Below are 72089 nucleotides of genomic sequence, written 5' to 3'. Positions count from 1 at the left end.
CATATTTGCTGGGATGTGGGTAACAGTCCTCAGGACGGTGGGTACACCTGCGGGGGCAGGTTTGATTACATTTGGGTAGGGATAAACCTGTGAGGGGCTACAGATGAGCGCTCACCCTCTGAGAGGTATACCTGCAACCAAGGGGTGAGAGTAGTCACAGGGATGGACTCACCTTCAGAGGACAGTTGAGGGTCCACCTGGGGAAATGTAAAATCAAATAGTGGAGGGGCGCAGCGTAATTTTCTAGGGGGCAGCGAGGGTGCAGTAGGATACTGTGGGAGCAATCGCCAGGAAAAGCATACTGCGCGGGGGGGGCATTTTGTCCTTTACATGAGTGGCAGATGTGAGCCTGTATCGGGCGGTGGGGTGTCCTTAGAGGCAGGGGTATATCTGGAGGTGACAGGTGTGCATATTCAGGTGAGCCTGAGGTGACTCTTTATTAGGCGTACCTAAACTGAGCTTGCCGCTGTTGTGTGTGCACTACTGAGTCTTTGGGACAGGGGTGAGTCTGTGTGTTTATGTCTGGAGGAGGGGTGGGGGTAGTATACCCCTAGAGAAAGGTCCAACTTGCAGTCAATCTTAGAACTAAGGTAAGAATATATTTCAGTAGGTAGATAAGAAGGTAAATGTATACCCGGGTGAGACCTATAGTTAGACCTGGGGGAGAAGTTGGATTATTACTCAGGAAAGAGGCAAACTCTGTATATGGAGAGAGAGGTGTCCACGTATAGCACAACATTCCTTTCAAAGTATCATGATATTGTTGCGTTTTCTAAACTCGTCTCGGTGGAGGTAACAGTTCAATGTTTGTATTTCATTTCAGTTGATGTATACACACCTGTCTCAGTAAAGAAGGAAGTGTGTACAGATGGGTTTTTTGAATGGCACTGTGTGTTGTCTTCCGGTTGTCTCAGAATGCTGACTTGAGCCCCAGGTGAGGCCGCGTCGCTCAAGAGGGAGGTGCGGTGTTATCTGAGCAGGGAGCGCGGATTATACTGGAGGATAAAGACAGGGGTATACCTGTGAGAGGCAAAGATATGCCCGGGTGGGCCGGACAGTGGGAACAATAAGCATGACGAAGATAATGACAGGAGCAAGAGGGAGGTTACCCCCTACCAGACCAATACCATCACCCTGCTATGGCCTAGGGTGACCAACTGGCATTGTTGCAAATTCAGGACGGTGAGTGTAAAAATTCAGGACAAAGGGTCAAAATTCAGGACACAAATTCAGGACGGGAGGTCAAAATTCAGGACAAAACCTTAGGACAATTGGATACGTTTTACAGACCCATCAGAAGTCGCGCAATAGTATATAAGTAAGCCCAGCCATATCCAAACATTCAACCAGTTGCAAACTTAGCCATCATGTATCCTTCCATCTATCATTTCACTCATCCATCCCTTCATTCATCAATCCATTATCCATCCATCCGCCCTTTCACCCTATACATCTGTACACTCATCCATCCACTCTTCTACCCATCCACCCATTCACTCATCCATTCAGCCATTTACCCTTTCACCCATCCAGCCATCCTTTCATTTATTCATCCATCCACCCAGTTACTCATCCTTCCACCCATCCACCCTTTCAGTTATCCATCCATCCATCCATCCATCCATCCATCCTTTCAGTCATCAATCCTTCCTTTCTCTCTCCATCGACCCTTTCACTTAGCAATCCTTCCTTCCATCCATCCATCCATCCACCCTCCCATCCATCCATCTACTCATCCACTCATGAATCCATCCATTGACCCTATCACTCATCCGTCATTCCTCTCATCCATTTATCCTTTCACTCCTTCACTCATCTATTCATCCTTTTGTCCATCTACCCTCCCTTTCACTCTCTCATCCATCCTTACATCCACCCTTTCACTCATCCGTTCATCCATTCACCCTTGCACTTATCAATTCATCAACCCATCCATCCATCATTTCACTCATCCATCCACCCACTCACTCATCATCCACCTTTTCACTCATCCATCGTTTCACTCATCCATCCACCCTTTTACCCATCCAGCTACCCTTCCACCCATACATCCAGCTATTTACCTTTTCTTTCCTCCATCCTTCCAATCACTCATCAATCCATCCATCCTCTCTCATTATCCATCTATTCAATCTTTCATTCACCCATTCACCCTTTCACTAATTCATCCAGCCATCCACCCATCCCTTACTCACTCGCCCACCTTTTCATATTAATTTTTAGCTGCGCCTTTTTGAGAAGAGGTCCATCAAGAACTTCACCCTCGCTGCAGGAGCCATTCCAGGACTGGACCAGAAGCCACCCAGGGCAGAGACAGATCCACCACATGGGGGGCAGGAGCCATCACAGGCGCGGGGCGGGGCAGGAGCCACCACACATGGGGGGACAGGAGCCATCACTGGGGGGGGGCAGGAGCTATCCGAGAAGGGGGAACAGGATCCACCAGGGTGGGCACCGGAGTGGGCGTGCAGTTTTCTAGTATCATCTTGGTCTCTTCCAGGGTGGGGTAGAGCTTTTCACCCCCTCCTGGACAAGACAAGGAGAAGACAGGCTCTCTTTCCAAAATGTTACTTTTGCCATCTCCAACTGTGATGTGCAGTACTTAAAGGAGATACTCCGAGAGAACTGATTGTCCTCCATACTTTGTTAATCAGTGTGGGTGCGATTGTGCCATTTCTTTATTTTATTACATTATAGACTGCATGTTTGCAGAACTGAGGTTTGTTGAAACCACGTGCTGTCTCGGTGTAATGGGGCCGGTTCTAGGATGTTTGGGGCCCTGGGATGTGTAAGGCCCCTCTAAATTGCAGAGACATGACGCATTCAGTGCTGTTTGCATCTGAATAGAAGCCCCTGCTCCTGAAGCGGCAGACCCGCCCTCTCCGTCACCTCCAAGCACCTCTTAACAGCTCATCAAGGGCTGGAGGTGTGGGGTTGCTATCCCACTGTGCCTCTCCAACTCTGCTGGGTATCCCAGCTTGCATGGAGTCTGTTAAAAACCCGACCCCAACAGCATCAGAGTCAAGAAGGGAGGTGGGTGGTAAAAATTACGGACAAATGGCGTCCGTTAAAGAATCCTTCACGGACAACGGACAGACGGCTGAAATTACGGACTGTCCGTGAAATTTACGGACGGTTGGTCACCCTACTATGGCCAGGACTATGGGCTTGGATAATTAAGGTACACGTGCCCCGTCCCAGCCTTTGCTGGTGGCAATGCAACAAAACTAACATGAAGTGCCACAGTGTTTCGGTCACTGTCGAAAACCAACGGAAATTAAACAAGGCGTCAGCGGTTGTTTTATTTAGTTGCATCGCCGTGAAATGGATCCAAAAAAAAACAAGCAACGGCTGTGAACACCCTCAACAGCCTGGATTCACAAGTGCAGCCCTTGCATGGCTAACTCAGGCTTTTATCCTCCCATAGCCGTCCAATCTGTAACACTCTTTGTGTGAAGAGCCTCATTTAAAACTCCCCTGAAAGATCACCAGTACATACCAAAAGGTGCAAACAGTTACTAAAACTCGTAAATGCTAAAGATGGGAAGGGCAGCCAGGCATGGGAGATTAAAAAAAAAAAATCGGGTGGGCGCTGTGTTTATTAAAGAAAACAGGGCGCGCGCCTCCTGCTGTGGGCTGAGATGGCACAGTATGCGGCGGCAGAAAGCATCAATTAAAACAAGCTGTAAAGACAAAGTTAAAACTGCCCCCACCCCACCCCACCCCAGCTCGCTGCAGCCAGTGCACTACGCCTAAAGAGACCCCTTCCGGGCCCTATGTCCTGCTGCAGTCGAAGACTCTAGAAACATTCACTCCGTACACGGGATCATTGTCACCGTTAACTCATTTCACCAAAGAGAAAAGCGTGAGCTGTCACCCGCTGTCTACAATGGCTGAAGCCGGAGTCCAGCGCTTTGAAGCGCTGCCACATCACCCCACCCTGGTGTAGCATCCCCCCGACAGAACACTTTATAAACGGTGAAAGCGCGCGCACGTGTGAATGCGGGTGCATTTTATATGTACTAGACGTGTAACCTTTCACTCACTTTATTAAAGACTGGAGTAAAAAGCGACGTCTCACTGTCCGAGCTGCCTGCAGACTAGTCCAGCACTTTAAAGCACCACCACCCCTCATCCGTGCTTTAATGAACTGTTAATGTGCTCGTGAACTGGGGCGCATCTGTAACAACTACTATTGAAAACTTTCAATCACGTAATTAAAGAGAAAGTGTAAACTTTTAGTGTTGTATTGCGCCGATTCTTTGCAGCTTCAAAGTGACGCGGCATGCCCGCGAGTTTGGACCTCACCTGCCTGTGCTGCATTTGGCTCTTGCTTCGCCGTGAAATGGATCCCAAAAAACAAGCAGCACTGAAAGCGATCACTTTCGTGATCGCTATTGAAAAATCACACTGGGTGAACACTGACCTTAGAAAGGAGCCGAGTGATCCCATGAAGTATGCATTTCAGAATTCTTTATTTTAAATGAGCCAGAATCAGCCGAGCGGCACCCTGCAGCCGATGATGAGTGGGAGGGCGGGGGCTGCCTGCGCATGCGCGCCACTCTGCAGTTTCGTTTTGCCGAGCACGAGCCCGGAGAAGAGAAGTGCCGCATGAAGTCCCGGGTCCCAGGAGGGGGCCCGGGTGAAGACCAGCGGGGAGACTGCGGGGCCCCCATGCATATGGGGAGAGCTCCGCTTCTTGGTAGAGGAGCTCGAGTGTTCTGCGGGGCTCCCTTGGAAGATGGTGCGAGCCCGAGTCCGACTCCGGTGAGGTAAGGGGGGGGGGTGTGGGCTGTGTGCTGTGTGCCGTGTGCCTGTATGTGTGTGCATTCGCGCGCCTGTGTGTGTGTGTGTGCGTGCATGCAGAGGGGTGGGGGCTGGCTGTGTCTGTGTGAGCAGGGGCTGAGTTACTCTGCGCAAGCGCGTCTGAGAAAGGCGCGCTCCCGCTGTGAAATCTGGAAGGGAAAAGCGCGTGTGCGATCGCTGTCTCACATTCCCCCAGACACGCCAGCAAAAGTTCATCGCTACGCTCGACCTAAAAAGAACTGTAGGTTAGAGAGCTACCCCAAGCTATTGCCAGTGATTAGGCTTATTGCAAGCAGCCTCCCATCACCTTTTGTGTTTTTCATGTACTGCCCTAAGAGCAGTATGTATCATTATTGGAAATAGGGATTAGCTAATTGTGATTGTTTGTGCATCGCAATCAGTTAATTGCTATTCCTTACTTTTGAAACTCCATGAGTTTCATTTAGGGATTCCTAGTGGGTTGCAAATTGACCTACCGCATGAATATTAATTAGTTACGTCGCAATTTGTGACCTATTAAGAATCGCTAAAATCATGGGAATGGTGGCCTGCTGTGGTCAGCAGACCACCAAGTCCATGATTGCTTTTAAACAAAGCAATCATTGTTTTTAAATGTGGCCCGTTTTCCTTAAAGGAAGTAGGTGGTAAAATGCAAAAGTTTTGCAACAGCATTTCGGTTACAAAACATTCTTACTACGAGCATGCGGAGTTCGTGGAGTTGCATAAAAATTCTGTGGAATTCCCCAGAGTTACACTCCGTTCCTACAGTGGAATGTAATGTGAGGCTACATCATTGTTAATAGTCGTTCCTCTAATGGGATAAACCCACTAACACAAGACCATATTATCCCTGCAGATCACCTGCTCTACACCGTTAACTTTTGCGGACACTACCATAGTTCGACAAGCCGATTGCTAACGGCAGGCGTAAATGCTGTACGGGGAACCTATATACCGTTTAACTCTGTGCTTCTGATATTCACCGCCAGAATCGACTAGTACAAAATGGCTGCCTCATTGACTATTATTAGTCTTCTGATCACAGCAAGGTGTTCAGTGGTCGCATTCTCCAACCAATGATTCGGTATGCAAGGACGCATGCGCTTTATGCAGTTTTGGTTGGCACGAAAGTAGAAGCTGATTTGCCATTTTCAGGTAAAAATGCTTACAATAAAGTTTGTGTTATGTAGTAACAGCTATTACAAATAAAAACTGTTGCAGAGGAACTTGTTGGAAGGGGCACTAGCGAAAATGTGAAAGGAGGGAAGCCAAGTCTAAGATCACTGGGATTAAAGGGGCGGGGTGAAGGGCTGTGCTCTCGTATGGCGAGAGTAGGTGTGAAGGGTAAGTTTGCTCTTTGATGTTTGGACTGGAGCTGGGAATGGGGTACAAGTACAGGCACCACTAGTTTCAAATGGGTGCAGTCAATGCTACCGCTCCAGGCAAGGCATCGTTTCGGTCCCTTATTGAAGGAAGGCGGCAAGTACCTCACTTTATCTTTCACCTATATTCAGGTTGGCGGGACGGTCGGTGTTTGGGCTCCAAATGTCAAGCATGGTTTTTGGAACCCATTACTATGGGGAAGGTAGTGCTGGGACTCAATACTTTCTAGAGAATATGCTGTGGGGCTACTGCTTGTTAGAGGGGTGGCCATAGTGACATTAGGTCAGCGGCGGCACTGGTAAACTCTGCTGCGCTAGACAGGAAGCGGAGTTTGTTACCGAACTTCGCGCGCCAAATTGAGCACAGAGTGGGGAAAACTTTGGAAGCTCCACCAGCAGAGCGTAGTTCACCGCCCCCCCCCTAATTTTTACATACTGCTGAGATTCAATATTAGGAAGGAACGCCCTAAACACGCCCCTTCCTAATACCAAATTGGTACGTACTTGCAATTCAAAATTGTGATTCAGTAACCTGTTAACGAATCACAAAATGGAATTCATAAATACCAAAATACATGATACATATGGCCCTAAGTGGCATGGGCTTGCCGAGACATGGGTCCCATGCTCACTGCATCACTAGACCCAAGCTGTACCCAGCTCATCAGGCCATAGCTAGAGCAAAACCGGTCCTGGATTGATTGTGTCTGGTTTAAGAAGGACCAGGCTTGGCAGTTCGGGCTGGACTTTTCCCATGCGGAACAGAGTCAAGACTGATTTGCATGGAGGCTTGGCTACACAGTTAAGCTCAATGGCCGCTGTTCTGTAGAGCTTCATAGCCTCTAATCTATCCCACAAATCCGAGGCACTTATCCGATAACTCTGCGGTTTGAATTGGCAACCGGAGTGTGTTTTAACTCGGTGGCCAATGAAACGGGACCCGCGGCTGCATTCGGAGCCGAAATATTCCCATCTGAAGAGCATGGCCGGCAGTTCATGGAAAGCCGGGACCTCGCATAAGGAGAGCTGGGGTGTGCGTAGTGACTCCGGTGGCAGAGCTCTGGGAGCGACTCCTGGTGAATCATTTCTAACCATCCCCCCACACAGTTATCAGAACAACAGCGACGGGAGCTCATTAGTGGGACTATGGACCTCAGCGAGGAACTGAATTTCGGATTTTAGCACAAAAGACCGGAGGACCGTTGTGCAGGGAATGAAGCTCCAGACACAGAGAATTTAGCCGGATAAGCATCCTGAGCACAGCGCAGCGTGTAAGAACCCCTCCTACTGCCCCGGGCAGGACAGTGAACGCTGGGGAAAGCATTATTACTTTGAGGGAGGCACTTTGAACGTCAAACTGACCCAGAAATATACAAGATGGACCCCCATGGGGCGCGTGGGCCCAGATTTAAGTTCCAGTAATTGGAGCCTCGATAAGAGTCAATTAAGTGAGGAACTGTGTGGAGTGGGACCCATGCTGGGTCTGCAGTCACTTTTTTTTTTGAAACGTTGTAACAATTTTTATTAATTGACACAAAAAACATTGATAAGAAGATAATAAGAAGTGTTCAGATGGTGCTATTGTACACTAAACAAGGTAAGACACACAGCTATCCAAAGTCTGCAGTCACTGATTGCCTGACAAGCTTTGCAGGATTCCCACAACCATGGACCAGAGTGGGAGACATGTCGAACAGAGCAGTAAGGCACCACAGGAAACTAAAATGATGACCACAAGGGGCCTCAAAACAGTACAATTCAACAAACTGGAAAAATACGTATTCTCGGAATAATGCGTCTCAGAACCTTCACCTAAGCATAAAGCAGCAGGGGAAAATGTGAGCCCTGGCAAAGAACCCACCCTTATGGACACTATAATAGATATTAAAACCTCACTCGAACATAAAATGGACACCATAACTCTTGAGGTGAATCTCATTCATGCAGATCTCAACAAAAACAATGAACAAGTGGAACTCAAAACTGATAGCCTGGTAGACGATGCCTCACAAACACAGACTGATATTTCCGAATTGTAGTCTTTCCGAAAGTTCGCAGAAAATAAACTAGGCGATTATGAAGGGCGCCTCAGTCGCAATAAGGTGCGTATATTAGGAGTTCCCGAAAAAGCGGAAGGAGAGTCAGTAGATCTGTTCGAGGAGGATCTCATTATGCGACACCTCAAACCCAAAGGCCTAAGTAAAATCTTCGTCATTGAAAGAGCTCATAGAGATTCCAGGGGGTCGGCCGAAACCCGGGGCCCCCCTATGTCCGATCCTAGCCAGGATCCCCAACTATGGAGACTGAGACATTATACTTCAACACACCAGAACAGGTCCCTCGCTATATCTTGAGATTGCTGAAGTCACCTTTTCCTGGACTTCACTCAGATGGTCCAGAAACAGCAGAGCTCCTTTCTAGGAGTCAAGAGAATGCTCAGGGACAAAAGCCTTAAATACGAAATGCTTTTTCCTGCCCAACTCCACATGGAAGCAGACGGGAGAGCTTGGTTCTTTGACCACCCGGAAGTAGCTGACTAGCTGGAGTCCCAAAAAGCATGAGACCAGGATAATGTCATTAGAAATAGGAGGTCTAGATCTCTGTGGGAACAAGTAGAACCTCGGGAGACGCAGGACCCGCACGATCGTCACAAGAGGATAGACTGTAGCCGCAGATGGACCGGATCGAACATCATAAGACCGGTAACGGGGATGCACTAGACCTAGTAACCAGAACACTCAATGACACTCCTTTCTCACTCGCAGGGATGTATAACTTGTTTATTTGGGGATGGGAGGGGGGTGAGGGGGCACCACACATCCCTCCTTTCTACTATTAGTATTGAAGTGGGGCGACAGGCATTCTGCCATTTTAGAATGGGAAGTTTTAAGTCCAGTGGGCAGGGAAACAGGGAGGGTGGCTGTTGGGAGGGGGTGTTGTTTTAGTTTTTTGTTCCAGTTACATCGACAAGCACTGTAATTGGCATGACTGAGGCTATTGATTTCTCCCTTAGATTTGATGTCTACGCAGTGGGATAAGAGTGCCCGAATCCTGAGCTGGAATGTCAACGGGCTTGAGGACAAAGTTAAGCGCAGTATAGTTCTTCAGTACATCAGGAAACAACCCCCTGATGTCGTTCTGCTGCAGGAGACGCACTTGTTCGGAAGTTCGTGTAAGGTTATGTGCAAGTTAGGATATAAAAGTGTGGTGCTTGCTGGGTTCACAGCAAATTCGAGAGGATTGGGTGCCATGTTAAAAAATACATTCCCTCTTAGCATAGATTCTACTTGGACCGATGACAGGGGCTGCTATGTAGGTATCACTGGGTCCTGGGAGGGGCGAACCATAACGTTAGTGTCAGTTTATGTCCCACCGGGCTTCCAAGCCACAACATTCCAGGACCTGTGCACCACTCTCCTTTCATTGCCAGAGGGAGTTGTGTTGCTGGGAAGTGATTTAAATTCCTTGGGATCGGGTATGCTGGATCGCCACCCACCGCACCAGTTAGGGCCTACTAATAGATGGCTGCTGGACTTCCTGGAGGCCATGGGACTGGTGGACGGATGGCGTGCCTACAACCCTGACAGCATACAACACACTTTCCACTCTGGGGCCCAAGTAGCCTGTCAAGACTATATTCCAAGCCCCAAGTCTCACATATACATGAAATCAGACACTTAGCTAGGGGCATATCTTATCACTCCCCAGTATGGGTATATATATCCCTGGATCAAGTGAGGGTGGGCATTAATTCCTGGTATTTGCGAAACCCCAAAACCCATAAGGAACTCACTAGGGCAATGGACACGTATTGCAATGAAAACTCGGGCACGGTAGACTCCTCCCAAATATTCTGGGAAGCCTGCAAGGCAGTGATAGGGGGGGACGTCTATCTCTAATTTTGGGACAAAAGAAGCAACAACAAAAGGAAGTGTCAAGTATAGAGGGTGAGATTTATCAGCTGGAGAGAGACACGTAAATAATGACCACACCAGAGAAGATACATCTGCTACGTCTTAAACAGGAGGAATACAAGGCACTGGTAACAAAGAAAGCAAGAGCCCTGGGGAGAGAGAAACTTGGGAGAATGTATGACCTAGGGGTTAAGGCCAGAAAACTGATAGCCTGGCTTGACAAACGCGAGTGGGCAAACAGATTGGTCCCAGTATTGCACAACGCTAATGCTACTAACATTACTGACCCTCAGGAAATAGCGAAACAATTTGCTAGGCATTTTCGTGGGGTGTACACTGCGGCAGCACCCTATGCTGAGGAACTCTCTGCTGGATTGTTAAGGGATATTGCACTCCCCACCCTTTCCACGGCGGACCAGCAATTATTGGACATCCCCTTGACAACAGACGAAATAGCGCAGGCTATCAGGTCACTAAATTCAGGGAAAGCCCTTTGCCCTAACGGCATTCTGATTGAACTCTATAAACTTAGCCCTGACAAATTGTCTCCTTATCTCAAGAACATGTTTTAAGAAAGTAGAGAAGTAGGTGAGCTGCCAATATAGCAACGCATAGCTAACATAGTAACCATACATAAGACAGGCAAACCCAAAATGGATTGTGGCTCATATAGGCCGATCTCCCTCCTTAATGCTGAGCCCAAGATCCTTGCCAATGTCTTAGCTAACCGTCTAATAAAGATAATCTCAGACCTAGTACACCCAGATCAATCTGGTTTTATACGGCACGGGAACACAGTGTTAAATTTGCGCCAAGTACATGGGGTCCTAGGTAGGGTGGACACTATCCTGGAACCGGCTGTCCTTGTCTCCTTAGATACCACCATGGCATTCGATACTATTGAGTGGCCCTATCTGATGGCTGTCGTTCGATAGCTGGGTATCGGCCAGAAATTCATTCAGCGGGTCCACCTCCTGTATTTAAAGCCACTGGCACAAGTCATGGTTAATAATAAAAAATCGGACACATTTGTCCTGAGCCGGGGTACTCATCAGGGATGCCCGCTCTTCCCTTGCTAGTTGCTCTAGCTCTGGAACCCCTGGCAGCGTGGATCCGCCGAGACCCAGTCATTCGTGGTATGAGTTGGTCACCTACATGGGAGGACCGTATCTCACTCTATGTGGAACTCATTTTACTCTACTTAACTCACCCAAAAAAAACTCTAATTGCAGTTTTGGACATTTTAGCGTTGTTCGGCAGATAATCTGGGTTTAAAAATATTTGGACTAAATCCCACCTATATGTCCTTCAGGGAGGCTTACCCGCCCTTCCCAGTAACTGTCCATACAGATCAGTACCACAGGATTCAAATACCTGAGTATATTTCTCTCCTCAGACCCTACACTTTGCTACGAAAAAAACCTCCTTCCTCCAATGCTCCTCTTAAAATAAGATGTAGCCAGCTGGAAATCTCTCCCTCTCTCTCTTTTGGTCGAGGCAGCACTTTTTAAAATGATGTCCCTCCCCTGTTTTTTCTATTCCCTACACAATTCCCTTGACCCTGTCCCCCTAAAATATTTTAAAAAAATTGAACACCTTCGGAGAGACTTATTGTGAAATGGAGCGCCACTCATAGCCTTGAATAAACTCACACTGAAATGGTATGATGGTGGCATCTGTCTCCCAGACATAAAGAAATATTATTGGGCTGCACACCTTGCAGCTATCAATCATGGCACATGCGATGGCCCTAGTGACCCCGGCTACCAGATGGACAAGTGGCTCCTCCCGGGAGGAAATTACTATAGATAACTGTATTCGAAGCCTGACTGGTCTAGACTCACAGGCCCTACCAGTCACTCGGTCACGGTGTGGCACGCTGCAAATAGGTCCCTTGGATGGGAACATAAGCTGACACTCACCACCCCCCCTACGGGATTCTGCACAACTGGGTAATCTGTGAACATCAAAGGGATTTGATAAGTGGGACTTAATTTGCATCTTACAAAGTAAAGATATTTGAGACAGGGAGGGAGTGAAATGTTTTGCCACTCTCCAGAGTCAACACGACCTAGCTGACACTGAGATTTTCGCTACAGACAGATTAGCCATGCACTACATTCCCTCATCCCACAGAACACATCCCTTCCTGAATCATCCCCGTTGGAGGATTGAAAACTGGATGGCCACATCCCAGATAAGACTATTTCATTAATTTATGATGAGGAGTGGCAGGAGGCGATATCTTCCCCCCGGGTGGGGGCCATTCCAGCCCGACTACGACTAGTTCAGCTTAAGATCCTCCATAGGATATACATGACCGGCCCCCGGTTGGTGCTGATGGGTAGTGCAGAATCAGGGGACTGCCGCAGAAGATGCAGACAAATTGGTACATTGATGCACATTATATGGGAATGCACTCTCATTCAAATGTATTGGCGGGAGGTACATACAGTGATGAGAGCGGTCCTTGCTGTTGACATTTTCCATTTTTACTGAAGCACACAGATGCTTGTTGAATATATGGGAGCCGGGTGATCTTAACACTTATCTTATGCAATGGGCTACTTTGGGATTCTTAATCGCCAAAATAAATATTGCACAGGCCTGGGAGGGGCAGCCCCCCACTCTGGAGGTATGGGAAACAAGTATGGACTGGTGAATGTTTAGAGAAAAGGCAGTGTATACTGCCCAAGGCTGTCCTAAAAAGTGGTACCCGCATATGGTCACGTGGAACTCGAATCGTGGAGACATTTGAGCCCCCCACAGAGTACTGAATTAGATGATATGCTCCCACCTTGAAAGACCCATACTGTGTACAATGTGAAGAGATACTCCGGCAGTGAAGCAGCTGCCCTGAACAGGGTTAGTTCGAATCTCTCTGTGGATGACCTTAGGGCACCTATTCTCTACATTTGGAAATATTTTCTGGATACGGGTAATTCAGGCAAATGTAGGACTAGTTCTTCCAGTGTAAGAGGCAGGGCTGCTCTAGCTGTCGGGAGTCAAACTCTTCCTCCTGCTTCCTACGGACTAGCGTTGAAGTGTCATTAGGCCTCATGGCAGGCTTTTTGTAAAGAAGGTCCACTATATAATTGTTAGGTCATCTAAGTACAATCACTAAAAAGTCCCCTTGGTCTAAATGTCCACGTTTTTCTACAGTCTGACGTAGTTCCTGTTTTAAGAGCATGTTTAGTGCTACTTAGATTATCCCAGAACTCTTTTAAAAAAAAACTCCTGCATGGCTTCAGGCATCTTCTGGCAATTCTTCTGCCATCCAGATTCACCTACTGCTAACCAGTTCAGCTGAGCCTACTTTAAAGGCATTTTAGGGTCTACTGGCCTTTCCACATAATGCTCCACAGAGCAGTGGAGATAAAGTCTGGAATGAATCCCTTTGTGAAAGCTGATGGCACAGTTAATCAATGGGACATTTGAGGGCAGCAAACCTTTTCACCACTGCCTTTCTTACTGGGCATTGTGAGTGTTCCACATCAAACGCCAGGATTCTAACAGTGTAAGCAGTAACGCTACGAGGCATCAACAGATGGGAAGACATTTGGTCAAACATTTTAATGCTTAGATATCTTATTAAACTGGCCCAGTTATACAACATTCCACCAATCATAAGTACCAAAACAACACCAGCTATCTAATGACTTACTCCATATTTTATCTTTTGATCTTTTTAGGCCAATATGAGATTCTAATTCTTTTATTGAATTGAATTGAATTGAAAATTCCATTTATATAGCGCATAACCACCCGAAGGCCTCGCAGCGCTAGGGACTGAATTCTGTGTGCGACTGCAGGGAAAGATTAATGCGCTTTTGAGAACAGATGGGTTTTCAATTCTCTCCTAAATGACATCAGGTTGCTGTTTTTCCTGAGGGACAGGGGTAGGGAGTTCCATGCCTTCGCCGCTGAATAGGTGAAAGAGCGGCCGCCCCATCGGGCTCTCTTGATTTTTACTTTGGTTGCCAGGTGCAGTGAAGCTGAACGTAGGGTTCTAAGCGGCACATACGGCGGTATTAGAGGGTACAGTACTGCCGGGCCAGTTTGATGAAGGGATTTGTGCAGGATGCACATGGCCTTGAATAGTGATCTTGAGGCTACTGGAAGCCAGTGAAGCTCCTTTAGGGCGGTTCTCGCTGACTGCCAGCAAGGGACATTAAACAGTAGGCGGGCGGCGCAGTTTTGAGTGACCTGAAGTTTTTTTGTCACTGTTGCCGGGGCCCCAAGATATAAAACATTTCCGTAGTCCAGGCGGGAGAGAATCAGGGCCTGGACCATGACCCTCCTCGCCTGGAATGGGAGCAGAGGTAGCACTTTCCGGAGCATTTTCATTAGCCCTATGCATACCGAGGCAGTGATAGTAGCTTGGGACGAGAAGTCTAGCGCTCTGTCCAACCAGACTCCCAGACTCTTTATCTGCTCTTTAGGAGGGGGGGGAGTACCGAGACACAGAGGCCAATCATCCAGGAAGGAGGTAGGGGAGGAATTACCAAGCACCATGATCTCGGTCTTCTCCCCATTGAGCTTGAGGTGGGAGAGTTGCATCCACCCAGCTACAGCCTCCAGACATGGACCCAAAGTGTTCGACGAACCCCCCTCGTGGTCCAAAGAGACCACGAGTTGAGTGTCGTCAGCGTAGGTGACAATCCGCACACCAAAGGGGAGAACGATCTTCTCCAAAGGCTGCATATAAACATTAAACAGCGTGGGGCTCAGGGAGGAGCCCTGAGGAACCCCACAGCTGAGAAGATGTTTTGATGATGTCACCTCGCCCTCAAATACCTGGAAGACGCGTTCCTCCAAAAAGGAGGTCAGCCACAACAGGGCCGCGCCCGACACTCCCAAGCCACTCAAGCGATGTAATAATGTGGCATGGTTCACAGTGTCGAACGCGGCACTGAGGTCCAAGAGTATGATGGCTGTTTTACCACCTTGGTCCATTATGGCTCTCGCTGCCTCCGTGACCGCTAGAAGAGCGGTCTCAGTGCCATGTTGTGGGCGAAACCCTGTTTGGGAGACCTGAAGCAATTTGTTGGATTCCAAATATTCCCCTAATGCTTTGTTGATATGCCTCTCCAGCAACTTACTCATCCATGGAAGCAGCGAGATAGGGCGAAAATTGGATAGATTGTTAGGATCCAAATTCGGCCTTATGAAAGAGGAGTACTGCAACTGTTAGCGGTCGAGAAAGCGCTCTAAGATGCATGACATATATTATGAAGTATGGAAAAAATATAATGCTCTACAATTTCAAACTTTTCCAAATGGAACATGTAGGGTGCCCTAGTAATTTAATGTTGCCTTACAATAAGCTAGTGATATCTTTCTATTTTCAATTGGAAGTTTGAGGCCATAAGAAGCAGTCCAATCAATGCTACAATAGCATGGCTGTATTTCAAGAAAAAGGCATTCAGTTTTTGCACCGTCCCCCGCACCCGAAGAACGACCGCTGGCAGCAGATCCTTCTCCCACCTCGCCACCAAGACCTGGAACACCCTCCCCACCAACTTACCCCCCAGCACCTTGAGACCCTCACTGGTATGTAGCACGCTTAACAAATGTCCTGATTGATTTATTGATTGATTGATTTTTGGCAGTGTTTCAACAGAGATCTTTCCGCAGGATGTGGCAAGAACCCAGAAGTCCATAACGAAGAAATATAATGAAAAATACACTAAGCAGCTCAATTTCTTACACATCTCTCTCTTTCTCTATTCTTTCTGTTTGACTTACTCCCTTTTTGAGCTTGTCTTGTTATTTTTACATCGCTTTCCTTATATATTCTATTTGAATACTGCTACATTCTTACCATTTCATCCTGCATTGCATGACACTGTTGGTGGAGAAAATAAGGGAGTTACTAAGGCCACAGAAGCCCACCACGTTACATGTTATATTGATCTATTTAGCACACCAACCACCCAAGAGGTTATCTAGGCACTTGGGTAGATGCATAGGCTTGTGGTCCCTAAGGTTTTTATATGAAGAGCAAGGTCCTCAGCTTCTTGAGGAACTCAAGAAGTGTGGAGGAGGCTCTGATGTGTTGAAGGAGGTTGCTCCATATTTTGGGTGCAATGTAGGAGAATGAGCAAGCTTTAGTTTATCTCTTGTGTATACAGGAATGTGCTTGAGTGAGAGTGAGACAGAGCTAGGTGTCTGGTGGGTCGATGAAAGTGTAAGCAGCTGTTCAGGTATTCTGGTCCTGTGTTGAGTATGGGCTTTTTATGTGTGCATGAGTTTGAATTGGCTGCACTTATATCATGTCCACGACCTATGGATTTAAGAGTATATTTTGATCCAGTGATGAGAGAGACAGAAGCCATAAAACTAAATTTCTCTCAAATCAAAAGCATTGTCTTCGAAACCGCTTGAAGGGAACCATGGTGTGGATGAAAATCATCCAGGTAGATCTGGTTTTGATGAGTCTTAGTTTTCTGGACTACTGAAAGGAAGTTAAGCCCATCTTAAAAAGTAAGCAATATGTTCCATGAGTTGACAATGCAATTCTTTTCTGTATTGCTCTGCATCATTGTAGAAAGAATGTTTTTGCAAATCAATGATAATGTATTTTTTGCACAAAATGCACTGATGAGGTGATTATTGAGTCATGCATTTATTTTAAAGTATACATTGCAACTGTATTCATTTTAACAATCTCAAATCTTAATACCAAGATAGAACAGGATTGCACAGTTTTAAGGCTGTTTAATTGAAGAGAGGCATGTTGAATGCCTACGTGGTACAACATGCATTGATAGATGAAGGCTTTTGTTTTCTGGATCACTTGTCACTTTCCCTTCTTAGAAATTGCCTTAGTTACTTTCCCTGCTTTTGACCCTTGTCTTTACCCTGGCACTTTCCTTCTTGTTCATGTTCTTGACCCTTACCCTTGTCATCTGCTTGGCCCTTTCCTACTTTGTCTCCATGGCCTTGCATCTGGTCAGCTTTTCCCCGACCATGTCCCTGGTCTTTCCCCTGGTCTTTCCCATGTCCATAACCCTCGTCTTTTCCCTGGTCACATCCTTCATTTTTTCCCTGACCATGTCCCTGTGCTACTCCTTGGCATGTTCCTCGAACTCCTTCTTGCCCATGTTCTTGGCCATGACGTTGGCCTGCTCCATGGTCTTTTTCTTTGCCTGGACTGATTCCTTGTCCTTCTTGATGGCCATGGCCCTTATCTTGTTCTTTGTCTTGTCCATGGTCTTGCTTTTGTCTGAGGAGGTCTTTTCGAACTCCACCCGTTCCTTCACATTCTTTTCCCTAGTGAGAAAATAAAGAAAACAAGATAGAGAGATGGTCAGTTTATGGTTCACTAAAACAAATGAAATCTGTTTAGTGTAAAGCCCAGTTATTTAACAAATAGAAGCATCCACAATGGGCATGAGGAATGCACAATCATCATGTTTATCGGGTGATCAGTGACGTAATGACATGCACAATACAGAACCTTTAAAGAACAAGCATGTGTCTCATTCGAACCACACCAATTTCAGCACATTTCGGCAGTTCTAGGGCAAGGATTCTCAGAGCTTTAGTTAAAATGATATTTTCCTACTTTGGGGCTCCCTCTCCTGTAGCAAAACTGTAATTTGTGAGATCTCTTGGTATAATTCAGCACTCTCAAATGGCATATTGTGATGGCACAGTAATGCAAATGCCCCTACTTGTCTTAATGTAGTACTGGCCCTGAATTTGGGAAGGGTAACAGCATGTAAGAGAATACCATTTTCATACATCTACATGCAGGGTATGAACAGTTAAATGACATGAAAGGTTTTTCTTTTAGTTTTTCATGTTTTTTAATTTCATATTCCCATAAACAGGTTACACCGTTTTAAGCACAACAACTATTTTCCAAGTTTTGCAACATCAAAAATGTTGCCATTGATGACACAATTGATGCCCTGGTCAATGAGATCCGAAATCACATAAGGTACCATAGATCTAAGCAGATCATTTATGGGTGCTGTGTCCTCAACGCTGAGCCTATTATGCTCACAAGGGTGCAGAAGGGAAAAGCAGCTCTGACAACACTTATTAAATAATAGAAAGAGCTGTAAATGGTTGCATGTACTTTCTGTTATTTACTAATTTCAATGTATCTAGAAGCTAAGTTTCTCCTGTTTATGTATTTCCGTTGCAAGAATATTATGAATGTTACTTAATAGTACTGAAAGTGCAAAGTATGACAGATATTAAAACAACTCTTATAACTCAGTTGAGGATATTATTATTTACATTGGAGTAAACATGTCATTTTTGGTAATTCACTAAGGTTTTCAGGAGTACACATGTGAGGCAGAAGATATTTGTGGTTTCTTGTTTACTAATATGAGAAAGTAGTTCTACATCCATACATATGCATAGTATACAATTCCACACAGGCAACTGTCTCGCATGAAAGCATCTGCACTTTCAAAGTTTTTTGTGCCCATTGGGAGAATATTTCTCCTTTGTGAGAAGCCCTTATGCCTACATTTCCAGCCGTTTGTAGAAGTATTGCTCTATTCCTATACACATCCAGTGGCGACTTATAGGTAACGGTGGTGGGGGGGCAAGGGCAGGGAGGGTTAGAAAAAAAAGATTTACCTGCTCGTCGCCCTTAACCAGCCGCAGCCTCTTCTTCATCCTTGTTGTTTTGCTGGCTCCGTACAGCAACCAGCTTCCCAAATTCAATCACAATGCTGCTGTCACCATGGCAGCAGCCTCGCAACTGATATGAGCACTGTGGTTCGGCGCTCAGACAGGGACTGACAGCCTGTGCATGTTCTCCACCCAGGCAGTGCATTCCAGCCTGGTGGAGGACATGCAAAGTGCGCATGACTGTTTGGCCAGTCTAAGATGGGCAGGCAAACAGTCATGTGCACTTAAGGTACAGTAACTAGGGGGCGTCACCTGACCAGCTACTGCAATGGGCACTTGGACTGAAGCTCCATAGAACCCCTGTGCATCGTGCATGAAAAGCGGCATCAAAACCATGCAAATGCCTGAAAACAGCAGTGGATCGCAAGTCGGAACATCGGAGCACCACATGATCCCAATTGCGCCCCACAGAGTTGCTCCAAAGCCTGTTTGACGATGAAAGCGGCCGCAAGCAACATGACACCTGGGGTGCGGCAGGCTCTTTCCAGGGCGTAACATCAACTGAACTGCCACATTCAGAATCGGTCTGCAGGAGCATGCAGTGATCGGTAAGTGTGCAGACCACACCCACCTCTCTGATTCGAGAGCTGCGATGCACCGGCAGGCGAGAGGCCACCCGCTGTGCACTGAGGTGTAAGACCCACGGGGGTTAGGAGAGCGACGCTCTTAGAATTGGAGGCCCTAAGGAGTGAGCTGGGGGCAGAGCTGATCTGCAGCGCGACAGGGCGCACATGAACTATTCTCCATGCATTACAAAGAAGAGTGGAACTGCACTGTCCCACAATTGAGGCCCCTAGTGCATGCTTAGCCTGTGACAACTCCACACAGCCGCTCACGCATTTCAATAAGCACACTGCCGCACACGCACTGAGGCATGGCCTGAGGCAGCAATTTACACCCGGAGGGGATGACGCGTAGAGACAGCAAACAGCTGCAACTGAAATTTGATGCACCAAAGGACCAAGGCATCGCACAAGCCAGCACAATGGCAGAAAGCGCATCCTCCGGTGCACAAGGGAAGGACAACCCTGCCAGACACTAATGCCCTGCTGCTGGAGCTAAGGTCAGGCTTCAAGATGGTAGACAATCGGTTTGACCCCCTGGACAAACGACTTGATGGTCTGGGTGAGCGCATGCACAGCCACAAGGCCCTATTAGACGTAGCAGACTGGCGTACATAGGACCTTAAGCATGGCATAGCTCAGGCAACAAAATGGATTGAGCCGCTGGAAAGAGTCATGAAGACAGTTGGCACTAAAAATGAAGATTTGGAAGCCAAAAGTTGCAGAAACAACATGCGCATAATGGGTGTGCCCGATTTCACCAACATGGGAAGGCTCGATCAGTTCACCGAGAGACTGCTGACAGAGTTGTTCGGAGCCGAAGCAATTTCCCTCAAGGTTCATAGTAAAGTGTGCACATAGAACACTGGGGCAGAGACCCAACCCTGGCTGCCCACGAGACCCATCATGGCTAGGCTCCTGAACTTCAAAGACCAGGACACAGTGCTACGACTCGCCAGGGAAGTGGGAAATTTGTCTTTGCAGGGATCAACCATTTCCATCTATCCAGACTTCACCGGGCTCGTGCAGGAAGCCAGACGCAGATTCACGGGACTGAAAACCATACTACATAACTTGGGCCTGCGTTACGGGATGTTATACCCTGCATGACTCAAAGTTGACGTCAACGGGAAAACAAGGGTGTTCGACAATCCTATGGATGTACTGAGCGTTTGCAAGCAGTATTCCAGAGGAATGATTTGAACTGTGGAGCCTCTCCTGGCATAGCCTCACAGGGTGCCCAATCGGGTGCAAACGCGGATCTTTTCTCAGCCAGCTGAGTTCCAATTTGATTGAACTGAGAACCTATTCCAGCGACGAAGCTGTAAGCACTGAACTCTACAGGAACTGTACATTGAAATATTGTTCAAATGTTGGACAATAACGTATAAGCTCGGATGAGGACACAGTTGGGCTAGATTTATAAAGAGAACGGATGCGTGGGGGGACCATGTGGCATTGCCAACCCCACAGTGGTTTCACAATGACATTCGATTGGGGTTGTTCGCCACGTTGGCACAGTATGAATGAACAGTTTATTCTACAAGGTAAAGAGAGTAAACCTAGCAGACAGCTACTAGGTTTGAGTGGGGTGGGGGGGTAAAGTAGGAGTTCGAATGTTGGACGTTATTGTTCTGTTTTCTATGGTCGTAACAGCACATTGCGCTAAAGGCTCGCAGACGCTACACTATTTACTAACGCATCAACAATGACACATCGGGTAGACACCTGTCGCTGCATGACAGTAACCCTGTTGACGTGGAATATGATGGGTCTCAACAATCAGAAAAAGGGTAGGCAGGTGCTCCAATACATGCAACAGCACAAAGCTGATATTGTTTACTTGCAGGAAACACACCTCTCACCAGCCCACCAACCTAGATTTGCAACCTCCTGGGGACCCCACTGCTTTTTTTCGAGTTATAGTTCTGACACTCGTTGAGTGGCAATTTTGAAAAATAAAACATTGCCTTATGTACATACCTCCTCAGTTACCGATACAGAGGGACGCTTTATTATGGTAGTGGGAAGACTGGTGGGTCATGAGATCCTTCTAGCTAATGCTTATTCCCTGAACACAGATGACCAAGCCTTTTACACAACTTACAGTCTCAGATAGACTCCATAGATGCCTTACACCGCCTGGAGGCATTTGCACCGAGGCACAGATTACACACATTATGAGCAGCAATACAATACATGGACGAGACTGGACTATTGGTTGCTATCGAATTCAGCTATACCATGGGTCCAATCAGTCACACATCTACCTCACGCGCTGTTCGACCACTCTCCAGTGCTCCTAACAATACACGTCCCGGGAGAGGAAGGCTTTGAAAGATAGTGGCGATTTCCCACCATGGCGCTGCGATACACAGTCTTCAAGGCCGAACTGCGCACTGCAGTAGTGAAATACTTTGCCCACAACACATGATCAGTTTAATCACAGGCAGTCCTGTGGGACACCTTTAAGGTGTGTATCAGAGGGATCTGGATTACTACCCACACTGGAGTTCTGAGACGCAGCCTTGCAAAATTAGAGGGTGAGCATACTAAACTAGGCAGGGAAAATATGGTGGGAGGGGATGGAGAAGGCCCTACATATTTGAGCCGTAGAGTGGACTTGCTTGCAGAACATGCTGAAGCTGCAGAGCGGGAAGCCTACTACTTAGAAAAATACATGAAAGCCAGACAGTAAGGGGAGGGAGAGTGCTCTGGGGGCACACTCACATGAATAATCTGACCAGATGGCAGCCAAAGCTGCCTAACCAAGTCGCAGAGACAAGATGGCACGGCGGCAACTGGTACTTCAGCCACAGGGCAAGCACTACTGCAATAATACACTGACCTTTACACTATGAGAGCCATCGACAGTCAGGGGGAAATTAAGACATACCTAAATGAGATAGCTATGGTCTGGCTACCTGATGCCCATCAACAATTCCTAAGCAAACCCTTCTCCACCAATGAGATAGAGCAGGCCATAGACGACATGGATGGTTTCAAAGCTCTCAGCCTAGATGGATTTCCCGGAACCTTCTACAAAGCCTATAAAACTGTCTTGGCCCCCAACCTCCTTGAGCTATATGCGGAGGTGCTGGACAAGGGAACTCTACCCCCCTCGTTCAGAGAGGCGGTAATTATCCATATACCGAAACCAGGAAAGGATCCGGAAACATGTGTCTCATACCGCCCGCTCTCATTGCTAAACTTCGATTACAAAATATTAGCCAAGATGCTGCCCACTCGGCTGGTCCTACTTATGGAGCGGCTTATAGCACTAGCAGACCTGATTTATAAAACATAGGTCCACAGCTCTAAACTTGAGGACCTTCTTCTGGGTAGTCAACAGAATAGACCCAAAAGTCCAGACGGATGTTGCCTTTTTGGATGCTTAAAAAGCATTGATTTGGTGGAGTGGCCCTTTTTGCGCGCAGTACTGGACAAAATGGGCATACTGAAGGGCTTCATTGCATTAATCAAACTGCTGTATGTTGCACCTTGAGCCCATATCTGGTATGACAGCACAATCATGGAGCCTTTCCCTATATCTCAAGGCACAAGACAGGGTTGTCCATTATCCCCATTATTGTTCATAATCGCAATGGACCCTTTGATTCGTTACTTGCAAAAAGACATCTGAATAGTGGGCTTCTGTTTAAGCATGGCCCGCTGCTGGTAACCTTATATGCTGATGATGTGGTACTGTACGTTAGATTGCCAGCCACTAATCTCCCACTAATACTGGTGGAAATTGAAAGGTTTGGGACTTTGTCTGGGCCCCATATCAATTGGGAAACATCAGAGATATTACCATTGATGGAAGTACATAACAGCAAAAACAACAGGTGATGGACAGAATGCAGAACAATGTCATACTTTCACCTCAGTACAGAGATCTGGGCCTAAATCCATCGTTTTTTTGCTCACCATGCCATTCCAGTTTAAACCCAGCCATATGCAAATCAGTCTTTACCCAGTGCCCCATGGGAACAGTCCAGCCCGAACTGCCAAGCCTGGTCTTCCCTGGACTGGAAACAAGCATCCAAGGACCGGTTTCAGGCTTTCAGCCCTCATCAGCCTGGATAGCTTGATTCCAGTGGCATGGAGAGCACGGGACTCACGTCTGAGCATACCTGTTCCACTCGGGGTGACAAATGCAAAAACAACAGGTGATGGACAGAATGCAGAACAATGTCTGTCATACATTCACCCCAGTACAGAGATTTGGGCCTAAATCCATCGTTTTTTTGCTCACCATGCCAATCCAGTTTGAACCCAGCCATATGCAAATCAGTCTTGACCCTGTGCCCCATGGGAACAGTCCAGCCCGAACTGCCAAGCCAGGTCCTCCCTGGACTGGTAAAAAGCATCCAAGGACCGGTTTCGGGCTTTCACCGGTTTTGGGCTTTTGTACCGCTTTGTTCGCCATAAATTGGCAGGGTATGCTCAGACGCGAGTCCCTTGCTCACTTTGCCACTGGATTCAAGCAAGCCTGGCTGAAGACGGCTGTAATGCCATAAACCGGTCCTAGGAAGCTTAAATCCGCTCCAGGGAAGGCATGGCTTGGCAGTGCGGGCTGAACTGTTCCCATGAGGCACAGGGTCGGACTGATTTGCATATGGCCATGTCTGAACTGGGGTGGCAGAGTGGGCTAAAGAACAGTGATGGATTAAACCCAGATCTGTTGACTGGGTGTGAGTGTTTCATTGGTTCAGAAGCTCCGTCCATCAGCACCCCTTTTTGTACCGCTTTGTTCGCCATAAGTTGGCAGGGTATGCTTAGACGTGAGTCCCTTGCTCACTTTGCCACTGGATTCAAGCAAGCCTGGCTGAAGACGGCTGTAATGCCAGAAACCGGTCCTAGGAAGCTTGAATCCAGTCCAGGGAAGGCATGGCTTGGTAGTTCGGGCTGGACTGTTCCCATGAGGCAGAGGGTCAGACTGATTTGCATATGGCCATGTCTGAACTGGGGTGGCAGAGTGGGCTAAAGAATGGTGATGGATTAAACCGAGATCTGTTGACTGGGTGTGAGTGTTTGATTGGCTCAGATGCTCCGTCCATCACCACCCCCTTTTGTACCAGAAGTACATAACAGGGCATGTGGGGAGTTCCCAATCCAGTGGTGCGAGACAGAGAACAAATACTTAGGCATACACCTCCACAGGGACAAGGAGCGGATACTTAGACTGAATTATAGCCCAGCAATGGAAAAACTACAAACACAGGTGGAGCATTGGATTTAATTGCCACTGTCCATGGCGTGGCACATAGCCATTATCAAGATGGTGGTTCTACCCCGTCTGCTCTACCTTTTCCAAAACATTCCCATTCCACTTACGAATGCATTCTTCATGCAGATATGTATGTTATTGATAAAACTGGTGTGGGGTGGGAAACAACACACAGTAAGCTGGAACACACTGACTTTGCCATATGAAAGGGAATGATTTGGGTTGCCTGATGTACAACTGTATTACTTGGTGTCACAGTGTGCTGCTCCTGGCTCTGGTACCACCCTGACGCATGTGTGCCACACGCGAAGCTGGAGAGGGACTTGGCCGACCCTACCCCATTAAACTCACTGTTGCCAACTGGTTGTCACGAGACCCCCACGGCATTCAAACAGTGTACAATACGTGCTGGGCATGAATGCGGCAAATTAGAAAATTAGAAGAGACAACGCTGTAATCTCCAATGCTATCAATAATTGCCAACCCATAGCTCTCCCCTACATTACACATGCTAACTAGATGCACCCTTTAGCGATTGGGTAGAAGTACCATTGGTGACTTGTTCCCTAATGGACATGCATTCTCCCGCACAGAAGACCCCCGGTTTTTAACAGCTTTGTACATGGACCACTTTATCCTAGCCCATTGACAGGGAGCGCTTAGAGATAATATACCCACTTATCCCATCGAATCAAAGGAACTCACACCGCCTACACTAGTAATTACAGACCACAGTGGAGAGCACATCATGTCCCGATTATACAAAGCCTGTTTGGCGCTCATGCCACAGCATAACACCAAAGTAAGGGACACTTGAGCAGTCAATGAGGGGGCAACCACTCGCTGACAAAATTTGGAAAAGTTGCTGCAAACAAACAAAGCTAGTCTCCGGCAACCATAGACATACACTGATTCATTTTAGCATCCTAAAAATGGCCTACATCACGCCATGGCAGATGGTCCATATAGACAACACTAGATTTGGACACTGTACTAAATGTAACTTACACGCTGCTTCATTCACACACATGACATCGACGTGCACCATAATAGCTTCATACTGGCATGACATATTAAGGGAGGAGCAACAGATGACTGAGCTACATCTGACTCGCTCCCCATTAATAACCTTACTAGGTTATGCAGACAAGATACCCAAGAGAATGCACAGATTCATAACAATGGCAATGCTCCTGGCTTAGCGTGAAATAGTCATGCGATGGGGCAGTGAACAGAAACCCATGGTCAAAAGCTAGGTTAAGAGCATGATGCACAGTGACTCCACAAGTGAGCTATTCGCAGAACTCCAGGCCATGACATCTTGCCCAAAAGACATATGGTAACCACTGAGGGAATACCTATGGCAACAGGATGGCCACGCTTTCCAATACTTTCCCTACTGTTGCACTCTTTGGAGTGGAAATAGTGATTTTTACCCCTACGCTATCCGATACTTTCCCTACAGTTGCACTCTCTAGAGTTGGAATAGTAATTTTTACCCCTACGCTATCCGACACTTTCCCTACTGTTGTACTTTTTGGAGTGGGAATAGTAATTTTTACCCCTACGTTATCCAACACTTTCCCTACTGTTGCAGTCTTTGGAGTGGAAATAGTAATTTTTACCCCCACGCTATCCAACACTTTCCCTACTGTTGCACTCTTTGGAGTGGGAATAGTAATTTTTACCCCTACGCTATCTAACACTTCCCTACTGTTGCACTCACTGGAGTTGGAATAGTAATTATTACCCTTACGCTATCCAAGAGTTTCCCTACTGTTGTACTCTTTGGAGTTGGAATAGTAATTTTTACCCCTACGCTATCCAACATTTCCTTACTTTTTTAAATTTGTTTTAAATTGTTATCTATTTGTATTTATATTAATATTTTATGTATATAGATGTATTTTTAATTAATAATGTTTTTTATTATTTATAAGTTATTATAATAATTATTAAAAGGTATTATTAAGTAAGTGTATATTATGTATTATATGTATATGTGTAATTCATTTTTTTAAATGATGTATATTAATTATTAATTTTAAATATTATAACATATTTTTAACTATGTTTATTACATTTATAAGTATTATTTATTTTATTTTACATATTTTTTTTCAACTAAAAAAACAATATATTTTAATTACAATACTTTTGACATCGATATTTTTTTTCTCAATATTTTTGTACTTACCTTATTGAAGATATGATGTTGATATCGTTGACATCGATATTTTTGTTGCGAAATTTTTGTATGCCGATATTTTGTATATCAACATTTTGTCAGACATTCATGTGTAAGATATACACTGATGTTGTTATGTTGTGCATGCTTGTTGAGCCAAAAGAGGCAAATGGTTACAAAGGTGATAAAAATCGTGCAGTTGTGATATAAATGTTTTGAAGATGTCAATAAACATTACTTTTTTTTAAAGGGCAGTAATCACTCCTCCTTCCTCAACATTACAGGAACACAGCCCCGCCCTGCCCTAACCTGACTGGAAAATACTAAAAATAAAATGATAATAATTTCTGTTATGATCATTTTATTTTTCCTTTTACACTGCTCTATGAGCAGTGGGGGAATGCTCCTCCACCTTAGCGTAGGAGACGCCACTGTTCCCATCCTGGAATGGATTTACTAATGCTCTTGTAAATCTCTGACCTTTTCCTAGGGTAGAAGTTGGCTGAGGAAATGTTTGTGAATAGCCACAATGACATATATTTTAGAATGCTCCCAATCTTTGAGGGCTTTCCCACATCTCATTCTCAGTAAAAGATTTACTTGCTAGGAAAAGTTTGCGTTCAGTTTTTTGCGCCTGTAAAACCACAGTTTGCGAATCACGAAAATGGCTTTACACTTAAAATTGCTGCTCAATGTTTAAGATGCACTCTAATATGCAAATAGCAATGGCAGTCATTTAGGGGTCACCAGGGGTCACAGCTACAACCCCTGGCTTGATCCTTGCAACTTCTGGCACTGCCTTTGCGACACCTGGCTTGAGAGATCACAAAGACAGTGGCAGGAACAGAAGGAAAACTGGGATCATATCAGCCCCTTTTCCTTGTTGATGCTTTTTCAAAACTGGGATGTTTTGATTAATTTATTTGTATCCGAAGTGTCTATAGACGGTATTGTTAGAAGGCATCCAAGGGGCTACAGATAAAACCTCAGTTACCACACTACATTAACTACCAGCACATGTTAAAAAAATTAAGTACATGTCCACCTTTTTAAATATACTGCGCCCTGTCCACCATGCGGTAGGCCCACTAAGTTTGGGGCTGGCAAAAGGTTTATTTTGCTAGGTCACAATGGCAATTTAAAACAGCGCACACAGGCTGCAATGGCAGGTCTGAGACATGTTTGAAAGGTCTACTTAAGTGGGGAGCACAATAAATGCTGTGGACCCACTAATAGCACTTAATGTACAGGCCCTGGGTACATTGAGTGTCACTTTCCTGGGGACTTACAAGAAAATACATGTGCCAAATGGGTGAAAGTCAATTATAACATGTTTAAAGGAGAGAGCACAAGCAGTTTAGCACGGGTTAGCAGTGGTAAAGTGTGCAGAGTCCAAAAAGCCAACGCAAATGGGTTATGAAAACAGGACCAGAAGGCAAAATGTTTCAGGATGACCCTGCAGGAAGGGCTAAGTCAACAAAACCATTCTACTTTCTGCTATTCCACTGTACTCAACTCCACTCTGTTCCACTCCACTCTGTGCCATTCAATTGTACACCCCTCCAGGGTACGCCACTTCACTGAGCCCCACTTCACTCTGACAATGCATTATACGCTATTCCTGTGTGTGCAACAACACTCTAAGCCACTATTATTTATGCTAGTCCAATGTACAGCACTCCGCTTTTCCCAACTCTGCATGCTACTGCACACCATGCTGTTCCAATCTAAACACACCACTCTACACCATTCCACTCTATGCTATTCCACTCTATTCTATGACACTCTACATCACAACAATGTTCACCACTCCACTGTACACTACTGCAATGTATGCCACTCAACTGCATGCCAATCCACTCCATGCTAGTTCACTGTATGGTACTCTACTGTATACTACTATAATATATGCCACACCATTTCATACCACTCCACTCCATGCTATTCCTCTGTACTACACTACACTCTATGCCACTCCATTCTGCGCTATTCCACTGTATACGACTCCACTCTATGCACTAGACTGTGCACCACTCCAATCAACATTATTCCAATGAATGCCATTTCACTCTACTCCAATCCACTATTCACTATTGTACGGTATGCCACTCCACTGTACGCTACTACAGTGTCCACCACTCCAGTATAGAACACTCCACTCCTCCCCACTATTGTATTGTACGCCACTTCAGTTTAAACCACTAGACTCTATGCTATTCCATTGCATGCCACTCCATTTTACACCACTTCAGTGTGTGCCAGTGCACTATAGGCTATTCCATTGTATGCCACTACATTCTCCAGCACCCCACTATAGGCCTCTCCACTTTACCCTATTTAATTTTATGCCACTCCACTCTATGCCACCCCAATCAACACTATTACACTCCAAGCAGCTCCAGTCTACGCTACTCCACTGTGTGCTTTGTTTGGAATTTTCAGTTGCACGAACATCATTGATGTGGGGTGAGCAATACTAATTGATTTGGGAAGATCAATACTATTAATTTGGGAATAAGCAATACAGGCTAATAAGAGATGCGTAATACAGGCTGGAGTACAGGCAATATGCACAGATGGTGGGTGAGCAATATTGGGTGGCATATTGACATTACTGGTGGAAGGTAGTTATGTAATACTGGCTGATGGGGATGAACAATACTGGCTTAAGCATTGGCAATACTTGCGGATGGTGAATGAGCAATACTGGCAGCTAGGATGAACAATGCTGGCTGGAGTACTGGGAATGCTGGTGGATGTTAGATAAGAAATACAGGCTGATGGGGAGGATGAGCAATACTAGCTGGAATATTGCAATTCTGGAGGATGTAGTTTTAGCCACATTGCTTGATGGTGGATGAGCAAGACTAGCCTAAATGTAAATGTAAATGTATGTATACTTGTAAAGTGCACTGTTACCTCCTGGCACTGTATACCGCTGGGGAACCCGTCCTGGCTTTCCCTGTGAGATGGTCTCTCCTGGGCACCCCCAAGGTGAAGCCAGGCATCCCCGGCGCTGAAGGGGCCGTTGTGGAGATTAAGCAAGCTAATGCCCAGAGTTGCAGAGTGGGACCCATGGTTAGCGTAGGCACCTAGGCGGGAATTATCGAGTCTGCAGACATTGAACCCAAGACCCTGCCGCATCGGGAATTGAACCCTGGTCCCGGGCCGACCTCTGCTTCAGGGTCTGCCGCTTCTAACCAGTGAGCCACACTTCTCCAGGATGAATAATGACTGCTGATGGGGAGTGACAATACTAGCTGACAGAATATAACAAAACTAGATGTTTCAGAAATGAAAATATCTACTGATGACCAATATGATCTGTTGATATCTGCACAGCACAATCTATTGAGGGATGAGAATTATTGGGTTTGATGAAAAAGCACTAATGGCAGATATTGGCTAAGCATCTGGCCAATGGGAGTGAGCAATACTGGCTGTTGGAGTAGCAGCACTATTGACTATTGGAGTAATGGGAATATTGGTAAATCGGGGATGAGCATAAAGGCCATGGAGGATTGGCAACTAGAGGCTGCACCCTATGGGCTGATGTGGCATTTTGTTAGAAATATGCTTATTTAGGAATCAACTTCATAATGCCGACAGGAAATCCCTCTCAAAATAAGCAAACAGTGGGCACCTTATTTTTCACACTCTGGTACACTGGGCATTGAGCTTTAAAGACTGTGCTGAAGGAAAATGTGTTAAAAATACTAAGTGTGCTTTGTAATCAAAATGACAATTTTGGATTGCTTCATCCCACAGATGCTTCCTTGCCAGCAAGTGTTTGCTCGGTGGGCTCATCCACAGCTCTTAGCATGGGCACTTGTTTTGTAGGCAAGAAAGGTCACTATAATTTAAATGTGTCTTAAATGAAGGACATTTGCTTTTCTTTTCTCTATGTTCATCCCTGTGTATACCGAGTCGAAGATACTGATGGGATACACAGAGAATAAGAACAGCTCCTTTATCTCATGTTCGTGGTCAAGAGTTTCCTGCCCTCCAATGCTGTGCAAGCTTGTCACAGGGCTCTTGTCAGGACCTAATGGGCTCTCCCATTTGGCTACATCCAGCCAACTAAACCCTTTGTTATGTGATATGGATGGTAGTAAAAATGAAACCTGTCAGACAGAATAATAAGATTCTTAGGATACTCTGTTAAACTACATATTTATTAGGCTAAATAGGCTGAAGGCGGGACCACCAAACACAGCACATTATTCAATGAATGGGGTATTTTGCAGACTGCCAGTGGTCAACCTACTTTTCCTCCCAACAGTTTCACCATGTTCATTCATGGTCACAGAGAGGTAGATCTGTGGGTGCTCTATAAAACCCTTGCACCTCAATATTGTATGTGTGGTACGTTGGGCTCCCATAACATATTTGTGCTTCAAGAAGAGTGGAGGTTTCAGAAGAAGGCTGTGTAATATGGGTATTAGCGGGACATTATTTCACAGTAAAATAATCTCCGCTGTGATACTGTTGTGGGCCCTGACCATTCCATAACAAATGGAGCTAATTATGTATGAACAGGCTTCTCCTTAAATTAAAGACAGTGGTCATGCAATGCTTTTTTAATGTTACTGTATATAACCAAAGCTTGTGCGTGGTACCATACACCATACTATCATCATCAAGAGGATATTTAACATCCCACCTGATGTGATGGCCCTAGCATACTATTTAAGGGCACTTGTGAAATGGCAAACCTTGTCTCCATAGACTGAGCACTTTGAAAATGTACCCAAGTTCCTGAGATGCAGATCTCTATTGCTTTGCACTGCCCCTCCCTGTGGACACAAATACTAATTGCAGCACTGCGTCTTAGTCCTGTTCCTCCTGTTCTAGTAGAGGTATTAGTCTAAGGGGTATCATGCCTTATACCTGGTGGGTTGTTTGTGGCCTTTATGTTCACGATGCTCAGGCTTTAGTTGAAGTGTAAGAAGAAAGTTGTTACCTGAAATATACATTGTAAGCTAGGACATCTCCTCTATTGGGGTAATTAAGGTAGAACCCACCAGAAAAAGAAGGAAGGAGGTGGTTGCTGTAGTGCTCTATTATATTCTAACGGCTGAATTTCACAGACAATAATGCCCTTCTCCACCCCTCCCCCATGCACACCATAACTTCAATTTGACACTAAATTCACAAGCCTATTTGCGTGTTTGAAGGCATGGGTACGGGCAAGGCAGTCGTGAAATACTCAGATCTCTCCAACTTTGCAGTAAGCCTTGACAACAGTTTAGCAGAGCACAAAAGCCCCCTATTGAATTCTCCTGGGACAGTACGGACACTTCACCAACTCCAGTCCAGGAGTCAGAAAAGCAGCCTGCAGCCCTCCTGCTTTGTAGCCCAAGGCAGGCTCTGCAGCACTTAGCCATTTGTTTGGGTGTGTCTATTTTTTTTAAATCTCTGATCCCCTCTGGGGCCAAGCTATATCATGCTTCTGAGCATCAGAGTGAGCATCTCAAAAACATCTGCAAGTGACAACTAGTAAAGCAAAATGTGGGAGAAAATGTTGGATATACGATGCAGTGTAGATGTTTTTTTCTCTGTGTTTATATTGATCTGCATGTGCATATGTGTATGGTGGGCATCTCTTGTATTTAATGTTGTCATCTCTGATATCTTCTCTACACCTTTCATATACAGTGGACAACTGACATGTAAGATATCTAGCGAGCACACTTCATCTCTAAAAGCATTCTTGACCTAAATTGTCATTCTTGACATCCTTAAGTCACCCTTTACATATTTATCCGAATGTCTCAATGCAACCCATGGCATCTGGTGGGCATCTCGGCCATAAGGTGGTTGTTAGATCTGGGGCATCCTTGGGGTGGTTTCTCCAAACATTTTACCTTCAGATCTTTTGTTTTTGCTGACTTTGTCTTTGCTGGCCTTTTGATTCTGAGCCCTTTACCACTGCTGACAAAGTGCTAAAGTGTTTGTGCTCTTTCCCTAAACATGGTAACATTGGTTTATCCACAACTGGCATCTCTAATTTACTGATAACTCCCTAGTAAAGTGCACTACATGTGCCCAGAGCCTGTACATTAAATGCTGCTAGTGGGCCTGCAGCACTGTTTGTGCCACCCACTCAAGAAGTTCTTTAAACATCTCACGCCAGGCACTGCAGAGCCTGTGTGTACAGTTTTAAACTGCCATGTCGACCTGTCTAGTTAAACTTCTTGCCAGGCCCAAACTTTTATTTTTATACATGTAGGTCGTTTGTAAGGTAGGCCCTACACAGACCAAGGGCAAGGTGCAGTGTCTTTAAAAAGTAGGGCGTACTTTTATGTTTTACATATCCTGGTAGTGAAAAAACCCTTTTTTGTAAATGTGTTTTTTACCACTGCAAGGCCTATCTCTTCCAGAGTTTAACTATGCAATTACCGTATTACATTTTATAAGAGTAATTTAATTTAATTTTTTAATTTGCGTGTTTATATAGCGCTAGAATCACTCCCGGGGGAGTATCTCCGCGCTTTGACCGCTGCGAAACCCTTCCTGGCTTCCCTGAGAGATGGTCCCTTAATGGGTATCTCCAGGGTGAGACCAGGCATCCCCGGCAGTCTGGTGGGGCCGTTAATGAAGATGAGGCAAGCTAATGCCCAGAGTTGCTGAGTGTGATCGCTGATCAGGGTGGGCACCGAGGCGAGAGAATTATCGAGTCCGCTGACGCTGGTACTGAAACCTGCCGCGCCGGGAATCGAACCCTGGTCCTGGGCCGTCCTCTGCTCTCGGGTCTGCCGCCTCTAACCAGTGAGCCACACTACCTCACTAATTCCAATTGGAAACAGATAAGACCCCAAGTTTGATGTCACTGGAATCACAATTTAAAATCACTAATTTATGGTAAGGTCGGATTTTTTTTTAAATTGCAATTCTGAAAATGCCACTTTTAGAAATTTTGCATTTTTTTGGGTTTAGCCATTTGGTGCCTCCTGGGACCGTGGCAGTGGGGATCCCAGCTGAAGACTGCCAAAGTCATCATAAGGCCTTGAGTCTTTCTTCTGGGTGTGCTGATCTTTCAGTGTCCCACTTATGATGACCACCCTCCTTCAGGTCATTACAGACACTGATGCCTATTAACAAACTGCATTCTGTAGTATGTGTAGTAGCACTACAGTGATAGTACTCACATTCTACAAAATGCTATTTCTAATGTACGCTTCCTACACTATGAGACCTCCGCTTCTGCCTCTCTGATCTTTTCTATGAGAAGATCTCCGCCAGCGTGGCAGAGATCTCTGAACATGTAAGTGTATGATTTAGGGGTAAATGTGTGAGGGACAAGGAGTAATGGTTGGAAAAAAGGGAATATCTGCTCCTTAATAGGAGGGGTTTAGGAAAATATAAAGAACAATCAGGCATATACATGCAAATACAAATGCACATTCACAAAAGAGTAAGACCATAGCCATCCACAAACTTCCCTTCTAAACTTACTAAATTACAAAAGGCCACAAAACAGAATTAAATGTATTCCAGCCCACCCTTGGAGTAAGCATCACAAATGGCCAGTAACTGATACTGCAACACACCCCCATAGAAACAAATGCGGACTGTGACCTAAAATAACTACCCATGGGAAATGATGTCAAAACAATTACATTATTTCAACTTTTCAATTAAAAAAATAATTGAGTGTTAACAAATATACAAAATGGATACTTGAATATTTTATTATTTACAATTTACCTTATATAAAAAAAGATTTTATTTTATTTTTAAACTTGTTTTAAAATTAAAAAATAATTTACATTAGTTAAACATATTTATTATTTAATTTCTTAAATATTTATTACAGATAAAAAAGCTACTTAAGGATAGGATTTTTTTTATTTTGGTAAAAGATAATATTTATAAAATAAAGAATGTGGGGGCATGTCTATGCCGGCACCCAAGATGGCTGCACAGCGCTGAAGGTCCAGCCTCCGACTTCCTCCCGATATGGATTTTGTCCCGCCATCCGCAGCCATCGTAGGAGTGGCGACCCCCATCAAGATGGAGCAGCACTGCCCACAATGAAAATTTGCAGGATTGGAATGAAGGAGGAGGTGGTGTGCTGCTCTGCGTGGCGGGTAACCCGACTTGAGCCTCAGAGGCCCCGTGGTGACAGGGACTGGGGGTGAGCAAGAGGCCTGTGGCTGATACTCGGGCCCATATATAAGCATGGGCGAATTTTGCGAATTGGCAATTTGCGAATTTGCGGATATTTTTATTTGTGCGTGTTCGCGGGCGTTCGCGATGCGCTTTGCGTGTTCGCGGGTGTTCGCGAGGCGCTTTGCAATTTCACTTTTTTTGTTTGCCTGCTTAATCACTGCCACCCTCTTGTTTTTTATTCCATCTGCCCTCTGTACCACTTGTTTCTGTGCCCTTCTGCCCTTTGCCCCACTCATTTTTTGCCCCCTTCTGCCCTCTGTCCCACTTTTGTGCCCTTCTGCCCTCAGCCCCACTTAGAATGGCGCCGGCAAGCTGCCAGCGCCATTCTAAAATAGCTAGAAATAGCTTCAACAGGAAGCACTAATAGATAAAGTAAAGCAGGTGCTCCAGTTGAAGATCAAATTGAGTTACACAATCATTATTCACTCCAAGTTTGGGGGTGATTAATGATTGTGTAACTGAATTTGAGCAGCACCTGCTTTACTTTATCTATTAGAGCTTCCTGTTGAAGCTGACTTTTGTAACTATTTTAGAATGGCTCAGGCAGCTTGCTGGTGCCATTCTAAAAGAGTTACAAAAGTCAGCTTGAACTTTTGACCCAATCCCCGTTCGCGGATTTTCGTTCGCGGATTTTGCTGGAAATTTGTGAATCTTGCGGATTGCGAATTTACCTAAAATCCGCCGAATTCCGTGAGCGGAACGGATTTTCCGCCCATGCTTACCCATAAACCATTGACTGTTCCTTACTTGCTGTTGCTGATGCTGGGCCTGCGCACCTCTCCCACCTCTGCCTGATGCCTGTGTAGAAGAGCTGGCCTGCCCTCGGCCCGTCTACCTTTATTCAGTAAAATTGGCGGCTATATTGGGCTGAGACCATGACTAAACTGTGATGCCCCCTTCAGACTGTAGGATTCCCTTGAGCACCGACCATCCTCCCTTGTTTGGAGAAGCAGTCTTTTCGGCCTGGCTCCTTCTCGCTGGCGCTGCTCGGAGCCTTGTGGGCTGCTGGCCAGGCTACTGGCCTACATTGCAGCCTATATTGATGGCTGTCTCTGCCCAACCTTCCAGCTGGGGACGGAGTAGTGGGCCTGCCCACCGGCGCCTAAAGCAGCATTCCTGGACTGCCGGAGTCCCAGCCCCAACTGCCCTCTGTATCCTAGGGACAGCACGGCTGGTATGCCTTTCTCCCTCCTCCCAGTTGCTGCCTGTGATCTCGCCTTTGCCCACCTGGGATCCTGCTGGCCCGTTGCCTGTTGCTGTGTGCTGCCTCTTTCCTCAACCGCGTGGGACCCTTGGGACATTTTGTGCTGGGCCACAGGTTTTCTGCCCAGAACAGGGTCTGTTCTGGGCAATAGACCCTCTGCACACCATCGACCATGACCCCCTGCTAGCCTGGGCCAGCGTGAGCGTCGATGACACCATCAAGACCATGAGCACAATCCACTCCATCAGATCCATTCCCGCACCACGTCTTCAACAAAGCAAGCAGATCCATCGCACCCCACCTGCACAACGTCATCAATCTCTCCCTCAAGACCGCGACCTTCCCAGAGAGCTGGAAACACGCAGAGATCAACGCCCTACTCAAAAATCCTAAGGCAGACCCAAGAGACCTCAAGAACTTCCGGCCCATCTCTCTGCTCCCCTTTCCGGCCAATGTCATCGAGAAAATCATCAACAGACAGCTAACCCGATACCTCGAAGAAAACAGAACCCTGGACCCTTCCCAGTCAGGGTTCCGGAGTAACCACAGGACCGAGACTGCCCTCATCGATGCCACCGATGACATCAGGACCCTGCTGGACAAAGGTGAGACCGCAGCACTCATCCTCCTAGACCTCTCCGGCGCCTTCGACACCGTCTGCCACCGCACACTACACGCACGCCTGTACGCCGCAGGGATCCGAGACAAGGCTCTGGAGTGGACCAACTCCTTCCTCTCCGGCAGAACCCAGAGCGTCCGCCTCCCCCATTCCATTCCAAAGCCTCTGAGATCATCTGCCGCATACCCCAGGGATCCTCCCTCCGCCCGACACTGTTCAACATTTACATGGCCCCGCTCGCACTCGTCACCCACCAGCACAACCTCAACATAATCTCCTACGCCGACAACACTCAACTGATCCTCTCCCTCATAAAGGACCCCATCACTGCCAACTTCCACGAAGGAATGAAGGCCGTCGCCGACTGGATGAAGATCAGCCGTCTGAAGCTGAACTTGGACAAGACGGAGGTCCTCATCCTCGGCTCCAACCCTTCAGCCTAGGACGACTCCTGGTGGCCGACTGCACTGGGGGCAGCCCCGACACCCACCGACCATGCACACAACCTGGGAATCATCCTCGACTCAACGCTCTCAGTGACCAAGCAAGTCAATGCCGTCTCCTCCTCCTGCTTCAACACCCTCCGCATGCTCCGCAAGATCTAAAGATGGATCCCGAACAGGTACAAGAAAGACAGTCACCCAGGCCCTCGTCAGCAGCAGACTTAATTACGGAAACGCCCTCTACGCGGGAACCCCGACCAAGCTCATCAAACGGCTACAACGCATCCAAAACACCTCAGCACGACTGATCCTTGACGTACTACGACACGGCCACATCACCCCCACTTGAAAAACATGCACTGACTCCTCGTCAACAAGAGGATATCCTTCAAGCTCCTCGTCCATGCACACAAAGCAATCCACAAGTCCGGCCCAGTCTACCTCAACAGACGGCTCTCCTACATCCCCAATCGCCAGCTACGCTCCGTCGACCTCTCATGCGCCACCGTCCCGCGCTTACGAAGAACAACCACCGGCGGGAGATCCTTCTCCCACCTCGCCACCAAGACATGTAACACCCTCCCACTGAGACTACAACAGACCCAAGCCCTGCTGACCTTCAGGAGGATACTCAAGACCTGGCTGTTCAATTAGTAGTGCCCCCCTCCCGAGCGCCTTGTGACCCTCGCGGGTATGCAGTGCGCTTTATAAATGATTGATTGATTGATTGATTGATTGAGTTGTGCTGCTGTGCCCCTCCATTAACAGCCCCTGCTCACCTTCGCAGTGCTGTGCTTCTTTGCTCTGACCTAGGCCCTGCTGCAGGGTACCTGTGTGGGGCTTTCTGACCTCTCTCAAGTCGGGGCCCGGGACAGATGCCGCAGCACTCGTACATGCTGTAGTGGAGGATATCTATTTCTTTCATATTTCCCAGAGCCGGCTGTGTTCTGGAGCATCAACTGGGCCCTCGGTTGGCTGCAGTGCGTGCACTAACATAGGCATTTCGCCCTGGTGCCATGTCACTCTTTTTGGGGTCTCTACACTCACACTTCTGGGATCTTTCAACATAGTGGTACATCACTTGTACCCCCTATCACCCCTATTAACTCAGTGAGTCAATCACGGCTGACGAGGTCATCAAAGTTATAACTCCCTGGATGGCTCCAAGGTCCCCTGCCTGGATGGGCTTATGGGGTGTTTTATAAAACATACAAGCACCTCCTCGCATCCCACTTTCAAGACATGTTTGATGAGTCATTGGAGGTTTGCACCCCACCCCCATCACTACACAAAGCTGTAATCGTCCTCCCTCCAAGCCTGGCAATGACCCCCTACACGCTCAATCTTACAGGCCTCTTTCACTGTTGAACTTTGATAATAGGATTTTGGCTAACATACTTGCATCCCTCCTGCGCACTTTGTTTTCAGTCCCTAATGGAGTCTCCCTTCCCGTTCCAGCTGCTATGGCACTTCTTGATGCGGAGAAGGCCTCTGACTCCCCTGAATGGCCTTTTTTGCTCACTACGTTGCGGAAAGTGGGCCTTCCAGATAGATTCACTTCCCTTATCATGCTTCTTTACTCTCACCGTGTGGATCACATTCGGGCCAGTGGTTCAATTACCACACCATTTCTGATTACAAGAGGGATGCAGGGCTCTTCTCTATCATCCCTATTATTCATATTAGCTATGGACCTCTTGGTTGAGCAACTGCAAGAGATGCACCTCCACCAAGGCCTACAGTTCATGACTGACCCCTTGCTATTTTCATTATTTGCCGATGACATCTTACTGTTTGTGCGACACCCCACGGAAAATTTGGCCCCTCTCATTTGCAAGATTACAATATTTGATCAGTCCTCTGGACTCCAAATAAACTGGGGAAAGTCTGAGCTATTCCTGCTTAGTGCAGCTACAACTCCCACATCGTGCAAATACCCACTTCTGTGGTGCGAGGAAACGTTTAAATATATTGGCATCCATGTACACCGCAACAAGGTACAGGTCCTGCATCTTAACTGCGGACAGGCATTCGAATGCCTAATAACAGATTGAGGTTGGATTAGTCTGCCTCTGTCCATGGCGGGCCACATCGCCATTGTCAAAATAGTGTGCTCCCTCATTTTTGTATCTATTTTTTTAATACCCCTGCCACTCTTACAAACACATTTTTTGCAATGCTGAAGAGCTTGTTGCTTGTTGTTGTTTAAGTTGATCTGGGTTGAGTTGAAATGTTCTCTCACATGATGGAAGCATGCATTTTGCTAGGGCTACCCCTATGGACCACTTTGTTCTGAGGCTAATATATAGCTCACTGCACTCACAGCTCTCTACTTATCCTCATGCCCCTGCTGAGTTCGTTCCTTTCACCACATTGATTGAACACGCAGATGGCGAATACTTAGTTTCTGTACTCTATTGTGCCAGCTTAACCCTACTCCCTTTAAGAGATAGCTGTCTCAGAGACCTGTGGGAGTGTGACTAAGAACGTCCTGTGCCAGATAAAATATGGTAGTTTTGCTGCCTACAAACCAAATTGATTTCTCCCAACCACAGACATAAATTGATTCACTTTAAATTCCTCAGATGCACTTACACTACACCTAGTCTTTTGGCTAACCTGGAACCCTCCAGGTTCTCACACTGTACTAGGTGCTGTGATATTGATACCTCACTTTGCCTACATGACCTGGGCATGTACTCACATTGGTGAGTTTTGGATTGCTGTGTTTGCCCAACTCTCCCTAATGGTGGAGTTTACTGTGACGCCCATTCCACTTCTTGTGTTATTGGGCTATGTGCATGATGTTCCTAAGGCGGCCTGTAGGTTTTCCGCGATGGCTCTTCTGCTGGCCAAATGCAAGATTGCTCTACATTGGGGCAGCTGATAGTTGATGAATGGCTTTGAAGCCTCACCTTTGACGACGTTATTCATTTGTTTTGGTTATTTCGAATGCACAACTATCAGTCCGAAAAGAGCATCCTGGTGCTGTGCGGGAGAGGGAAAGGAGGACAGGTCCCTCACTTATATGAGAGATGAGCAGAAGGTATCTAAGGTTCCAAAGATCCAAGTCTTCAAGGACTTTCTGACTAGTACTAACACCTTGCTGCCATGGCTTGCCCCCTGACATAGGTGCACAGGCCTTTGTTGTCTGTTGTTGAGCGCTCACATTCTTCCACCATGCTTGTGGGGAGCAATACCTCTTTGCTTACCTGTTGTTTTTTCCTTGTGGTATGGGATGCTCAAATGTGCAGTATATGTTGCAATGATGAAAACATTATTGGGCAGGTCTTTCCACTATTGTCAAATTTTCTTTAGTACATATTTCTTTCCCACTCCTGGCTTCTATGTATGTCATAAGTGTATTAAAAATGATAAATAAAACTTAAAAATAATACACAAATTATGAGTTAATGTCCTGTAACATTGTATTTTATTTGGTTATAAATAATTGTTTTAATTATTTTATGTTTGTAGTTTCAATTAAAATTTAATTTTAGGGGGTGTCAGGGGCTTACTATGCAAGTATTTATGTTTAACATGTTTTACTTGGTTTCTTCTTATGGGTATACAGAAACGCAAATTATCCTGAGCTATAATGTGTATGTATATAACCTTGACAGCAAAAACCCAAAAAAACCTTTGTGAAGAAAAATAAAAATAAATGTATCTTTTTTCAATTAAACTTTAAAAGTTTTCGCTATTCTTCCCTTAGGAATATCTCTGCCCAGGTGCCAAAAGCTCCACCTATGTATGGAAAGTTACTAGTAGGAGCTCTAAACTTGTAAATTCAGTATTAGACGTCTCCACTCCTTGATTTCAGAGGATGGAGACACTCAAGTCTACACTTAGGTGAAAATCTGCAGTCGGAAGTTGTGTCAAAATCTACTCTCCTATTGAATCATTTTACCCACTGTAGAGTGAAGGTAAATGGCACCATTTGAATCTGTTTGAGTTTTCATTTTAGAAAATGTACACCATCTTAGAAAGTAAACTGTACAATATCTTACCTGCTTCTGCTTTTGTGCTGGAAATTAAAAAGACAATGTTGGATTGAATTAATATTTGAATTGATGTTGTGTTTGAACAAAAATTACATTGGTGCAACATGTTTACATAATGCAAGTTTTCTTCTGCTATTGAAAAGTTCGACCTCTGCTTGGTGATGACACCGAAGTGTTTCTAGTGAAATATTCATTTTTTAATTGAAGAATGAACATTTTTAGCAAAGAAAAGAAACATAGTTTGAGAGCAGGTATTCATCAACTTGTGGCAATGAAAATACATAGAATGTGCTAAATACAACGGCAGAAACATTTTCAGAAGTAGCAGAACACCCATTTCTTCAGGACCAGAAGTAGTCTAAGGCCAAAGGAAAACGGCAGTGGCAATAAACAGTTAATATATTGTCATGAATTGTTCATCACTCCATTAAGGTTGAAACATGTAGACCATCTAGATCAATTTTGTCTTACAGATAGCCGCATTCATTTTTTAACCATGTCCCAGAACCCCAGTATTAAAACATTTCTCTCCAGGCTTTGGAGAGGGGTCCTCAAGACAATGTTAACTTTTCTCTTTTTCCGCTCCTGTCACTGAAATACCCGCTCTGCTGTAATCAGGCGTTGAAGCACACATAGTATGCACTCGGTACCCTATGTGGAAACCCAAAGAGGGTTTCCTATATGTTTAGTCTGTAATTCTATCAGGGATGCTAAACACTGCTGGTGTACACCTTTACATAATCTGGAAATTCAAAAAGATGACTACAAGAGACTCTAGCAGAGTGATGGTTATGCATTATGAACAGTTTTAAATAAATACATCTATGAAACACAGCTGCATTAAGCGATGATGTGCAATGGGAATCCATAAATATTTTATTTTGTTGTATATGCTGAAAAGATAGGCATTAGAGCCAGTTAACCAATGTTTGGGGTGTTTACTTGCTACTGTCTCTTTTATGAAGTTTTTTAAACAACTTTTATTTTGTAGAAAAAAATGACATTTAAAGTTTATGTGTTGAGCAACAAACATCTTGTTCCTCCCTTCACTATGGATTTTAAACACATTGTGGAGTTATTTATGAATCAAGACGTTTCGAAATGCTCAATTCATGACAATATATTAACTGTTTACTGCCACCGATATGGTAAAGCACTCTATGAAACTTATCAACAAGTGATTAATAATAGCTAATGTATCTTTCAAGTAAATTGATAGTTTTTTCACTTTTTGAAAAAGTAAAATGCGATTAGATGTTTTTCTTAGAGCACAAACTAGATTAAAGGGGGCGTCTTTTATAGCATTATAGCCCGCCATAGTGGGCTTTACCGGCTATTAACCACATCGCTGCCCTGGTTATTTTTCCCCTGTGCTGGAAATTGCCATTTTGCTGCTGTCATGACGAGCTCAGCTCGTCATCAGCACAGTTCAACTGTGCCTCATGACGAGCTGAGCTCGTCATGAGCATGGAAGGGGTTAAGGGCCCGTTCCAGCGTTAAAGGCCCGAGCCGAAGACAAGGGACTTTAACAAGGGAGCAGGACTTTAATAGCTGGTACAGCCCAGTTACGAAGGGTTATAAGGCTATTAGTACATTCTGCCAATACAGGGCAGAATGTTCTAACAAATTTAACAAAAACTTAGGGAACGCGAGAGGATTGAAATCCCCTCAGGCTCCCTGAAGCCTTTGTTCACAGACACAGTTGTGAACAAACAAGCATTTCAATGTTGGAACTCTGGGCGTATGCCAGCCATTATAAGCCCGGAGCTACTCCATTGTTTTTAATGGAGCTTCCAACATTCCCATGGTCTAATAACATATATGTTCATACTGGTGGAGAAGTGTGGCTCAATGATTAGAGCGGCAGACCCTGATGCAAAGGTCTAGCCCGGGACCAGGGTTCAATTCCCCGCCTCGGTGGGTCTTGGGCTCAAAATTCCACGGACCTGAGAATTCTCGCCTCGGTACCTATTCCAATCATGGAGTCATACTCTGCAACTCTGGGCAATAGCTTGCTTAATCTCCACAACGGCCCCCACAACGCTAAGGATGCCTGGCCTCCACCTTGGGGGTGTCCAGGAGTGGACGCCTCACAGGGAAAGCCAGGATGGGTTCCACAGCGGTATTCGAACATACGCCTTGAGAACCTTGCGGGTGAGTAGTGCGCTATACAATTATCAATTTACATTTACATTTACTATGATGCATTTGTTACTTATGACATATATGTTTCATGTGGCAGACTGTGTTTGTGTATTGGAAGCTGATGAAGATGGCACTGGATTGGGAAAATATTCTCCCAAATGCTTGTTGATGACAGTGTTGTGACATCACAAAGGAACTACCCTCTGTGTGCTACAATCAGACATTGTACAGTAATTAGTCATTTTTAAGAGAGGCACTAGAGAGGTACCTGCAATTACTGTATCTTAGCACTAGTGAGTCCCTGGAGAGAATACTCCATAGTCATTTAGAGGAATGGGAATAGAGGGCTGACTCTTTGTCATCGAATCAGTGACGCTTTCTGTGGGGCGAGTCAATAATTCATGGTGTATCTGCAATAGCCCTACTGGCTAGAAAGAGTCTGACCAGGAAGGGAAAACCCACTCTCCTGCCAATTTGTGGACTATTTGAGCAACTTTGACACTGACATTTGTGATATCAAAATGGGTAAAATTGATTGTATTGAACACCCATTGGCCTATTGCAGAGTTTGGCTCGAAGATTAATGATCGAGTCTTTGATTGTGCTTCAATTTTGTATAATCCGTCTGTAAGGCTGCAATGATTTGAAAGTAAACCTAAAGTCCTACAAAGTCGTTTCAAAAGAAGAGCAGAACTTTGGCTATTGCACTAAAGCCCTCATTCGCTGAAAGCTCATCAGCATCAATGGTCATTCATATTGACACTGTGTGAGCACACTTCCAATTAACCCTGCATTACTACCCTGTGTCTATGATTGTATTGTAGAATAATCAAATAAAGTTAAATTGTTGCTGGATTCAGTTCAGTTCATAAACTTTATTCAGCTGAAAAACGATACAGCCATATAAGTGCGTAAATAAAACACATACAAATGCATAGATAAATACAATAAAAATCAACAGGCAAATCATCCAAATCTCCAAATTGTTTAGTACGTAAAACACAGTCGAGTATACAGCCCCTGTCCTAGTTCAACAGTATAGCATATAAAAAGTACAATCTGAAACCACTTAAAATTCATATATACGTTTATTCTAAAATATTCTATGGAACAATCATTAAAATATATCAATCGAAAAGGTCAGATAGGTCTAAGAAACAATAAAAAATACATAGTGCTTAATTCCCTAGCTGTCGCGATATGCTTTTTTTACTTTAATGCCATTCAATATAAAAAGGGCAGCATTGTAACACACAAAGGGGTCACATAATGTCACCATGTACTTCATTGCAACTTTGTGAGGTCTGATAGTCTGGGCATTAAACATGGGTTTCAAATAGAGGGACCTGAAATCCTGATACAGTTTGCAGAACAATAGAAAGTGCAATGTGCTGTATTTGCTTTATCCATCACAGAGGCAGGGAGTCATATTGGAGGGGCAAGACCTCGTGTGAGGGAAGGCAACTAAATGATGCACAATACCACATTGCAGCATCACCAGCACAAAACGGTGCTTCATATTAGTTACTTCTAATAGGTTATTGTTGGCCCTCTCTTCCTATCCAGTAACTTATAGAATATTACTGACGATTTTTTCTCATCAAGTTCACGTTTATCCAACCAAGTTTGGAAAAATATGTCTTTAATCCTATTCTTGGTTAGTGGTGTAATCTGGTTAGGGTCAGATCAGATTGACAAATTGAACAATTTACCAAGAAGAGAGGTATTATAGGATAGCCAAGGTATACTTAGAGCCTTATCCAAGGCTAGACAGTCTGGGATAATAGTTCTAATGAAGCTAATTTCTTCCTCTGCCCAGAGTGATACACATAGTAACAGAGGTCTCACCAAAAGGTGGTCTTCTAAAAACTTCAGGCCAACCTCTTTATGAACAATAGTATTTTGTGCACAAAGTGGCAAACATAAAAGCCGTTTTAAAAACGTGTCTTCCTCTATTTGCAGATAAAAGCCATTAACATGGCCCCAAAGGCCTACCCCTGTTGATAGCAGTAGTCATGCCCTTGGTTTATATATAGCTACCATTTTCTTAATGGGTCGGCTACCAAGTTTAGAGGCTAATTTAAAAATCCCCTCGGAGAACCTACTCATTTTGGCTCTAGTATTCAATACATGCTATGTCCATGAGCCATTGCCTGCAAATATAGTCCCCAAGTAGCAAAAAGAATTTAAAGAGACTATTGGGTTGTTGTCAGTAAGGAAGGTTCTGCACAGTTTCCTCATTTGGCCACATACCATGTTGATTGTTTTAGTTTTGTTGACCAAATACATCCATCAGTCTCTGTAGGCCCACCGGTGTTCTTTCTAGAAGGTAATGCATCATCTGCATAAAGCAGCACTAGTATTGGGTGTCTCTTAGCCTTAGGGACATCAGCCTGCAGTGACTGTAAATGGCTGTCCACCCCGTTATTGCTGGAGTCAGATAATACAATGCTTAATAAATTAGTTTGAGATTATTTTGAACACTTTCTTATATTTTTTATGTGTCTATTTTGCATTGGTTTATTATGGTGTGTCACTGATTTGGGCTGATGTGATTTATTTAAATTACCAATAAACCTTTAATAACTAAAAAAGAACATAGAGGTTGAGATTGTAATGACAAGCAGAGATTAAGAGCAACAATCACTTACAGTGGTCCATGACTTGGGAGGTTGTGGTCTGATGTCGCCAAAGAAAAAACAAGGGTCTGTGAAGGAAAAAAACGTACTTCAGAGAAAAATAAAACAATGAACAGGAACCGTAATCTTTGAACTGTAGCGACGTATTAATCACTAATAACATAACCCTAGATATAGCACAGGGGCTGTGGGCTTATTTGTATCCCTAATACCTGACAGGAGCTGTGAACGCACACTCACACAACAGCAAAGAATTATACCTCTGGTAAGATTTAAATGATGTCAACCTAGTTGCATTTGATTATTTTCAGCAGAAAACAGGATAGTGAAATGTCTTTTTGCTGTTTAATGCTAAGGTAGCATGCAATACCGAAGTGTAATTATTGATATTTGAATAAACGTGCAGAATAAATTCAGTTTATTGGCTAAATTATAGGTTGAGAAATCAGAAAACCTGAATTATATTCCAGCAAATGATCTTAACCAGATTGTGTGAACCTGGACGATCACTGTATCTCACATCTTGTCTTCCTTTATATGGGTACAAGCGCCTAACTACTTTTACCAGGCGCTATACAAACGATGTGCGTCGGTGAGGTTACTAGGATCCCACTCAGAAACCATCTGCCCGCTACGTGGGGCCAAAGATAAGAAGATAATGTCCTCATGCGACAAAGGATAGGAGCTCTTCTGAGTATGGAGAAGTTAGCTAATGATATGGAAAATAGGGAAAGACAATTTTGGAAATTGTGAGGACCTGAACCTGGGTTTTTGTCAAAGGGCTGCAGTGGTGGAACAGGTCAGAGGAGATGACAAGCCTGAGCTTGACAGAGGACAAGATGCAACAAGAGGGGACCGGGCACTCCAGACTCTAGTTAACAGGTGAAAATATTAGATTAAAGGAATGCCAATATTTTTTTAATTCATCACTGTGGCAGCAATCCGACTGCATCTGTTTACAAATTTATATAATTACAAATATGTCAATAAAAATAATGAAAACTTATAAAGGGTCTGAAAGGGTTGATCTCACAGCAGTCACATTCTTCTGTTTCATTCTGTCGCTACGAATTTCTTTTTTAAAACATTTGGAGTTGTCTAGTTCCTCCAGCGACATACATTTTCTTTTAGGCACAAAGTACTAACCTCAAAAATCAACTTCAAAAATGCAGTTTTGCACAGATAAATATATCAAACACTTGCTAGCGAGTACTACTGACGCCTACATTATGCACTGTATCTATACATGTGCATTTAAATCAAGCCATTGAAACGCGCGGCCTGCTTGAAACATGCACCCACATCAAAGAGTTTCCACCGACATGAACCACATTCCCAGAGCTCATCTCTTACCTGAATGGACGGTCAGTCAAGCATCTGAAAACGTTGTCGAGAGGTTGGTATTTATATAGAGCGCTGGCAATGGGTGTGCGCCCCTTGGGCAAGACCCCGCCCTATCAAAGGCAGTTTGAGTCATTTAATGCAGTCAGGTGGTGGCACAGCACATCAAGATGAGACTGATATAAACGGTTAAATTGTGATTATTTTTAATTACAATAATTATGTTCATCTTTCTGGATCTGAGGTTGGACTATGCACAGAGATCAGATCCTAGTGGAGGAGCTCACTGCCGCCCATGCAATAAACCAGAGGAAGGCATCACCAGCTGCAGACTTTCAAGGTCGTGACCCTCCCTCGTCTGTGGCAGTGCTCTTTTATTGAAAAATGCTGCATGAATCGTCCGGGCACCATACAGTATTATTAAGTCAGAAAATGAATGCCACTCCCTTGGTGGTATTTAAAAAAAAAGATCTGAGCAATTGTTAAAAGAGCAGAATGAAGCATCTAATCGCTGCCTCATTCTGTTTCTGTATTTAATCATCCACAGATTCCTGTTCATTGACTCAGAAAATATCACATATATAGAATTATACAAGACAAGCAACAGTGAATTACGAGGATTTTCGGGATTTTCTCAATGACATGAAATAGACGAGAGCGAAGGTCGAGTTGTCGATGATGTCACCCAGAACCACAAGGTAAAAAACATCATCGTAATTCACTTTTTACCCATTTATAATTGTAGGTTTTGTAAGGCCTCCGAGATCATCAGCCCCTTATTTCAAGCACTACGTAGGGGCAGAGGATTGGTAGGGGAGCTGTACGTAACATGGCGGCTCCTCCTTGCCCTTGATCTAGACAAAAAAAACATGGTCTACAGCCATCCGCCCCCACCCCCACCGCTCTCTCTCACCTCCCATCCATCTTCTCCAATAGAAGGGCTCCCTGCTTTCTACTGCTGCTCTGGACTTCTTTTGTGACATAGCAACAGTTGTTAACAAACAAAATCTGCTACCCACCCTTGCTACATTATGGCTGTGAGTTACTGGGTTTAGAATCCATTCATGCTAATGAATGCATAGCAACAAGTGTATGCGCTTCTTGTGGATTGGACAACAATTACTTGATCAAAACATCCACATCACAAGTAACCTTGGATGTGATGTAGCAAAACGTGAGGTCTAGGCAATGCAAAGCTGTCAGGCCTTCACACAATAACAAGCACCCAGACTTGCTTGTGGGTTCTATGTGATTTAGATTGAAATTAAACTTGATGAAAACCACTTCTGGCAACGAACTGGTTTCGGCAAATTTGTCACCTTCTATAGCATTCACCAGGTTTACAAAATCAGTCTTGTGTTTTTCTTCTCATATTCTTTCTTTTTTTCCAGCCCATCTTAAATCATTCTCTTGTTTTGTTCCACCTGTTCCACCTGTTCCCCCACTCCTTGCATCAATCCTTCAAGCTCACGCCAATCCCCTACTCCTCCTCCACTGGTCTCTCTGCCTGTGATTTTTTTTCTTTTCACAGGGGGTTCCTCTGTGCACCTCAAAAAACTCCTTTTACATTTTATGATATAATATGCTCTCCCTCATTCCCTAGCCGTCTACCCACTTAGCTGTTAACCTACCTGACTACACCTGCAATGCCAGTGTGGCTATGGCCCCCGGTCCACCTGTTGTTTATTTGTGCCTGCCAGATTCCTACTACCATTTCCCCTCCCTTCTTTCCTTTTAGTACTTACCACGTCTCAGTTTTTCCCTTTCATCTTATATTGAAAAAAGAAGCATTTATTCTTACAACTTCTAATACTTATGAATTGCAAGTTTTTTGTTTGTTTTTATACACTGGACCTTTGATTTTATCTGGGGTTCAGTATAAAGTTTCCCCAAAAATTATTAGGCTAGTGTGGAAATGCTATTTTGTCTTCATGATAACTCACTTTAACAGCTTTTTCAGTGGTCTGGTTTTGTCAGGTTGCTGCTTTCCACTTTGGAAATTCATCTTAATGAGGTAGAGCCATCAGTTGCAGAGAACAAAGCACTCATAAGAGTCCTAGCCTCCATCATGAAAGACTAAATACAAACATCACTTCAAATGGGGGCATAATTTTGATTATTATCATCTGAATGAACTCTAAGCAAGCACACCACCAAAGAAATGCTTTGTATTAAAGTCACTGGGACTTTTTTGATGAGTTTGTAAAGAAATATTATCTAACTTATAATAAAAAGCAGGGAAACAAAATGCTTTAAAAATGTTTCGGCAAGTGAATCTACAGGTAGGAAATGGAAGGTGGCTACAGTTGCACACGATCGCAGTTCATTAGCCACATCAGTCCAAAGCATATGATTGCACTAATCAGTAATGATTACCTGAGGAGTAACTGAACCACCACCTCCCACTCCACGTACCCACCAAAAAACTCTGCTTTGCCGAACTGGCCTTCGCCACCGGTCCTCAGATCTGCAATACCAGGACCGCAGGAAGATCCTTCTGCTATCTCGCTGCCCAAACCTCGAACACCTTGCTTCTCCACCTCAGGCTATTCCCGTCGCGAAATCCAATTTTGGAAGGATCTCAAGACCTGGCTCTTCGACTGAACCTCAGCGCCCATGACGACTTGCAGCCCATCCCTCCCTCCACAGCGCCTTGAGACCATAGTAGGTGAGTAGGCGCTCTTTTTTTTTTTTCTTCAGAATTTTATTGCAAGCAAAATCAGATACATAATTCACATTGAAAAAAGGGATATCGTAACTAACCCTGGGCGGGCAACTTCGCTACGCCCACGAAGTGGGCGTAGTGTTGCCTACTTCGCCCTTTGCAAAGTAGGCGAAGCAGGCAACACTACGCCCACTTCGTGGGCATAGCGAAATTGCCCGCCTCCCTCCCGCCCTCACTAAATGCTTAAATGACCTTAAAAAGGAATGATAAAACCACTTACCTTGTCCTCTGCCTCCCCGGGGCTCCCTCTCGTCATCGCGCCGCCGGCGCCGCCGTCTTAGATACTAATGCGCATGCGCGACCGCTCGCGGATGCACATTTCTCGCCAGAAATGCGCATGCCGATGTCAGTGTTACAAAAAAGGAGCGATAGGGGTTGAATAATTCAGTGTGTCTGAAGGCAGTCCAAATAGATTAAAGGACAAAAACCCTCACTCACCCTGAGGTGTCATGATTCCTTATAGTTGTTTAAATAATTAAGTGGCATCAGATGAAAGAGATTGGTAAAAAAATACGTCCTGGTGGACCTATACAATTGCATTTTTGTCCCCAATGGGTAGTGGTTAAATAATTGGGTATTGTTCAATCCAATATAAACATCACGATGTTTCCGCCTACAGAAATCCCTTGCCACACCTGTAGAGGCATTCATTAGGACCAAAGATTCCATTCTGCAAAAAAACAGATGAAGGAAAAAAGAATAATATGGATACATACAACGAATGGTGCCTCATTCACTGGCAAATGGACATGTAGCAATCAGGAAACAAGCATTTGCAATGCAATAGGTCTCGCATTATTTAAGTTTGAGCAATAGTACTGTAAATGGCAATGTTTTTATTTTTATTTATGCGCTATTTTAATTTTCTTTGCATAAAAAAGTACATATAAAATATGTGTTGTAGAAAAGTCATTTATGCAGTATTTACATTTTCTTTGCATAAAAAAGTACATATACAATATTTCTTGTAGAAAAGTTAAACATTTTAATGATGTGCCTAAATAATTTTTATATGTACATTCTATTTGCAAACGGATGGGGTGGGGGGGGGGGGTCTGAAAACTGAAGGAGGTTCAAGTCTGGCAACCACGCTCAACACCCAGTGATTCCCAAAGTTATACCTTACTGATAATTCAAGTAAACAAAGACAGAAAGGTCAAGTTAAAAATCAATACAGACTTTTTCTGCTATAAATTCAATTTAATCGTAATGTCTTTGTAGACTCTTTAAAATATGAGCAGAGGGCCGGTATTTTTTATTTGAGAATAGTAGCAACAACTCTGCCAGCTAGCGAGAGCAGGGGAGACAGGTTGCAAACAGAGAAAACAAACACACTTGGGTTCTCGATTCACTGTTATCTTTGCATACTAGCGCCTATCGTTATAAGGAGTAGTAAAAGCTATATAAATAAAATTACAATAGTTAGCATAAAGGACGGAAAGGGCCAGAGGTACTTCACTACTAGGCAAGCTAACGTATTTAGTAATGTTAGCATTTCACATATAACACAACTCGAGTACATTTTACGCCGGTGGGGGCTTGAATCTGCCGAGATGCTGTTGCGCATGCGCAAGGCCATACCCAACATGGCTGTTGTGTAAAGGGATTAAACTTCCTATCTCGCAAGGGCGACTACTTCCGGTCGGAGCACTTTCAACGTAACACCCAGTTCCGTTGTTGAGATTCTCACGTGTCGCACAGAGCCAGGGTTAGAGAAGTGGCAGGAGGTGAAGAGAGCGGAAACTGTGGTTGCAGGATGCCGCGGCTCGCAGATCTGGATCTGATCGGAACCATTGGAGAGGAGGAAGATGTGCCCGAGGAGCCCGAGTCCGATTCTGGTGGAGAGGAGGTGAGGAGGGTGGAATAGGGTGGCACGGGCTGAAAGAGAAGCATTTGAAGTACAGAAGCGTAGCATGGCAACTCGTCCTATGTTGTGAGTTTTATTTCTAGGTAATCCTGATTAAAAGCCACCAGCGACCAGCGTGTAGGTGCGGCGGCGGCGACGGGGGGTGTGCCTGTGTATGCGTGTGTATGTGCGCATGCGTGAGTGCTGTGTATGCGTATGGCTGTGATGTGCGCATGCGTGAATGTTGGTGCGCGTGCAAGCAGCTGAATCCAGCCGGGGAGAAGCGCGTGACAGTTTTTTGTCCGTCATTCCCCCGTGTCAGCTCGCTATAAGTCTCCAGCCTGGACGCATCCTTCGGATGCGAATTTCCAGGCGAGACCTAAAAAGGATGGTATTGAGTGTGCCAAAATGTCGTTTTCAGTAATTCAGTTAATTCAAGCATTTTCATTCATCCAGTTGTCATTTTCTCATCAAGTTGAAATGGCACAGAGATAGATAGTCCTCTGTACTTCCAAGTGGAAATGGCAGTGATAAAAACAGCTCTGATGATGCACCTCAGGCACGGGGCTGACAGTTATTATTCACACAGCTCTGATGATGCACCTCACGCACGGGTTCACAGCTGTTATTATTCACACAGCTCTGATGATGCACCTCACGCACGGGGCTGACAGTTATTATTCACACAGCTCTAACGACGCGCCTCAGGCACGGACTCACAGCTGTTATTATTCACACAGCTCTGATGATGCACCTCTGGCACGGGCTCATAGCTGTTATTATTCACACAGCTCTGATGATGCATGCTTGGCATGGGCTTAAAGCTGTTATTATTCACACAGCTCTGATGATGCACCTCACGCACAAGGCTGACACAGTTATTATTCACACAGCTCTGATGATGCACCTCAGCACGGGGCTCACAGCTGTTATTATTCACACAGCTCTGATGATGCACCTCATGCACAACCTCACATCTGTAATTATTCACACACAGTGATGACCCCGGAGGCAGCCTGCACCTTCCTACGCTACTGTCTCTGCATATCACAATAAGTCTGGTAATGGGCAAACTGTCCTGGTTGGCATGACATGAGGAAGTCTGGTAATGGGCAAACTGTCCTGGTTGGCATGACATGAGTAGGGAAATTTTAAGGAAAAAAATGCAAAATTCATTTTCACAACCTCTTCCTTGAACTTTGCCAAGCAAACTATTTTAAAAAGACCCATGAAGACGCCCGCCTGATTTTTCCACTATGTGCTAGCAACATATGGGGGAAAGACTTAAACGAAGGGCCACAGCTAAAGTGCACTCATTGGATTCAAAACAGAGTTGGTAGGATTCTGGCATCTGACACATTTACACTTTTTAAATCCGCACCAGGGACACAAACATCCAACAATATCCAGTTTGCTGTGAGAATAAGGCATCATTTTCCTTTCGAATATTGAGCAATTTAAATGTTACTGCAAGCAAAATGATGGGGGAACATACATGTACTGTATGCAGCCTATGCAGTAAAATCAGAAACATTGACCGTAGTAATTCCCATTAATTCCCCCACAGCAAGTTATCAGATGCTTCCATTACAAATCCAGATTGCACTTTAACTTCATTTTAAAACACATCAGCACTGCAATATGGTGGCTTGTGAACAGGTAGGTGTACAGTAGCCATAGCTGCCAAAGTTTGAGATTGCTATGTGTGACATTTTCATAATTTCAGTGTAATTATGAGTGACATTTCAACATCTATGAGTGACATTTTCTCATCAGCAAAATTAAGCAATGAAGACGAGGGGAACATATTAATATCATCACAGTATCCACGTCACAATATCAACTGCTTATTAAAAAATTGTCTTACCATCATCTAGGTGAGGCATACGTCAAGTGCATTATGACGATCCCCTGGACAACTTCAGAGGTAGCAGATTGGTTGTCGGGCTCTCATAACATTGTTAACTAAATCTGTCCTTGCACTTTTTGGCGCTCCATAAACTGCAGGCATGCTCGGGCCGCCAGCCACCGCGGGAGGCCGTAGCAATTAGAGTTTGACCCCCGGCCCTCCTCCAGTGATAGTCGCGCAGGCCTTGGCACTGTCCTCCCACTGTGCATGAAGACGACCCCCTGGACAACTTCAGAGTTTGAGGTAGCAGATTGGTTGTCGGGCTCTCATAACACTGTTTACCAAATCTGCCCTTGAACTTTATGGTGCTCCACAAATTGCAGGCAGGCGGGGGCCGTGGGAATTAGAGTTTGCCCCCACGGCCTTCCTCCAGTGATGGTCGCCCAGGCCTGGGCACTGTCCTGTTACTGACTCTTGCCGATCCCCACCCAGTGCCATGCTGCAGAAATGAGACAGTCCTGGGGGCCCTGATTAACTCGCAAGCAGCCCCACTGTGTGAGGGACTTAGACGATGCCCACACTTTTTCAAAACAGAGGCCACAGGCTTATATTACAACTCCAAGGGAGGCGTGCAGCCGCATATTTAGATGGCTGCAACCGCAGGCGATGAAGACTCGGGGGAAAGATAGACCTGCCACTGATCCGAAGAGCTGGCTGAGATGAGGTGGGAGCACGGAATAGGAGAGGACCAACTTCTAGAGTTTGTGAGCCGGAGAGCCCCTTTCTGAGACCTTGCTTGAAAGGGGGAGGATCAGACTGGCAGGCTAGGACCTCGCAGTGGTGAGGGGACAGACGGCGGCAGCTGAGGACGGCGCCGTTGACACTGAGAGGTGGGAAGGAGAACAGGCCCAAACTGCACTAATGCATCACCAGTGCAGATCAGACTGCGATGGAGGAACGGCCCGGAGAACGCGTCGGCCCTGCTGAAGGTGGGAACAGTCATGGGCGCGGGCCGAGACACAGGCTGAGCGTCCTGTTGCTAATAGTGCATTGAGGGTTGGATTGACCCCTACTGCACTGCTGTTTTGCCTGAGCGGGTTTCCTCGGGGACAGAGAGACGATCCTGGCACGAAGGGCTTTGGCCTGGCCAGAGAGTTCCGGGCGGGGCCGCCCACTAACAGACTGTCTGTCCTGGCGGCTCCTGTGTCACCGACTCCCTTCCGTCGGCCGCAGAAAAATATTGAATTTTCTCCTCAATAACAGCTAAGAAGCACGTGGCAGACCGGGTTGGAAAGAGCCCGCGGCTGATGGCGCCATGATTATATTAAAGCTCCCTCCGGCCAATATTATATGCCTGCTACGCCTGGAGTGCCCACAAAATTGCCTGCTCCCTTCAGCTCGAAAAACATACTCCTCGCGCTCGGCGGCACTGAGACGTGCGCACGCAATTACAACAAGCAAACATCTAAAATGGCAGAGCAAAACGGTAATCATGATGTGCCCCAGCCCACCACTGAAGAACATAAACCCAAAGCTAAGAGAACAGGACTTACTCTGGCCGCATACTGTAGTGATGTAATGCGTGGACAGGGCAACGAATGAAGAGTAAAACGGTTCATACTGTTTATCGTGGTGTAGTATCTCCGACTCACTAGTAAAAGAAACAAGAAGCCGTAAGCGTGCACACTCCCGAACTTCCTGTTTTGGGATGTGCACGCTCACGGCTGTCGTGGGGCGGGACTTCCGTCTTTACGAGAAGCCCGCGCCCACGGAGTGGATGGCCAGAGGACCGGTGGCAGCTGAGGCCGCTGATGCGGTAAGTGGGCCATAGTGGGGGGCGCGGTGTGTGTCTTTGTGACTGTGTGTGTGTGTGCGTGCGTCTGTCTGCGCGTCTGTCTGTGTGTGTGTCTGTGTGTATGCCTGTGCCTGCAAGGCATTATGGGCTGCGCCGCATATTAAATGAGCGGCTCTCCCGCTGCTCCGGGGAGAGCCACGCTGGCGCTTCGCCGCTTCCTGGGCCATAGATGGGGGGTCTCTGTGTGTAGGTGCGGCGGCGACGGGGGTATGTGTGCCCGTGTATGGATGTGTATGTGCGCATGCGTGAGTGCTGTGTATGCGTGTAGCAGTTGTGCGCATGCGTGAATGTTGGTGCGCGTGCAAGCAGCTGAATCCAGCCGGGGAGAAGCGCGTGACAGTTTTTTGTCCCTCATTCCCCCGTGTCAGCTCGCTATAAGTCTCCGACCCTGGACGCATCCTTCGGATGCGAATTCCAGGGCGAGACCTAAAAAGGCACACATACAAGAACATAAACTAACTGGTGCACAAGCAAAAGTGGCGAATCTCTGAGTATGGTGGTTGCATACACCCAGTGCCATGCAGCAAATGTGAATAGTGGGTCTGCATTGAAACATGACACGATCCTTGTAACTGGCAGCAAAAAAACCAATGGGGGTTACTTTAATTTCATTTCACATTGGGTCTGAGCCTCAACTCAGCTCTCATAGTTAGGGCATGACAACAACAGTAGCCATTAAAAATGTAATTTTTACAGTTTAGTAGAACAAAACTGCTGAGTATCCTGGGAATGGGGCCCAGATATACAATGATTTGATTACTAACACACGGGTGCATGGATTTAGTACAATCCACCATTACTGAGAAAGGAATTCCAGGTTACTGAAGCCCCAAACAACACACTGAACCTTCCTGCAGGCACAGTGTCAGTGCTTTTTGAGTTACTAACAGTCCCTCAAGTTGTTCAGGGAAGTAGTGGTAATTCAGACCCAATTCCATTCTTAGAATAGCACATTCAAACATTGCACTAAGAAAAGACACCATGGTCCCGATTCACAAAGGTAAACTTAGACGTTTAGTCTAAATTTAGACCAAACATCTAAATTTACAGCTTTGGAAATTCATAGAGGGCATTTCCGGGAGCTATCTTTATATCCACACTCGGGGCACAGATCAGCCTCGAGTGCAGTCATAAAGATAATACTCGTAAATCCCCTTTGTCAGCTCCAAAAGTCTTAAACTTAGACGTTTGGGCTAAGTTTAGACCAAACGTCTAAGTTACCTTTATGGGTTGGGCCCATTATATTTAAAGTGTTTATTTTACCCGTTTCTTGCTGTTCCTTAGTACATGAATATTAACCACACAGAGTATAATTAAAGCAGCATTTATGCATGCCCCAAGCAGCGAGAATAAAATGAACAGTTCTAAAATGCTAGCAGCCTACCACCCTGAAGTTATTTCCATGCACTGCACTATAAGAGCATGAAATAGCTCACATAAGAAAATGCTACAGGACCGATTGGTAAGACTGTCAATGATGGATGTGAGATTGTGTTTGTGAAAGACAGCATTGAGACAGAAAGTGTTAGAACCTCTAGATGCTTTCCTGGCTGTTACTGAAGAATCGGACAAAAAGAAAACAAAAGACAAGAAAAAAGAGGATAAGAAAGAGAAAGAGAAGAATGTGAGCGATGGGATGAGTTTCTGTACAGATTGTTTACTGGGCAAGACCACCTCCATATAACGAGGGCCATTTGCAAGCACAGGCAGTAGGGGCAGGAGAGTTGAGTGTCAGATGAGATGAGGCAGTGCCCATTTCATCAGTCAATCAATAAATCATGGTTGGTAAAGTTCACTACTCACCCGTGAGGGTCGCAAGACACTGGGTGGGAGGGGAGGCAGCCCCGTTGAGTGCTGGGGTCATCCAAAAAGCTAGGTCTTTAGATACTTCTTGAACTGGGGCAATGTGAGAGATTGCCAGAGCTGTCGGGGGAGGGTGTTCCAGGCTTTGGCTGTGACTTAAGAGAAGGACTTTCCTCCAGTTCTGGTCTTGTTGATGCATGGGACGGTGACCACAGAGAGCTGGTTTGATCGTAGGTGCCTTTTGGGTGTGGAGGAAGGACAGGAGGCAGTTTAGATATGCGGGTCCAGTGTTGTGAAGGGCCTTGTATGTGTGGGGGAAGAGTTTGAAGGTTGTTCTTCTTTCGACTGGAAGCCAGTGGAGATCACTGAGGTGTTGGGTGACGTGACTTCGACGGGGTATTTCGAGGATCAGTCTGGCTGAGGCGTTCTGGACAGTCTGGAGTTTGCAAATGAGTTTCTTGTTGATTCCAGAGTAGAGAGCATAGTCCAGTCTGCTGCTGATGAGTTTGTGCATGACAGTTTTTCTGGATGTGGTTGGAATCGATCTGAAAGTCTTTTGAAGCATGCAGAGGGTGTTGAAGCATGTTGGGGATACAGTGCTGACCTGACGGTTCATTGTAAGCGATGAGTCTAGTATGATGACTAGGTTTCATGTGTGGTCTGTCGAGGTGGGGGGGATTTCAGAGAGCAGTGGGCCATCAGGAGTCGTTTCTTGCAGAGTGGGTGGAGACAAAGATGAGAACTTCTGTCTTTTTTGAGTTGAGTTTCAAACAGCTGCTCTTCATGCAGGTTCCAACGGCTTTCATCCCTTCTTGGAAGTTGTGTTTGGTGATTTTGGGTTCGTTGGTGAGGGAGAGGATCAGCTAGGTGTCGTCGGCATAAGAAACGATGTTAAGCCTGGGCTTCCTGACAATGGTTGCGAGGTAGGTCATGTAGATGTTGAAGAGGGTGGGGCTGATGGAGGAGCCCTGTGGCTCTCCACTCTTGGTCTCTTTCGGTTCCGAGAGGTAGGGAGGGAGTCTAACCCACTGAGTTCTGCCAGTGAGGCAGGAGCATATCCAGTTGCTGGCCTTGTCCCGGATGCTGGCGTCATGGAGTCTGGTGGCTAGGGTCCGGTGGGAGATGGTGTCAAATGTGGCCTAGAGGACTAGGAGGCTGAGGGCTGCCTTTTAGCCCTGGTCAAGGAGGGAGTGGATGTCGTCGGTGGCAGCGAGTAGTGCAGTCTCGGTGCTGTGGCTGCTTCGGAATTCAGATTGGGAGATGTCCAGGACGTTGTTAGCTTTGATGAAGTTTGATAGCTGGATGTTGATGGCCTTTTCGATGACCTTAGCTGAGAAAGGGAGTAGAAAGATGGGCCTGAAGTTATTGAGGTCCGTCTGGTCCACGGAGGGTTTCTTCCAGAGGGGGTTGACTTTGGTGTGTTTCCATTCATCGGGGAAAGTGGCGGTCTCAAAGGAGCAGTTGATTGTCCCACGTAGTTCTGGTACGATGGCAGAGATGTGGTGTGGGCTGGGGTCTCAGGGTGCTCCGGAGAGGATGCTTTTCATGGTCTTTAATGTGTTTTCTGTCATGAGCGGGATCCATTTGAGCAAGGTCTGTTGGGTGGCGTCACTTGAGGGGGGAGCTGGAGCAGTGAAGTGGTCTTGTTTGTCGAAGTTGTTGTAGATCATCTTAATCTTGTGGTGGAAGAAGTTGCTGAGTCTGTTGCCGAGGTCTTGGGAGGATGGGATATCTGTTGTTTCGCTGCAGGGTTTGGCAAATTCATTGATGATGAAGAAGAGGTCTTTGCTGTTGTGTGTGAGGATTCTGTCTTGGAGGGATTTTTTCCTTCTGGATTTGATGAGTTGGTGGTGTTCGGTGGTGGCTGCTTTGTAGGGGGCTCGTCTTTCTGGGGTTTTGTTGTTCCTCCATGTCTTTTCAAGTCATATGCAGGAGCGTCTGGATTCTTGAAGTGCAGGGGTGGACCAGCTTGCTTTCTTGATGTATTTTCATGTGGCTTTCTTGAGGGGGGCAAGTGTGTCGGCGCAGCTTTGATCCAGCGGTAGAGGTTGTGTGCTGCGGTGTATGCATTTGACGTAGTTGGTGATAGGGTACTGACGAGGGCAGAGGTGAACTTGTCTTCGGTGACTTTGTTCCAGCTTCAGCGGTTGAGGCAGTGGGCGTACTAGTGTACGGTGGGTTTTTGAAGGAAAAAGTGGATTCAGTGGTGATCTATCCAGAGGAGTTCTGTGGTGTGGCTGTAGGATACACTGTTTCCTCGGGTGAAGACGGGGTCGATTGTTCTTCCTGCCATGTGCGTGGGGTGTGAACTAGTTGTTTCAGTTCTATGTTGGCGAGGTTCTCTAGGAGGGTGTTGGTGTTTGAGTTGTTGTGGTTATCTAGGTTGAAGTTCAGGTCTCCGAGTACGATGTAGTCTGTGGATGCAAGGGTGTGGGGTGCGATGAGGTCAGTGATGGCATCGGTAGAGGGAGTGTGGAGGCATGGCAGCCTGTAGATTAGGGTTCTGTGGGGAGTCATTTTGGAATTGGTCTGGATCTGGAGGTAGAACTGCTCCATGAGGGTCATAGTGTTGTCCCAGAGGGTTGTCATGGTTTGAGGATACCACCCACCTGAAAACCAGGTTGTTCCATTGGGGAGATACAATGCTGAATCCCAATACCCCCAAGACCCTGTCTTCGCAAAAGTGATTAAAACACTCTGTGCCAAGGGAGAATCCCAGAGTAAAGGGGACTCAGACAAAATAAAAAAAGGAGAAAAGATACTGCGACCTCTGGTTCATAGTACTTCTGGTGCACTGACAAGCTTCTACCTTCAGTTTCGTTTTGGCACTATTTTGTGGCACTCTGCTTTTGTCTTTAAATGATAAACGAGATATAGGTATGAAATACTGGATCCAGATTACTCATATATCAACTAGAGAATATTATCAAGATACGTTCAATGCCTTCTATTATTTATTAACCCTGGGCGGAGTTCGTGTAGTTGCGCTACGCGAAGTTCTGCAAAGTGGTAAAAACACTCACGAGCTTCGCGTAGCTCTGCAAGCATGTGGAGATGCTTGTTGTGCCCGTTCGTGATGCGTTTTTCCTGTTCGGGAACGCTGTTTGCGTTCACACGGGGAAATATCTCACGAACCTGCCCATGCGGTCGCCAATTGGTGCGGCCATCTTGTTTTTCACTTGTACCGCCCATTCACGAGGCTTATTTCCTGTTCTGGGTCATGTATTGCATGCTCCCACCTGTTTGCGATGAGTATTTCCTGTTCAGGGACACGTAATACGTGTCCGCAATGCTTTTAATGTGCTCGGGGGAAATATCGCACAAACTTGCCCATGGGTTCGCAATTGGGCGCGGCCATCTTGTTTTTCACTCTATTGCTATGGTTCTGGGCCTGCTTTTTTATCCTCCATCTATCTCTGCAATCCTTTGCTTCTGTACACTTTTTAAATCTTTTTTATTTATTATCTATGTCTCTATTTCCCTGATTCTATATCTTGATTTTTTTCTACTTTTTGTGACTTTTTCTACTACTTTTTCATACTTTTTCAATAACTTGCTTTTTTCATTTCTTTTACTTACTTTTCTAATTCCTCCCTTTTTTTCACCCCCCTGAGTCCCAGAACCATGGCCAAGGGAGAGGGCAAGGCCAAGGGCAAGGCTACTTGTAGCCGCAGCCACGACCGTCTTCCCTGCGGAAGGCGGCGCCCACAAGGGGTGCAGGCTAGGGACATCTTCACTGCGGCGGAGGTGATCGCACTTGTTTTTTTTGTGCAGCACCACCTCCCCTCAACCCTAGCAGCAGGTGGCAGGCCTGTGTCCGGTTACGGGCTCTGGGAGTATCGCCAGCGGTGGGGAAAGGTGCACCGGGCAGTGTTTTGCTGCTCTGGTGTCCGGCGCACTGATACTAATCTGATACACCGCTGGTCCGATATCCTGGACCAGGAGCATGACCTGCTGGACCTGCTAGGAGTGGAGGTCCCGGGGCTTTGTGAGTAACTATTTCATATTACTACTTTGTGTTCTTCTGCTCTGTGTTATATATATTGTTAATATATTTTTTTCCAAAAAGCAAGAATGCTGTTGCTTGCATTGCAGGTAAATTACGTTTAAAAATCTTCAGTGAATATTTTGACACAGGGGTTCTACTAAACTTACTTGTCTGTAACTTTGCGCTTGCTTTGCCTGATTATGTAAGAGTTTACTTTAGAGAACTTATGTTTGGTAATTCTAGAGATACTTTAGTCCTTCCTTTGTCCTCCTGTCATTAAGAAGAGATAGTGGTGGATTGATAGATTTAGTTACTTATTAGTATTAGTTGATACTTTTTTAGTGGTCTTCGTGACGCATCCTCTGTCACGTCACGTGCTGCTGAGTGCTACCTACACCAGTCCTTAGTAGAACCTTTTGTAGTTTGTTGTGGTAATAGGTGTATCACTAGCAGAATATCAGCAGCAGCCTACCAACAATTTGGTTTATGCAAAAATGTATGCATGTATCCTCCATCCATGCATTTTTGAGGACTAAAATAAATGGAAATGCTGACTTAGTGAACAATTGGCCCTCCTGAACTAGTTGGGCTAGGTCAGGTGATACTGGATTATTGTTCATAAATAATAACTAGACGGTCCGCGAATCCCGTAATACTAGTCAAACAGATTAGATAGGTCAATTTTTTTGCCCTTATTGTTTCCATAATTTTTTTTGACCGTTTAAAAAAAAAATTGTTTCACACCAATCATCCATGTTTGTCTCTTTCTTTCTTACATCTTTCAGTTCAGCATCCAGGGGCAGGAAGATGGGGTCGTCGGAGTCGGCGGGAGCAGCTGATGGCCAGGACAGCTCCTCTACCGAGGGCTCTGCTGCTGGCCCCAGTAAGTCCTCCTGTTGTTAATATTAATAATTATACTTCCCTAACTTTTACTGCACATTATTTTTTCTGAACTATTTTTTTGGTTTTCTAATTCTATTTTTTACAAAATCTTCTTCGATCTAGACTGTCTGTTTCTAAATCTTTGTTATCCCTGCCTCTAACTGCCTCTGCTATGACACTCTGTACTACCATTATTGGTCTGTCTGTAGTTAAGCTTGCCCAATTGGACACTCTTTATTTTAAAGTTTTTAAATAAAACTGAGATTCACCAATAGCTATAGCCACTGAGTCCAGTCCTTTGGGTTATCCTCTTCTAGTCTTCTTAATCTTGTGGCTTTTGACAATTCCCACTAACAAAATGCCCAACCAGATATTTTTCTATTTTTGATAGGATAGGACATAATACTACTGTTGTAGGGATTCTGCACATACAAAACTATGCACAAGAAAATAGGACGTTGGAGAGAGGTTGGACCTTCCTCATACCTCAGAACCCACAATCCCCTGACCGACAAGCTATAGTGTCTCACTAGCTCCCCAAAGCCCCGAAGATACCCAATGATTAGACAACCCAAAACAAAACACTCCCGACCTCTCAGAGTCGCTGAAGCAATGCAAAACAAATGCCACAGAGCCTATGTAAGTTCACAAGGTTTATTTTTTTTTCTAACAAGCTCTCTACGTTGTTCTTTAATGCAGTATATGAGCCAGCACCAACAACAAAATGCATATGATTAAAACAAAAAACATTGTTACAACTACAAGTCCATAGAAGACAAAAGTGGAAATCATGATAACTGAACAGTTGTGGAAGAACCACCCTTCCATTGGTAGAAATATTGTTTAAATAAATGTAGATCTCTGAGCGAATTCTGGGGGACTCCTCACCTTAGAACCTAGAAGTACTGGTTATATCATAAGCTCTGCAAAGCTCTGGTTCCTAGAAGTGAATCTTCTGTCTGTTATGAGAAAAATGGTGCGCGTTAGTATAATGCAAGCATTTCTCAGTCTTGCCAAAAAGTGAGGCATGTTATGGCTAAGCAATATGCACTGACCAGCACTCCATAACAAAGTGGCTTTTTTTTACCATGTACGCAGCGCTCAGAAAGTAGCAGTATGAGCACATGTGGGCACAAAGGTGTCTTGCACAACAAGCTGCAAGGTTACATGCGCAAAAATAAAAGATACAAAGCTAAAATGGTTGCATGGCTCAGGCTAACTTAGCAAAGACTGGAATGACCCTAGGTATCATCTAACACTACTAGTGTCTACTCTACTCTAGTACCTGATTTGTACTAGTGATTTATGTTGTATATGTATGTATTACCTTTTTTTCAATCTTGCTAGTAAAAAAGAATAAATGGGGAGATGTATATGGCATCTAAAAAATGTGTAGCGTTTTTTCTAGGCGTACTACCGACCACCAGTGCTGGGCTAGCGGCCATAGCGACGCGGCCACTTCAGAGGGAGCAGGAGATGCGGCAGCTGCAGGAGGTGAGTCAACAGCAGTGGCGGCCGGTGGTAAGTTATATTCCCTACTTATTGACATTACACTAGCTGCAACGGTGTACACTGTACTGTTGAGACTTAGCAAGTAAGATGTTATTGTGAACAACGGTTGAAGAAGACACCCTTTACTTAGCATTAGCAATAGCATTAACGACGGGAGTAGAGTAACCAATGGCCTCTTCTATCTGAGTTCAGCTCAGCTTTGAAAGTTTTATGGATCAGACAAGATGACCTTGATGGATGGGTTGAACGAAAAGGGAAAGAAGGGTGGAAGGGTGGATGGAGGAAGGACGGGCTAGATGCAATATTTATGACTGGCAGAGCAGGACATGTGTGATGCATGCATAGGTGGCTGATAGGAATCAGATGCATGGGTGGTTGAAGGATGGGTGGAAGGTGAAAGAAAAGATGCCTGCCTGGGTGGGTGAAACTGTATGGGTGGATAGCAAGAGTCCTCCGGGGTGTTTGGGTCAACTCAAAGCCAAGGCAAGCAAGGAAGGAAGGACGCATGGGTTGTGGTTTAAAAAAATGAGAATAAATGTTTGTTGTTGATTAAACAAACTAAGTTTTTTTTTAAAGAATAAGGGGAATGATAGATGTTTACTTTGAATGGATGATGCCTGGATGGTATTCTTCATAGATAGCATAGGTGGAGACTGTCACTGGATGAAGAGTCTTAGTTTGAAGAGAATGTAAAAGAAACCGCGCCAGAGTAGCAAAGCCGAGGAGAAAAGAAGTTGTATTTTCAGAATACTCCCTTGACTCACAGTAGTTTGCAAGCACAGCATATATATTGTGTATGTATGTAGTTATCAAGAGCTTTCCTCCAACTTCAAGGACCACTCCTTACCTATGTTAATTTATTTTTGACCATCCTGCTATTGGTGGCCTATCGGATGGTTACACAATCAATCAAAACAAAGTACCTCATGTCGTCCCATATACAAGCAATGATCATTGGATCAGATATCATCTGCCTTTTTGTAGTAGTTAGGGCAGGGTGAAACTGAAAATGAGCAGTTGCCCTTGATGTAACAGAGTATGGCCAGTGCCACCATAATAGAAAAATATGAGCTTCCCCACCTGCAGACAGTAGTAAATAAAACTAATGTCAGTCTGACTCATGACTTGAGTATGTTTGTCTTGGGTGCAAGCTGACTGAGCTGGTATGCCAGCTATAACAAGGTTACGTAATTTCGATAAACAAGAGCGAAGAAGAAGACTGGTGTAGCGAAGAAGAAGACTGGTGTACTGTGTACTCAAGTCCATAGAGAAAGTTTCAGGATAGATGAATACCACAAATGTTATGTACTGTGCTTGCTAGTGCTACTGTGCCACTATGTGTTGAATTAATTTTGTGTTACTGTTTTGCTAAAAGTATTGGTTACAGTAGGCTTTCTTTCTTGATTTAGCTCCTCCTTCCCAAGCACAAAAAAACACCAGGAAGGAGTTGGCACCCGGAAGCTGGAGGCCATCTGCCTAGAATACCGGTGGCTGGTGGTTCTGGCAGAGAAGGAGGAGGAGGCAGCAGCAGCTGCAGCCTCCTCCAATGCCCCGGGCCTCAGCCAGGCCCTTCCAGTGGTGCGGCGCCACAGTCAGGCAGCCGTCACCCGCAGCACTACAACATCCAACACTGCTGCCCCCTCATGCGATCTTAACTGGTCCTGGATCGGGAGCTTGTTTGCTGCTTCGCGCGGATATGGCCGGAAAGCAGTGGTAGTATTTCCTACCAGAAGTCCAATTGGGATTACGAATTTGGACTATAAAGTGTCGGATTTTTGTTTGAAATACCAGAGAGGATATATACTTATGAACCACAATAAGGCCTTATGCTGAGATTATTATATCTGAAGTTTGAATTATTATACTTATGGACCAACAATTACGACTAACTGCCTGTGTGAGATCAAGCTAGCCAGTTATACTTATTCAGATATCTTAATTGGAACAATAATAATTTCTTGTGGTTTGGAAGGATCCTACACATATCAGTGGTATTCACAGCTGGTGTTCTCTACTATTATACATGCCCTGAAGAAGTTCTGGTGGTCAGAACGAAACGCGTTGGCAGATGATCCTTTTGAGTTTAAGAAAATAATAAAAAACGGATTGAGAAAATATCAAGACTCCTTAATTGGATGTGGACTCTGAAAAATTGGAATTGACTGTATATGATTGGAGTGGTGCCCTAAAACTTGATGATAAACAACCACCAGGAAGGAGTTGGCACCCGGAAGCTGGAGGCCATCTGCCAAGAATACCGGTGGCTGGTGGTTCTGGAAGAGAAGGAGGAGGAGGCAGGAGCAGCTGCAGCCTCCTCCAATGCCCCGGGCCTCAGCCAGGCCCTTCCAGTGGTGCGGCGCCGCGGTCAGGCAGCCGTCACACGCAGCACTACAACATCCAACACTGCTGCCCCCTCCTGTGTATGCAACTGCAGGAAATATTTGCGCCACATGCTCCTCCGAATGGCGCGCCTAGAGGAGCACTTAGAGGAGCAGAACAAGAAGATCAAGGTCATGGAGAAGGAAAACAGAAGAGACCACCGATAAGACCCTGTTGGATTGCCCCCTTTTTAATCCATTTTTTGGTGGGTGGGAATTGCTTGTTGGGGTTTATTACTATGGACAATTTGGACATTGGTTGGACTTTCCCGTTTTGGACATTGGTTGGGGTTAGGGAGAGGGGTGAGTCGGTGTTCTGGGATTTTTTATATATTTTATTTTTATTAGGAGATTAAATTATATTTATAGTTAAACATAGCATACGTTGCTAATGTTTTGTGGGGGGGGGGGGTTTACGCCACATGGTTTCCTTGCTGCTGCTGGGCCGCAATCAGAGTTTGATTTAAATAATCTTCAGATTTTGTAACTAACAAACAGATAGCTGTGGTACCCCTGAATGAGTGACTTGTCCTACTAGTACTGTCAGTCACTCCTCCTAGTCAATTATTATACCTCCCCCAAACTTCTTATCTGACCTGTGATCGATATTTAAGTTAGGCACAGCGATGGCTGCATTGCGATGATGGTTTTGTTTCCCAAGATTCCATAGTTGTGGTGGTAGTAGTAGTCACTGGCAGAAGCATTTGCAAAAAAAGAAAATGAGAGTCAGTCACCTGAGAGAGACTCTGGGAGGAGTAATAGAACAAGAAGACTGCCAAACAATAAAAATAATGTTGATTAGCAATGCTAAAGTAAAATAAAACATAATGGTGGTGGTATAGCCTATTACAACAAGTTACAAACTGCAGTTGTGTTGAGTCACTCGACACATGCGTAACCTTTAGTGCTGTGTAGGAGGATGATGAATCCAATCAATGCCGGCAACTGATTATGATGGATTGGGTTCCTTTGGAAAAAGCTGACTTGCAAATATACTGAGCATGGGTGGGCAAGCAGAAGAAGATCCTGCCCTGCCTTGAAATTGAATTAGTGTTGCTTTCACCACATCACCCCAGCAAGCGTGTAATCAATTATTGGTGTACATTAAATTCAGTCACACCTCAATATAAATCACACAGCCCGGGAGAAGTGGGATAGGGTTTGAGGAATGGGTAGGAAGGGGGTTCTGGGGAAAGGTTTGACAAAGAAAAACACTACATACGGACAAACAACAAAACATAATCTCGGCAGACGATGATCATATTCATAATTCTGTTAAGAGAGAAAAAGGAAATGCATGCATGATGATGATGATGACTTGGTGGTTAATATGTATTACTTACTAACTAGACTAGTAGAAAGTACAGGCCAGCAGTATCTTATTAATTTTTATGCAATGTGTCATGCCTGTCTGCCCTCAGAGAAACCCAAATTACATACATTTTTACTTCTGTTGTACCGGGCTTACTTTTTAAAGCTAGCAAAGAAAATTGAAAAGATAGCTGTAGGGATCAATTATAAGCAGAGAGCAAACAACAACAACACACAATCGTAATGAGTGAAGAAAAAAAATTAATCAAATTATATAAAACATGATGAATGTTGATTCTAAAGTGTTACTGTATGTTATCCCGGTCAAATTGGGAGTAGCATCTCGGCATAGCTTTTGTTCCTCCCTTCCATGGACGCTGCGTCCGTCAATCTTGGGTGCCACTGCCTGCCTGGCTGATGTAGATTGGTAGGTGAGTGTGAGTTGTTTTTCTCTGTTTGGCACAGGGTAAAGACCAGCCGGTGAGTGTAGATGGGAAAGCAAAAGGGATATTTAAAAATCATGGAGAAATAAAAACCCTAAAATTACGGAGGAGTGCAAACACTTTCAGAGCGGCATGGCTAAATCATGTCTACTCTGTTGTCTGTTTCCAGCATTAACCTACAACAGCAACAGGACAGAGCAGGCCCACGGCGCCCACGCAACCTCCACTTAGTTTAGATTTTGACTGAGCCAGACAAAGCACACATGTCACATATACAGCAAACATAGCTTTTTCCAAAGTAGGAAACTAAAACAATGGCATGCACAGCTGTCAGTCATACCACCACTACTACACATTTGTGGCTCCACTCCACCACTACACAGACATGTAGGTCTGCTGTGGTTGTTGCTCACTTGTTTACCTTTTATGCCACTCATGAAATTCCCTGAGTTATTCCATTAATCATCTCTGATCCTACCGACTGACTGCGAAGATATGTCACTGTGGTCTTTATCATGGTATTGTCCAACTCAGTCTGTAGTGTACCGAGTGAGTCCAGATTCCATATTCAAAAATGCAATAGATCGGCCTACAGTAGAAGTACAATTTTGTTACTAAACAACAAGAAGGGAAACATTGACTTGAGTCACTTTTAGTGTGTAGATTAAATATTATTTTTTATTTTATTTATTTTAAAAATTTATAAAGCGCGGCGTATACCAATGGGTGTCTTGGCGCTAATGAATTCACTTCATGCACAACAAACAACAACAACACAAACACCAATCACTCAGAGTCAGCGTCCAATGCATGCCATCATTATTACCTGTTCCTTGTTCTCATCTTAAGTTAAGGGGCAGTCTCTCTCGGCTTTGAAAGGAAGATAGCTATAGTAGTCATCATGGTCCACTTCTTTTGGAGGGACTCGACGAGGCAACATTTTTTGTTACTTTTCTCCATCCAATCATCATCTGGCTTGAGGGAACTGAATTAAGGCGAGTCAGGAGGATGGAGCAGGACTCAGAGGAGTGGACGTAAGTGAAATGCACAGAGCTGCAACTCCAATATGTAAATAAAAAAGACTAGAAGATGGTGGCACTGGTGATGGATTTGTTGTGATTCAAAGTTTCGAACCAGAAAGACAGAGAGACACACACAACAAATAAAAGTAAAATAAGGAAGAAAGAAAGTAAGAAGTTCAAAGCCTAGTTGTCAGGGAAGTATAGCTCGTCCTCAAACTCTGGTGGTTCAACCAGAAGTAGGTAATCATCTAAGACTCTACTTCTGTCACCTAAGTCGATGTCCTCCACTTCCTGGGTTGATTCACGTATTTTGTAATTCGGTGGTATAAAATGCTGATTCATTTTGATCATGGTTAACCTCTCCACGTTTTTGGGTGAGGGACTGGTCCTTCTCACTGTTACAATAGCACTAGCAGTACTGAAAACAAGCTCACAAGAGACACTAGCAACAGGGCAAGCCAGATAGTTTATCGCCAGCCTGCTGAGCACTGGCCAATACAGCAATGGGTTTTAATCAATGTAGACCTCTGTTTGGTCATCCAGATCGGCCTGGGCCCTCCACTCAATGTTCAGGGGTGCTCAACTTTGCTGGACCTCCTTTGTCTTTGCATCAGCACTGGACCTTGCAAGCCCTTGCTGTAAATACCAATCCCCTGCCGATTTTACTGGGGCTGATGATCTGGTTCTTGCTGTTGTCGATAGTGTTGATAACAGCTCTGAGCCAAACCCACTGCCCTCAGGCTCTGAAGTTGAAATTGACGCCATATGCCCTGCTGCAGTACTTGTTGTGGGTTTGAGTAGCAGGCCTTTAATTACCAGTCATTCATTTTCCAATTTACTGGCTGCCTCAGCTATCCAAAATTGTGTTCTGGGCAAGATCCACTTCTAAAAAAGGAATTAATGTCTTACTGTTCAGTGCTGATTTGTACCATGGATCCGGAATTGTGGCACAAATGTAATGTTTTGCTGAAACAATGCGAATTTGCACCCTCGTATTTTCAGCTAAGCGACAGGATAAGCTCTCCACCAACTCATATGCTTAATTTTTTTCCTCCACACCTGTGTACGTTCCAGACACCTCCTTCAGCTGTTGCTCTAGCATGTGCAACAATGGGATAGCTTGGCCCATAGTACAGTCCTCCTTGCTGACTTCAAGTGTGAAGAGCTCAAAAGGAAGTAGCATCTCTATCAGGCATTTAAATAGGCCCCATTGGTCCATCTGAACGGTCATGCCTTTCACAGTAGCACCCCCTCTTTGCATGACATATTCATTGATCGGTGTTAAACCCTCTTGGGCGCAGAGAGAGCTTGCTGTTAAACTCTTCCAAAATGTTTGCAGCACTATGAGAGTTCTCCATGGCGAACATGGCTACAGTTGCATGTTTCCGAGTAGCATTAAAAATCTCAGCAGTGTCAACAACACCTCCTTCGGATATTTTTTCTCTAACGTCCAGAAAAGAGATCCAGTGTGCAGTGATGCACATGATTCAGTGGCCTGGCAACTGGTCCACATGTCTGTTGTCAGGTGGATGTTGTGAACAACACCCTGCTGCAAAGCTTGTCCAAGCAATTCCAGCACATTGTGATGTAGTGCTGAAACAGCAACTCTGGCAAAATACGACCTGCTGGGAACCTTTCATTTTGGGCAGGTGGCTGTCACAAACTCAAGGAAACCCACCCCTTCCACAAAAGAAAAAGGGAGAAGGTCCAGCGATAACATTTTAGCCAGCTTCACATTGTACAAATGTGCAGTTGGGTGGTTGCATTCGTACTGCACCTCCGACCTAAGCATGCTGACAATGGTAGGCTGGATTATTTTCCTTTCTGTGCTGCTGATGCAGGTGACTTCTTGAACCCAGTTAGCCTCAACGATGCACTATTTTTCATTGCAGTACTCTGTTGCCTTGGTGTCTCAGCCTGATTCTTACTACGGTGGCACTGAGATGTTGCTGAGGAAGTGGGCAGTACCACTACACTGCTGGGGACAGAGCTAATTGGGCACTAGAGAAAATGTCTCCCTCTAGTTCACCTTCCTCCACCATCATATTGTCTTCTACTTCTTCATCCACACCAACAGCAATGGGGGCAGTATTACTTTTTAGGCCTTTAAGGTGTTCCTCCCACTGGATCAAGTGGGGTTTTTTCAGATGTGTTGTTGGCCTCCGATACCATAGGTTGTACCAAGGTTTCCCCGACAAACACTATGCCGACAAATTGAACAGATAGCAATGTCTCCTCCTTACTGCTAACCGAAAAGAAGTTCCAAACTAGGGAGGTGAACTTTCTTGCGCTGCTGGAGGTTCCACTTGCAATGCCGGATGAACTGGAGGGTGTGCCTGGAATTTGACTCTGGGCAGTGCCATTACTACCTACTGAGGAGGTGGTTGTGCTGGATGTAGGTCCCTTCTGGGCCTTTGCAAATGCAAATATCGAAGCTGGAGGTCGTGTTACCTGTCTTGGTGGTATCCGTGCTACATGCCTCGCAGCACTTTGGGATAGGGTAATAATGTTGGTGTCCATCTCCACTGGATCAAGAGTGATGTTCATGATGACTGGCTCGTCATCATCCCCCTCTTCTACATCTACCTCCATAACTCTAAGCATTTCTGGAACCTTCCTTTTCCCTAGCCTTGTCTTATGGCATGCCTCACTCTCATACTGAGCTGGTGGCTTCCAAGTGGCATCTAGATCATCAGAAGAAGTTGATGGACTAACCCTACTGTTCCTCGCTGGGGATCTGGAAGACAATGGATCTTCTGAAAGAGTGGCTTGCTTCTCTTCGTATGCAGGAAGCTCCATTTCCTGAACTGCCCCTACTTTGGGAGGAACAACTACTATTGTGGGCTGTTGTTGCAGCTGTTGTTGCGGCTGTTGTTGCAGCTGATGTTCTGGCTGTTGTTCCGGCTATGTTGCCCACTTATCTGCAGAGTTTCCACCTGCGTTGATTGGGTTCTACTTTGCGATAGTGACATTTCAGCATCAATGCTCACTGGCGTTTACGCAAGTAGACTGGCTACCTCTGCAACACTCATGGGCTTGGGCCTAGGTTGGTGGGGTGCGCCCGCTGATGCAGAGGTGCTGCTCCCAGCTTGGTCCCTGGACACCGCTGATGCAGGCGCAATTTTTGGTTTCCCAAAAAACATATTGGCCGGCCTACCATC

The 72089-nt window shown here is 45.3% G+C and overlaps 1 protein-coding gene across 1 annotated transcript; it reads right to left on the bottom strand.

Annotated features, from left to right (window-relative positions):
- Positions 1-16714: 16714 nt before the first annotated feature.
- On the bottom strand, positions 16715-47412 carry LOC147689890 (uncharacterized). Its single transcript, XM_086937396.1, has 4 exons — positions 47327-47412; positions 45986-46041; positions 41196-41212; positions 16715-17377 (listed from the first exon to the last, which is right to left on the bottom strand). Exons 2-4 carry the CDS (start codon positions 45993-45995, stop codon positions 16934-16936), a joined length of 471 nt encoding a protein of 156 aa, XP_086793522.1. The 5' UTR covers positions 45996-46041; positions 47327-47412; the 3' UTR covers positions 16715-16933.
- Between the last annotated feature and the right edge of the window lie 24677 nt (positions 47413-72089).

The sequence above is a fragment of the Lissotriton vulgaris genome, chromosome 9 (genome assembly GCF_964263255.1).
Source record: "Lissotriton vulgaris chromosome 9, aLisVul1.2, whole genome shotgun sequence".
Taxonomy (NCBI): domain Eukaryota; kingdom Metazoa; phylum Chordata; class Amphibia; order Caudata; family Salamandridae; genus Lissotriton; species Lissotriton vulgaris.
The sequence above is the reverse complement of the archived record's forward strand: the minus strand, read 5'-3'. Positions and strand labels throughout refer to the sequence as shown.